At 39.1% G+C, this 72,089-nt stretch overlaps 1 protein-coding gene across 3 annotated transcripts; it reads right to left on the reverse strand.

Annotated features, from left to right (window-relative positions):
- Window positions 1-13,322: 13,322 nt before the first annotated feature.
- On the reverse strand, window positions 13,323-52,143 carry UBE2D1 (ubiquitin conjugating enzyme E2 D1). Of its 3 annotated transcripts, none has more exons than XM_052660716.1 (7): window positions 51,935-52,143; window positions 24,486-24,549; window positions 24,360-24,391; window positions 22,210-22,287; window positions 20,686-20,791; window positions 16,025-16,118; window positions 13,323-15,281 (listed from the first exon to the last, which is right to left on the reverse strand). In XM_052660716.1, exons 1-7 carry the CDS (start codon window positions 51,956-51,958, stop codon window positions 15,236-15,238), a joined length of 444 nt encoding a protein of 147 aa, XP_052516676.1. In that variant the 5' UTR covers window positions 51,959-52,143; the 3' UTR covers window positions 13,323-15,235. The 3 variants fall into 3 exon arrangements, with proteins under 3 accessions (XP_052516676.1, XP_052516678.1, XP_052516677.1); XM_052660717.1 differs by lacking the exon at window positions 13,323-15,281 and adding an exon at window positions 15,457-15,673; XM_052660718.1 differs by lacking the exon at window positions 22,210-22,287.
- Between the last annotated feature and the right edge of the window lie 19,946 nt (window positions 52,144-72,089).

Raw genomic sequence — 72,089 nt, forward strand, 5'->3', positions numbered from 1 at the left:
GGACAGGGTGGCCTGGCGTGCTGTGATTCATGGGGTTGCAAAGAGTCAGACAAAACTGAGTGACTGAACTGAACTGAACTGAATAGATAGCTCAATATTGCAGGTGTGAGTAGATGGTTTTTACTTTACTCACTTTTTACCTTATATAGATCTGTATTGTTTTTCGTTTTTTCCAGAATACAGCAATAATATTTATCATTAAATATTTTTAAAACTTTGTTTCTAGTAGAAGCCACTGCTATGCTAAATACTGCAATGAGTTCTAAAAATACAAAGGTGACTAAAGCATGATCTATCTGTTTAAATCTCCTGGGAGAGTAGGGAATGGCTACATAGAGTAGTGACATTTGAATTATTTTTTTCAAGCAAGGAAGGGTAGAAGTGCTTTCCAGAAAAGGGAAACAGTATGTGCAAGTCACAGATGCACAAGGATATGGTGTCCTCAGAAAGATAAAATATATGTGAAAAGGAGTGGTCTGAAACAACCAAAGAGATTGGGTGGCATTAGTTTGTGAAAGGCTATGTGTGATATGTTAAGGAATTTGTTAGCAAAAGATGGACAAATAGCTTTTTAGGCAGCTTAAATTCATTTTTAGAAATATCTCTTCCAATGGCAACCCACACCAGTACTCTTGTCTGGAAAAGCCCATGGACGGAAGAGCCTGGTAAGCTGCAGTCCATGGGGTTTGCTAAGAGTGGGATACAACTGAGCGACTTCACTTTCATTTTCACTTTTCACTTTCATGCATTGGAGAAGGAAATGGCAACCTACTCCAGTGTTCTTGCCTGGAGAATCCGAGGGACAGGGGAGCCTCGTGGGCTGCCATCTATGGGGTCGCAAAGAGTCGGACACGACTGAAGTGACTTAGCAGCAGTAGCGTAGCAGGCACATGGAAAGTGATGAAAATGAGACTGTAAAGAAGGGGATGAATTAGGAGGCTATTGCCATAACCTAGGAAAGGGGTTAAGATCCTGAGATAAGATTCTGCCATGGCTCACACTTCAAAGGCATTTCTAAGTACAATCAGCAGGCTTTCATTAATATGTGGATGCCAAGAATTATTCTGAGGATGCTAATATGACAGACTAATCTAATTCCAGTTCTGTACTCTGCTAAGTAAGTATCCTAAACAAACACTTTTATTACATCATTTTGCTGATTAAAAACTTACAATGATTTCTTGTGCATGTGTGCTAAGTACGTCAGTCATGTCTGACTCTTTGTGCCCCCACAGACTGTACACCACCAGACTCCATTGTCTATGGGAGCTTCCAGGCAAGAATACTGGTGTGGGTTGCCATACCCTCCTCCAGGGGATCTTCCCAACCCAGGGATTGAGCCCAGGTCTCTTGTGTCTGTCTCCTGCATTGACAGGTCTGAGTTCTTTACCTGGGAAGCCCCATTGATCTCTTCAGTTCAGTTCAGTTCAGTCACTCAGTCGTGTCTGACTCTTTGCAACCTCATGAATCGCAGCACGCCAGGCCTCGCTGTCCATCACCATCTCCCGGAGGTCACTCAAACTCACATCCATCGAGTCAGTGATGCCATTCAGCCATCTCATCCTCTGCCGTCCCCTTCTCCTCCTGCCGCCAATCCCTCCCAGCATCAGAGTCTTTTCCAATGAGTCAACTCTTCGCATGAGGTGCCCAAAGTACTGCAGTTTCAGCTTTAGCATCATTCCTTCCAAGGAAATCCCAGGGCTGATCTCCTTCAGAATGGACTTGTTGGATCTCCTTGCAGTCCAAGGGACTCTCAAGAGTCTTCTCTAACACCACAGTTCAAAAGCATCAATTCTTCAGTGCCCAGCCTTCTTCGCAATCCAATTCTCACATCCATACATGGCCACTGGAGAAACCATAGCCTTGACTAAACGGACTTTTCTTGGCAAACTAATATCTCTGCTTTTCAATATGCTATCTAGGTTACAGGCCATCAAATCAAGGTTTCACTTTGAGGTAATCTGCCTTCTCCACCTAAGCTTTTCTCTCATTAATTGCACACAGATTTACCAAGGCCATTTTTACTTGTTTTTACTGTATTATCTCTGTTTGGTTTCTCTTATTTGAATGAATGTCTTCCCCACTAAAGTCAGTTCAGTCACTCAGTCGTGTCTGACTCTTTGCATCCACGTGAATCACAGCATGCCAGGCCTCCCTGCTGCTGCTGTTGCTAAGTCGCTTCAGTCATGTCCGACTCTGTGTGACCCCATAAACAGCAGCCCACCGGGCTCCCGCATCCCTGGGATTCTCCAGGCAAGAATACTGGAATGGGTTGCCATTTCCTTCTCCAATGCATGAAAGTGAAAAGTGAAAGTGAAGTCGCTCAGTCATGTCCGACTCTTAGCGACCCCATGGACTGCAGCCCAACCAGGCTCCTCCGTCCATTGGATTTTCCAGGCAAGAGTACTGGCCTCCCTGTCCATCACCAACTCCCGGAGTTCACTCAAACTCATGTCCATTGAGTCGGTGATGCCATCTAGCCATCTCATCCTTTGTCATCCCCTTCTCCTTCTGCCTCCAATCCCTCCAAGCATCAGGGTCTTTTCCAATGAGTCAACTCTTCGCATGAGGTGGCCAAAGTATTGGAGTTTCAGCTTCAGCATCAGTCCTTCCAACAAACACCCAGGACTGATCTCCTTTAGAATGGACTGGTTGGATCTCCTTGCAGTCCAAGGGACTCTCAAGAATCTTCTCCAACACCACAGTTCAAAAGCATCAATTCTTTGGTGCTCAGCTTTCTTCACAGTCCAACTCTCATATCCATACATGACCACTGGAGAAATCATTGCCTTGACTAGATGGACCTTTGTTGGCAAAGTAATGTCTCTGCTTTTCAATATACTATCTAAGTTGGTCATAACTTTCCTTCCAAGTAGTCAGTGTCTTTTAATTTCATGGTGGCAGTCACCATCTGCAGTGATTTTGGAGCCCCCAAAATAAAGTCTGACACTGTTTCCACTGGTTCCCCATCTATTTGTCATGAAGTGATGGGACCAGAAGCCATGATCTTAATTTTCTGAATATTGAGCTTTAAACCAACTTTTTCACTCTCCACTTTCACTTTCATCAAGAGGCTTTTTAGTTCCTCTTCACTTTCTACCATAAAGTGAAAGTGAAGTCACTCAGTCATGTCCGACTCTTTGCAACCCTATGGACTGTAGCCTACCAGGCTCCTCCGTCCATGGAATTTTCCAGGCAAGAGTACTTGTGTGGGTTGCCATTTCCTTCTCCAGGGAATCTTCCCGACCCAGGGATTAAATCCAGGTCTCCCGCATTGCAGGCAGACACTTTACCATCTGAGCCACCTGGGAAGCCCTAAGGGTGATGTCATCTGCATATCTGAGGTTATTGATATTTCTCCCAGCAATCTTGATTCAAGCTTGTGCTTCTTCCAGCCCACTAAAATATGCCATTTAAAACCCTAAGCATCATCTGAGACCCAATTCATTCATTTGTTTACTCAATAAATGTTTGAGCTCTTGTGTGCCAGATACTGTGCTAGGTCCCAAGGAATCAAAAATGAGAAACACTAAGGATCTCATGGTTAATGACACTGATAATACAGCATGGTGAGGGTACTGATAAAGACACACACTGGGGATAGAATGATGTCAGCACTATAGCTGTATAAGTTGACCCTTGTTTGTGCCCCACCCCTAAGAAAAATTTGGCATCTCTCCACAGACAAAAGTGCCTTTGTGGGAGCTATAAGTGTCTATGATGAGGGATCTGGGAGGAATCTTGCCCAAATGTGCACTGGGTAATAGACATATAAACCATGATCTTGGTCCTGGCTTTGGACCCTGTAGTGGCCCATGAACTGGCTCCAGCCTCTCATGTCCTCAGCTCAGGAACTCCTGTAAAACACTGTCTTAGACAATCACTTACGGATGAAAGAGCCATTGTGGAACTCCAGGTTTCTAGCAGAGAACTTCCAGGACAATATTGAAGCAAAAGAATTATAAGTTTGGACATATCGGAAAGGGTTAAAAAAAAAAAAACCACACATGATTTTACCACATCAACCCTCCCCCAACACAACACAGCTTAGGGCCAAGAGCTATCTTCTGAGCCTGTGATACCTCCAACAAGGGAAAGTGAGAGTGTCTGAGTGACCACCTGGCCTCCCCAGCTGTGTGGAACATAGAAAGGAGCTCATTTCAGCCCATCCATGGACTGAATCACAAACTTCAGGACTGGGGAGTGGGAAGAGTCTGGGAGGACACCAGATAGAATTCTTGGAGAGTGTTGAAAGAACACGGTTCATACTGTGCTGTGGACTCCATCAAGAAACCATAAGCTGCTGGGGATGCATCACTCATGATCCCCATAACTGGTGCACAAGCACCCCCAGTTCTTGGCACAACCCAATATACACACATGCCCCCACCCTGTGTCCAGCTCCCTGTGTGCATTTCTGAAAACAGTGGTGATGAAACTGAGTGGGGCCCCCGGGCACAGAGACCTCATTTTGATTCCTACTTCTTTAGGTAAGATTCCAGCCTTCATGACCTTCCCTGAATTCTGAAGGGCAGTTTCAAACACACCCATGTTAGTGCATGTAGATACCCCTCATTCTACTTAATGGTTACATAGCAGTAAAGAATCCTCCTGCCAATGCAGGTGATGCAGGAGACACAGGTTCGATAACTGGGTCAGGGAGATACCCTGGAGTAAGAAATAACAACCCACTCCAGGATTCTTGCCTGGAAAATTCCATACACAGAGGAGCATAGTGGGTTACAATCCATGGGGTCACAAAGACTCAGACACAACTGAGCATACACAGAAAACTAGCCAGAATCTGCAGGCCAGAAAGAAAACCATAGCTTTAGCACCACCTTTGGGAAAACAAAAGGGAAACTATCAGCACTTGGCAAAGTAGTTAAAGGTTTGAAGATGGCATTTTAGGCACCATGAACAGATTGACCAAAGTGTGAGATTGAGAAGCACCACTCTACTGGAAGTGGAAGAGGTTGGTGGCTAATGGGAAATGCAGGAAATTTGGTGGGAGGCAGGGAGTGGAAAATGAGTCTGCAGATGCAAGCCACATCAGATCATGACAGTCCAGTTTTAAGGGCTTAGTACTTTAATTCTGCTGGTTGAAATTGGAAATGAATGTGCTAAAAATGAGCTTCAAAGCAAAAGTGTAATTCACAGGCTAACCCATTAGTATCTCCATTCTCTCTTTCCCAGACTCCTCTCCAAAACCTCTGAGGCTGTGGGGAACTATTATTAAACTTCTTTTTATTTGGCTGCACCATGCAGCATGGAGGATCGTAGCTACTCCACTAGGGACTGAACCCTCAACCCGCAGTGAAAGCACAGAGTCTTACCATCAAACTGCCAGGGAAGTTTCTCAACATTTTTCAAAATGATAACTCACAAGATTAAATTTCAGTTATTAATAGATGGAATACTTTTGACTTTCTGAGGATGGTTAATCTGAGGATGGGGGAAAGATAGGAGGTTGTATCAGTAGTGCCTTTAAAGAGTGCAGAAATAGGGTGGTGGTCTCCAGATAGGTGGTCCTACTGAAAACCTGAATGAAATGAAATATATCAAAAGTAATATCTGAATTTGTGTAGTCATTCTTCTCCTGGAGTACAGGCTAGAGCTGAGAATTTGGCCTTAGCACAGGCAGCAGGCCACTGCTGGGGCAGAGAAGCTAACAGAGCTTTCTGTGGTGGCACAGTGCTAGAATAACAAAGCTAGAAAATTAAAGGACCTCAGAATGCAACTTGTTTTCTCAGAATCTTGAGCTATGTTGGTCCAGAGGCTAAAGAAATAAACTTTTGAAACCATGTTATAAATTTTTGCAGTCTCATAGCATTGAGAAGACAAATACTTGCCAGAGGACAGGGGCCTCAACGAATGTTCAGTTCAGTCGCTCAATTGTGTCCGACTCTTCGCGACCCCATGAATTACAGCACACCAGGCCTCCCTGTCCATCACAAACTCTCAGAGTTCACTCAAACTCAAATCCATAGAGTCGGTGATGCCATCCAGCCATCTTATCCTCTGTCGTCCCCTTCTCCTTCTGCCCCCAATCCATTCCAGCATCAGAGTCTTTCCAATAAGTCAACTCTTCGCATGACGTGACCAAAGTACTGGAGTTTCAGCTTTAGCATCAGTCCTTCAATGAACACCCAGGACTGATCTCCTTTAGGATGGACTGGTTGGATCTCCTTGCAGTCCAAGGGACTCTCAAGAGTCTTCTCCAACACCACAGTTCAAAAGCATCAATTCTTCGGTGCTCAGCTTAATTCACAGTCCAACTCTTACATCCATACATGACCACTGGAAAAACCATAGCCTTGACTAGACAGCCCTTTGTTGGCAAAGTAATGTCTCTGCTTTTCAATATGCTATCTAGGTTGGTCATAACTTTCCTTCCAAGGAGTAGGCATTTTTTAATTTCATGGCTACAGTCACCATCTGCAGTGATTTTAGAGCCCCCCAAAAATAAAGTCTTACACTGTTTCCACTGTTTCCTCATCTATTTCCCATGAAGTGATGGGACCGGATGCCATAATCTTAGTTTTCTGAATATTGAGCTTTAAGCCAACTTTTTCACTCTCCTCTTTCACTTTCCTCAAGAGGCTTTTTAGTCCCTCTTCACTTTCTGCCATAAGGGTGTTGTCATCTGCATATCTGAGGTTACTGATATTTCTCCCGGCAATCTTGATTCCAGCTTGTGTTTCTTCCAGTGCAGCGTTTCTCATGATGTACTCTGCATATAAGTTAAATAAGCAGGGTGACAATATACAGCCTTGACATATTCCTTTTCCTATTTGGAACCAGCCTGTTGTTCCATGTCCAGTTCTAACTGTTGCTTCCTGACCTGCATATAGTTTCTCAAGAGGCAGGTCAGGTGATCTAGTATTCCCATCTCTTTCAGAATTTTTCACAGTTTATTGTGATCCACACAGTCAAAGCCTTTGGCATAGTCAATAAAGCAGAAAAAGATGTTTTCCTGGAACTCTCTTGTTTTTCAATGATCCATCAGATGTTCATAATTTGATCTCTGGTTCCTCTGCCTTTTCTAAAACCAGCTTGAACATCTGAAAGTTCATGGTTCATGTATTGCTGAAGTCTGGCTTGGAGAATTTTGAGCATTACTTTACTAGCGTGTGAGATGAGTGCAATTGTGTGGTAGTTTGAGCACTCTTTGGCATTGCCTTTCTTTGGAATTGGAATGAAAACTGACCTTTTCCAGTCCTGTGGCCACTGCTGAGTTTTCCAAATTTGCTGGCACATTGAGTGCAGCACTTTCACAGCATCATCTTTCAGGATTTGAAACAGCTCAACTGGAATTCCATCACCTCCACTAGCTTTGTTCGTAGTGATGCTTTCTAAGGCCCACTTGACTTCACATTCCAGCATGTCTGGCTCTAGGTGAGTGATCACCCCATCATTATTATCTTGGTTGTGAAGCTCTTTTTTGTCCAGTTCTTCTGTGTATTCTTGCCACCTCTTCTTAATATCTTCTGCTTCTGTTAGATCCATACCATTTCTGTCCTTTATCAAGCCCATCTTTGCATGAAATGTTCCCTTGATATCTTTAATTTTCTTGAAGAGATCTCTAGTCTTTCCCATTCTGTTGTTTATTTCTTTGCATTGATCGCTGAAGAAGGCTTTCTTATCTCTTCTTGCTATTCTTTGGAACTCTCCATTCAGATGATTATATATTTCCTTGTCTCCTTTGCTTTTCGTTTCTCTTCTTTTCACAGCTATTTAAGGCCTCCCCAGACAGCCATTTTGCTTTTTTGCATTTCTTTTCCATGGGGATGGTCTTGATCCCTGTCTCCTGTACAATGTCACAAACTTCTGTCCATAGTTCATCAGACACTCTATCAGATCTAGTCCCTTAAATCTATTTCTCACTTCCACTGTATAATCATAAAGGATTTGATTTAGGACATACCTGAATGGCCTAGTGGTTTTCCCTACTTTCTTCAATTTAAGTCTGAATTTGGCAATAAGGAGCTCATGATCTGAGCCACAGTCAGCTCCTGGTCTTGTTTTTGCTGACTGTATAGAGCTTCTCCATCTGATTTTGGTGTTGACCATCTGGTGATGTCCATGTGTAGAGTCTTCTCTTGTGTTGTTGGAAGAGTGTGTTTGCTATTACTGGTGTGTTCTCTTGACAAAACTCTATTACTCTTTGCCCTGCTTCATTCCGTATTCCAAGGCCAAATTTGCCTGTTACTCCAGGTGTTTCTTGACTTCCTACTTTTGCATTCCAGTTCCCAAAGAATGTACTAGGAGTTAAAAGACTGATGTGGAGATCTAACACTAATGATCTACAGCCTCCCTTTTAACCTGGGGCACTTAATCTGGATGTGGCATAAGGCTGAGAATTCAGGCTTGATCTCTGAGAGCGGCTGTTCATAACAGAAAAGCTAGTAGTACCTTTGATGATTGTACTGAGCAGAAGTGACAAAATGGTGGACTTGAAAGACTTCAAACGTATGGTTAGTCCTCCATCAAGATATTTGCCATATTGTGTAACTCTAAGAAGCAAGAGCCTAAACCTGTGAATCAAAAATACCATTGAAAAGCAGAATGAAATTTCTTGTAATTTCTCTGGTCTGAGGAAACCAAGAGAATCCTAGAGGGTTGTGCACTGTGCACAAGGGTAAACCAGACATAGACTGAATCTCATAAAACTGCAACCAGCTTCAACTAAGCACAGACCCTGATTGCCTTAGAGTGATCATCTGCACATTATTTGTCTGGCAGAGGAGAGGGTGAGCCCTCTCTTGTGGGAGAGAACAGCGTCTAGAGATTCTACAGTTTCTATACACATTATATGGCTTTCAATAACAGCATGAAAGCACATTCACACAGGTGATTCATTTCTTTGAAGTTAACAAAGACTTAAAATAATGGTAATCAAGGACTTCAAAAATAGAAAGAAACATGGACAAAATAAGCAATTTTGGAACAAAATAGAAAACTGAAATATGTTAAAAAATTAAATGATAGTTCTAGAACTGAGAAAGACAATCTGCAGTTAACTACAATATCTGAAATTGAGGGATAGTTTTAAGAGCAGATTGATATGCAGGAGACAGGATTAGTGAACTGGAAAAGAAAAGATGAATACAAAATTTCCAAACAGAAACTCAAAGGAAAAAAAGAGAAAATATAGGGAAAAGGTTAGGAAACAGATCTAGTACATTTTATACTGGAGTCCTAAAGGGGAAAAATAGAATGAGACAGAGGCAATATTTGATGAAATAAGGGCCAAGATTTTCCAAAACTTATGAAAATGTATCAACCTATAGATAAAGAAGCTCTGTGAACCTCAAGCAGAATAAGATGAAGAAAATTATATGTTGTAACATCACAATAAAACACTTCAGTAAAAATATATATATATAACCTTAAAAGCAGAGAAACTAGATACTTTTTAAAGCAGCAACAATAAACCTAATAGCAGATTTCTCAACAGAATTGTGGGATCCAAAGACAATGGAATGATATCTTTAAAGTGCTGAAAGAAAATAGCAAGCTAAATCCTACTTCCAAAGAAAATATACTATATAAATGATAGCAAAACAAAAAAAGAAAAAGAGTATTTGTCACCAGAAGACTTGCACTGAAAGCAATACTAAATGAAGTTCTTTAGTCAGAAGGCAAATGATCTCAGATAGAAACATGAAAATTCAAGATGCGATGAAGACCACTGGAAAAGTATATATGGAGATCAGTATACTGGCAATAACACACACAATAAGACTATCTTGTGGAATTTAACATATATGTAGAATCAACCTTCACAATGATAATGCGAAATGTGGGAAAGGGGTTAACAGGGCCCAAATAATTCTTACATTATGGGAAAATGGCATAAGTAATAATTTACATTAAACTGAGATATGACAAAGATGGATCTTTTAATTTAGGGTAATTACAAAAAAATAAAAGGATGTCTAATAAGTTATTAGGGAAAACTGAGACTATTATAAAACCTAAAACAAAAGAGGACAAGAAAAGAAGAAAAAATAAAACATGATTTTAAACATATCAGGAACATGGGAATTCTCTGGCCATCCAGTGGCTGGGTGCTTTCACTGCTGTGGCCAGGGTTCAGTCCCTGGTGGGGAAGCTAAGATCCCACAAACTGAACAGCATGGCCAAAATATTAATTATTAATTTTAAAAAATCAGTAACATAGTAGATAGAAACCAAACTATATCAGTAATTCCATTAAATGCAAAGGACTAAATACTTCAATTAAAATACTAAAATTGTCATGTTGGATTAAAAATCAGAGAAAACCAAACTATAATTAGTACAGGAGACACACGTTTTTTAAAAAGACACAGAAAGGCCCAAAATTAAACACAGAGATACACTACAATACTAACCAAAAAGAAAGCTGTATTAATATTAGACTTTAAGCTAAAAGCATTATTAGAGATAAAGACATTTCTTAATGAGAAAGAGATCATTCTGCCAGTAAAATATCATGATTTCACCTGTGAGTGTAGTGTGTGTGTGTGTGTGTTTCCAACAACATGACTTCAAAATCTTTACAGCAAATATAAACTAAAATATAGACAATTTCACAGTCATAAAGGGGAAACTTGGGACTTCCCTGGTTAAGATTCTGCCTTCAAACTCAGGAGATGTGGGTTCGATCCCTGCTAGATGAACTAAGATCCCACCTTGCACGGGACAACTAAGCCTTCACTCCACAACTAGAGAGAAGAAACCAAAACCTGATGCAGACAAATAATTTTTTCAAAAGAGGGGGGAAACTTGCACACATCATCCATAATGGCTGTGAGAACAAATATCATAAGCACAATTAACAAACTTGAACTTTCAAGAAGAAAGAACAGTCTTGTCAATAAATTGTGCACCAAGTTGGCCCTCAGCTGGCATCTAGGAACATTGCTTTTGAAACTCTTCCTATACAATGTGAGGTTATCTGCTGTGCTGGCATCATTTCAGTGAACACCTGCTTACCTTCTGGGAGCCTACAATTTTGGTGGGCCACGTATGCCTACATGGTTTAGCCCCCAGTAAAGCCCCTGAACACTGTGCCCGTGTTCCTGCATCCACTGCTGGAGGAAGACTCCATTCTGTGTGGCCCCTTCAGAGGGAGCTTCATGGTTTCTTCTAGACTCTGATCTGTCTTTTCCCCTTACAGATGCAGCTGCATACCTCTTCTGTGTTGCTGAAACAAATCAAGAAATCTTAGCTGTGAGTATGAGCATATGCTTCATCTTGTGAATTCTTCTACTGGCACATTGAACGTGTGGATGGTCATAGGACCAAGACGAGTGTATTGGAAGTGCTTACACAAATGGCATCACAACTGTTCCCCAAAATGTATATTGAGTTTACAATAAAATACTGTACACACAACTCAGTGTTCTTTTGCACTAAAAAGATTTCAACAAAAGCAAGCAAAAGATATGAGGAAAGCATAGCTCAGAACTTGGACACATGCCAGCATAATAAAAACAACTTCCTCCTGGGGTAAGAAAGGCATGCCCCTCCCTCTGCAACCACAAAACCTAAGAGTGCTGAAAGTAAGTTTTTAAAGAAATGTATCCTATTATATGAAAATGCCTTCAACTGCTAGAACTTTTAGGTGACTATTCCCTCTTCCTATTAATACAAAATCACATTCTTACATATACAATGAGAGCAGAAATTTAAATGTAACATGATACAAATAAGTGATAGAACACTATTTTAGGTTATCACCAAGACACTATTGCATTACAAAATATTTCTAGAACCAAAAATGTCAGCTGTCCACAAACTTTCTGCTAATTTCTACTGCAAAGTTATTACTATTAATGAAAAAACTCCTTGTCAAACTGTATCAATATGCAGTTTAGGAGTTTGCAGATCTCAGTACAAAAAAAAAAATTTAGAAATGACTAGTTATGGGCTTCCTTGGTGGCTCCGATGGTAAGGAACCTGCCTGCAATGCAGGAGAGCTGGGTTCGATCCCTAGGTCAGGAAGATCCCCTAGAGAAGGGAATGGCAACGCACTCCAGTATTCTTACCTAGAGAACCCATGGACAGAGGAGCCTGGTGGGCTACAGTCCATAAGGTCGCAGAGTCACACATGACTGAGAGACTAAGCAGCAGCAGCAGCTATCTATACATAGCAGTTTCTACTAGTGAAATCAGATGAATCTCTACCTGCTATCTTGTCTGTAAAACACAACCATCAGAGCAGTCAGAGAAGTACTATAAAAAATGAGAACTGTCACAAATAATCGGCATCACATTTTAGGGCCATTAAACTGCAATTAAACTTCTGTTTTAAGAAAAATTTTTGGAAGTCATAGTTAACAGTTGATAGAGTGATGGAAATAAACTTTTAAAATCTGGATTTGTCATTTATTTTATTATATTAATAGTCACTTCAATAGCTTCACCAAGAATCTCTCTTAATCCAAGGGGAAAATAAATGTCCCTAATCTTTCCACATTAAAAATACAGAACTGTGACAGAGCAGGATTCTGTAAAACATCAATGAGTAAATCATGTACAAAGCAGGTCACTGTGATAAAACAATAAAGGAAATGAAAAACTACATATGGTCATGTTTTTATCCTTTTTTAAAAAGTTACTGTTTTGAATACTAACTCAGCACAAGTTACCCTTGTGCTGTTTGTGTTTCTCACCTAACCCATTTTGATTCTTTTGAAATTGACAAAGTAACTTTAAAAATTCCCCTAAGAGAATTCATGGAGTAGCAAAAATGAATAATCATATATGGTTTACATAGGCATGTGTAAAGCTTGTTCAGGAATCATATGCTTTTGAGATAGTTGGGGAATAAGGGTTAGGTTATCCTGCATAGCCTGATAAATATACAATAAATCTATGATTTATTGTATATGGCAGTTGTCAGTGTCCAGAATCCAATTTCAATATGGTTTTTAAGTGTCTCAAAGCACTGAGGACCTTAAAAGGTGGGATTCAAAAGACTACCTACTTTCCTCATTCCCAAGAGGTCCTTAAATTAATGGCTAATCTACGAAAGAAGGTCCTTGTCTTCATTTAGTTAGGTACTGACGTACTCTTTCTTAGAATTAAACACATCAATAAACCCAAAATAGTGATCTGACTGATCATTATGCTGCTTCTGACTTTTAATTAATGATGAGAATTTGTGCTCACTCTTCAAGAGAGTGGCTGTACATTTCATATGTAAGCAAAGGCAAACAAGAGTTAGGCAAGCTTCTAAACTTTAATACAGAAAAACAAACACTTCCAAAAATAAATGTCACACACATAAAAGGTTTTTAAAAAGTGAAAGATATTCATGGAACAAAACCCTTTATTATCAAAATATACTAAATACTTAAATCTAATGATGTTGAGTGTTCAAATTCTGGGCCAACGTAGCTTATTAATAACATAGTAAAGTAGTGTTTTTCATGATAAGGCTGTTTTAAGACATCACTTAATATAGTTATTTTTTAAACCTATATTTTCTTAAACATCCATTTCACAATTCATTTATTTATTTTACATTCATTTGTAAAAACACATTGCATAACACTGGGTTATTTTGTGCTTTAATAATAATGAACCATGGTAAAATACTTCAGTGATTTGAAATCTTTGCTAATGACTATATCCATTACAGAATTTTTGGACACTTATACAGCTACTGCAATAATCAGAAGACCTACAACTCTTCTTAAAAATGATACTCATGTTTGGTAAACATGCTAATAATTAGAGATGTATTTTTTTCTAAGTTAGATCATCAGGATTTTCTAGTTTTCTTTTTTTTAATCTGCAAAGAAAATCTGCTCATTTAAGTCACTTTAAACTGACAAATTATAAAAAAGAGGAAAAGTGTCATTTTATAATTTTCTTTATAACTTCTGTGGTTAAAACATGGATGTCCTCTTTTAAACTATGATAGCAGTAAAATTCTATTTTTGAAATTCTAGATTTTAAAATGTTAAGAAATACAATGCTAGTTACATCTAGAGGGGTATTTTAATGAATTAACCTAATTATTCTTCAGGTTTATAAAGATTTTTCTTCAATGTGGGTGACACTGCCACATTCATCCACATTCATCTTACTAACTCTAGAAAATAATTCATTTTATATGGGATCCAAGATAAATCCCAACATATTCTAAATTCTCTTCTGTAACAAAGGACTAATGTATATCATCCTTTAGATTGACAATTTAGTAGACAGATATAAATCTAAAGCAAAATTTATATAATTAACAGTGCTTAAGTTGGACACAACTAAGAGACTAAGCACGCACTCAATGCCAAGTACAACACACTTCATCCTTACAATTTGGAATTAATTTTCATGCAAAATTTTATATAGAGCATTGATCCTTACTGGTAGATAAGGCAGATTTTCATCTTTCAAAGTAACCAGGACAAATAGTAGAAAAAGCATTTTATTTAAATGGAAAAAGCTACATTAAGATCTGTAAAAGGTGTCAATATAATATTGCCTATACAGAAAAAATTCAGATGTGAATAGCAACAAATAAAAGTTATACATCTTTCTACTTAGCAGTGCAATTAATTCACATTGTAATAAAATTAAGTCAAGTATAACAAAATCAAAACGTTTCTCCATAATCAGTATACTGAGAATTACAGTGTAAAGATCATTTCAGGTTTAAGAAACCTGCAATCAATCTACAGAATACCCCAAGACAAGGGGGACAGTTAATTCATTTCATTATCAGCTGTTGGGTTTTTTCAATACTGTTCACAGGGAAGAAGTAACAAGTTGACATACATGTAAATAGAATATATTTAGTCTATACAATAAAAAAATACAAATTATAAAGTGAGCTAACAAAGAATGAAATCTGAATACAGATTTATAAAACTGACAACATCTTAGATAACACATACAGTATTTTTCATGTAAAAACATCTAGTTTCAGCAAAAAATAATTTGGTTGCTTTTCAGATGCACTGTAGATCTTGTAAGCTGAAGATGCAGATGTCCAACTATCTTAAAAACCATAATAAATGTCTTTCTCCATGCATACAAAATGATAAATGCTCTCATCACAGTCTCAAGAATATTTTTGGAAGTTTGTTTTGTCTTGCTTCAGAAATACATTTAAAATGGGTAAAAATAAGGATTTCATGGTACAATGAAACAGTAAACAGTGCTCAATTTACTGCTAATTGTTGAAAAAAACCTAGATTTTACAGTACTCTGGTATATATGAAATTTTTTTTTGATTTTACATTGCATATTTCTGAGTCCATTCTCTTGCGTGTCTGTTGTATCTGTAGATATACAAAAGGGATACAGTAAAAACATACAAATTAAATGTTTCAGAAGATCTGTCTATGCAAAACTGTCTAACTTTTTACATTTAATCACAATAATCATACACATACCAATTATTGGGTCAATGTGACTTTGGTTCATACATAAATAAAACAGAAAACATAGGGATTTCTTAAACTAATAGATCTCTTTACAACCTATATGAAAATGTACCTAAGTTATAAATAACAAAATAAAGAAGTCATAAATAACAAAATAAAGAAGTCAATTTCTAATACAAATCCATAAAAGCCAACCCTGAATGGTCATTATATGTAAAAAACAAATGAATCAATGGTACCAGCAAGGTGTAGGTCAGTTTAGGGGTAGTTAGGGATAACTTCTCTTCCTGGGAGAAAGTAAAGAATATGACATTCAGTACTTTCCAATTACCAACTTCTTAAATTTTAGATTTACTACTTAGAATTATATATAGCTTGACAGTTACTATCAAAAAACATGCATATTATGCAAAGGCAAAATAAATACTATTAAATAGTAAAGGATGAAACAATAAGTGGGAAGGGGTGAGATTTTTTGTAAAAAAAAGTAACAGTTTAAAAAGAAAGATTTACTCCTTTGGAAAGATAAACTTAAAAAAATAATGAGCGTAACTAAATGTACTTAAATACACTGATAATACTTATGTTTTGGCAGACTACATAGAAATGCATAGAAACCAATATAAGCAAACACTTACTTTTCTTTGTCTGATTTATAGATTTGTGCAATATCTGGTACTAAGGGATCATCTGGATTAGGGTCACAAAGCAGAGAACATATGGACAATAAAACTAGATTTAAAAGAGAACACCATATTAGGTAGTGAGTTTTCTACTTTATACAAAAGTACATATGTAAAAATAATTTTAATGAATAGACAATAAACTTATAAAGAAAAAAAGCAAAAGGAACACATTAAATTACATTTGAGATTAAAACACACAGACTCCAAATACACAGTTGGAAAATATTAGGATAGCATCCTAACCTCAGATGTTTCTTAGAGATACTTTTTTACTTTAACAAGAAAACTGTCCACTTTTTATTCTATTTTAATGCAAACAAATCTCTGTTCTAATCAATTCAAGGTAAAGCAATCAAATTATAGTTAATAGTCCAAACTATTTTGGGAGACTGAGCTCATGCACTTTTTATTTGGGCTTAGAGCTGAAGAGGGAAGATTTGTAAATTACTTTCAATGAAATTTTTTATTACATGTACAGTATTTGTATCAAATGCATTTGAAAATAATATGCACAGCTATCATTATATAACTTGTATATTTTACAACATAAATTAAAATTGAAAAACTATAGTAGTTGTTTCTTGCCATGTTGAATCCAAATATCAGTGCAAATATCTATACTTTAAAAAGCAAAACAAACAAACAAGAAAACTAAGTATCTGACAAAAAAGGGAACAAGGACTCTGGTTCCTCATTGTCTGCTTCCATGCCACCACTTCCAAGGGGATACATGGAGTCTTTGGAACAATCTTCCATCTTCACCTTCCTCTACTATGTTCATTTTTCCTACCGTTACACATCCAAAGGTGAATTTATAAGGCAGATGTGATCCTTAAATGACCTGGAAAGGGGGCAATAAGGGCTAAGAAAAACTAACATTTCATTCCTCTATTATCTTTCATCTACCCAAAGAAATTTTAAGTCGGTATATTAAACAAACAGTGTAAATTATCTGGGCTCATGTCTCCAGAAAGTTTCTAAACTTAACTCATGATAAAAAGTGAAATAAAACATTTAAAATATTAAACAGTGAAAAATGAACACATATAAGGAAAATACAAGCTACTTTATAAACTAAGCAAGAGGGAGGTTCCTCATCTCCCCGCTCCTGCTACCAAGAGACCTGTACCCTGATTTCACTATTATGCACACAAAACAAATGTTTTGAGGGAACAGGTAACAATAGTTAACGTTCATTTGAGGCCACAGTACTGGAAAAGGTCAGTTTTCATTCCGATCCCAAAGAAAGGCAATGCCAAAGAATGCTCAAACTACCACACAATTGCACTCATCTCACACACTAGTAAGGTAAAGCTCAAAATTCTCCAAGCCAGGCTTCAGCAATACATGAACCATGAACTTTCAGATATTCAAGCTGGATTTTGAAAAGGCAGAGGAACCAGAGATCAAATTGAGAACATCTGATGAATCATCGAAAAAGCAAGAGAGTTCCAGAAAAACATTTATTTCTGCTTTCTTGACTATGCCAAAGCCTTTGACTGTGTGGATCACAATAAACTGTGGAAAATTCTGAAGGAGATGGGAATACCAGACCACCTGACCTGCCTCTTGAGAAACCTATATGCAGGTCAGGAAGCAACAGTTAGACCTGGACATGGAACAACAGACTGGTTCCAAACAGGAAAAGGAGTACGTCAAGGCTGTATATTGTTACCCTTCTTATTTAACTTATATGCAGAGTACATCATGAGAAATGCTGGGCTGGATGAAATACAAGCTGGAATCAAGATTCCTGGGAGAAATATCAATAACCTCAGATATGCAGACGACACCACCCTTATGGCAGAAAGTGAAGAAGAACTCAAGAGCCTCTTGAGGAAAGTGAAAGAGGAGAGTGAAAAAGTTGGCTTAAAACTCAACATTCAGAAAATGAAGATCATGGCATCTGGTCCCATCACTTCATGGCAAATAGATGGGGAAACAGTGGAAACAGTGGCTGACTTTATTTTGGGGGGCTCTAAAATCACTGCAGATGGTGACTGCAGCCATGAAATTAAAAGACGCTTACTCCTTGGAAGGAAAGTTATGACCAATCTAGACAGTATATTAAAAAGCAGAGATATTACTTTACCAACAAAGGTCTGTCTAGTCAAGGCTATGGTTTTGCTAAGTCACTTCAGTCGTGTCCGACTCTGTGCAACCCCATAGACGGCAGCCCACCAGGCTCCCCCGTCCCTGGGATTTTCCAGGCAAGAACACAGGAGTGGGTTGCCATTTCCTTCTCCAATGCATGAAAGTGAAAAGTGAAAGTGAAGTCGCTCAGTCGTGTCCGACTCTTAGTGATCCCATGGACTGCAGCCCACCAGGCTCCTCCATCCATGGGATTTTCCAGTATGGATGTGGCAGTTGGACTATAAAGAAAGCTGAGCGCAGAATTGATGCTTTTGAATTGTGATGTTGGAGAAGACTCTTGAGAGCCCCTTGGACTGCAAGGAGATCCAACCAGTCCATCCTAAAGGAGATCAGTCCTGAGTGTTCACTGGAAGGACTGATGCTGAAGCTGAAACTCCAATACTTTGGCCACCTGATGCAAAGAGCTGACTCACTGGAAAAGACACTGATGCTGGGAAAGATTGAAGGCAAAAGGAGAAGGGGACGACAGAGGTAGAGATGGTTGAATGGCATCGCCGACTCAAAGGGCATGAGTTTGGGTAAACTCCGGGAGTTGGTGATGGACAGGGAGGCCTGGAGCACTGTAGTCCATGGGGTTGCAAAGAGTCGGACATGACTGAGCGACTGAACTGAACTGAATTGAGTGCTTTACTATGTGCTAGTTGTATAGTGATCATATGTGGCAATACTATTATAATTTCTTATTTGACATATGAGGAAACTAAGGTTATGTGAAACTGTTCTTAAAGGACCACTTCTAAGCTAACTAATGAGAATTGACTGTACAGCACAAGGGATTCTACTCAATGCTCTGTGGTGACCTAAATGAGAAGGCAATTCATAAAAGAGGGGATACATATATATGTAAAGCTGAGTCACTTTGCTGTACAGCAGAAACTAACACAATATTGTAAAGCAAATATACTCCAACAATTTTTTTTTAAGTTTCTAGAAGTTGACAAAATGAATTGTTTTTTATAAAAAGCTACCAATATCAGAAGTATTGAACACCTGGCAGTCTGCACTTTCTCTTGTAATTATTTAGCTGCATACTTCAGTCAGTTCAGTCATTCAGTTGTGTCCAACCCTTTGCCGCTCCATGGACTGCAGCATACCAGGCTTCCCTGTCCTTTACCAACTCCTGGAGCTTGCTCAAACTCACGTCCATTGAGTTGGTGATGCCATCCAACCATCTCATCCTCTGTGGTCCCCTTCTCCTCCTGCATAAGCTAACTGAATTTCATTTTGTGATACTACTGCAGCAAAGTTTATTAATTTGAATAACCTTATGACAGTTATCTTTCCTATATCTAGTATGTAACAGTTATGTGAAAGATTTTTTAAAAAACACTAGCATCTACACAAACATTTTATAGGGAAAAATTGCTATTCATAAATAACTAACTGATCTGAAGCACTGTTACTTATCTAATACTTGAAATAATCATGGCTGTGGATACTGCTTCCTATAAAGCTTATCAATTTTTACACAAGTTATATAATCAGGTAGCATTTACTTTAAAAAAAATTTTAATGATCATCAATTCTTCCTCTAAATTCTTCAAGAGAAACAGTATCCTTAAATGGTATAAACAGGGGAAACTACCAAGTTACTTTGAGGGGCAGATGTTTCTATATCAAAATAGTAACTCAGGCTCTCTTCTGTTAGAAACAAGACAAAATTAAGAGAGTGGCAAAGCAAACAGCATTAGTGAATTAAACAAACAGTTTCAGATGCCCTACATACACATCTCATAATTTAGCAAAGAATAATGCTATATAACTGTGAAAGTTGAGAATCTGCATGGAGTATATATCAGTCCTTACAATGATGCTATTAATTGCCTGAAGTTTAGACTAACATGCTATATGTATTGCATTATTCTAAAGTGTAAATATGTCTTTCTTTCTTTTTTTTTTTTTTTGGCTATACCATGAGGCTTGTTCCCAGATCAGAGATTGAACCTGGGGCCCTTGGCAGTGAAAGTCTACAGTCCTACCCATTGGACTACAAGCAAATTCCTGTCTTTTTAAATCATTTACTTTATCTGCCTAGTTTGCCATTACTTCTTAGATGAAGTAAAAGAGAGGTAAAGCTTTATTATGTCAATAAATAATTTCATTTAATGAACGGGACAACTGGTCCTAAAATCTTATTTTCACTTCTATGTGTGTATCTCTTTCTGTGTCCCTGTCTGTTTTTAAAGATAAAGCCCAAACTAAAGGAATGAACTGTCAACAGGTTTATCCCCAAATTTCTAGTTCTACCATTTTAAATTTCTCTCATTTCATCATTTAGATCAGCCCATCAACCCCCCAAGCATGAGTAATATAAAAGCTATGGAAGGAAAGCAAAAGCAAAGCAGAAGAAAACACAATTGATTGGTGTTTTGTTTCAAACTTTAGTCTCTAAGACCTTTTCACTGTATTTTTTCTGTCTCACTGTTATTAACTGTTTTAAATCTGATAAATGAAATTACCTTTTGACACAGTCAGAGCTGGTGACCACTGTGACCTCAGGATATCAAGACAAATACTTCCATTACTGTTTATGTTTGGATGGTAAATTTTTGTTGTGAAAGCAATCTAAACATAAAACAAAACAAAATTGTTGATAATCCATGAACTATGAAAGCAAACAGAACCAATTTGCTCTAGGGTAAAATGTCCTCAATTTCATATGACCTTAGAGGAGAAATGTATTCAACACAAACTGGATGAACATCTACTTTATCCGAATGTAGTTTTAGCTACTGATAATGTGAAAGCAAGTAAATTCAGTTTCCTGCTCTTCCTAATGCCAAGCAATTGAGAAGTATTTTAGAAACTGTAATAAATAAGTCTGTAATAGCTGGTATGACTAGTTGAGTAGTACCTGAGATATTAACCATGGCTTTCATTACCCCTCAAACCGATCCTTCCCTTAATTTAATGATCAATTGACACCTGGGTCTAGAAATAGAATGCTGACCCTATTCTGGAGGAAAGTTAAGGGGCCCCAGCTTATTACCTGTCCTAAGAAATCTACCAAGAATTCTAATCTTTCACAAATATTGTTATATCATTTCATATATAAAGTTAATCAGATGTTTTTAAAAATCTAAAGTAATTATCTCTTGAGTGACAGAATTTGTTAATGATTCGCTCCCTAACTGACACCCCATCATTTGTTGGTTTCCTTTTTAGAGCTAAGCTAAATTTAATAAGAATGTGTTTTAATCTTTCCTATTTTTGTGCTTAGTTGCTCAGTTGTGTCCAGCTGTTTGTGACCCGATGAACTGCAACTCTCCAGGCTCCTCTGTCTCTGGGGATTCTCTAGGCAAAAATACTTGAGTGGGTTGCCATGCCCTCCTCTAGGGGATCTTCCCAACCCACGGATCAAACCCAGGTCTCCAACATTGCAGGTGGATTTTTTACCACAGAGCCACCAGGGAAGCCCAAGAATACTGGAGTGGGTAGTCTACCCCTTTTCCAGGGGAACTTCCCAGCCCAGGAATCAAACCGCGGTCTCTTGTATTGCAGGCAGATTCTTTACTAGCTTAGCTAGCTACCAGGGAAGCCCTTAATCTTTCCTATGCTAAATATAATAAAAGGACTGTATCTTATTTATTATATTTTGTATTCCCCAGTGCAACAGAATATGGTAGGTGCTCAATAAATATTGGTTGAATACTTAAAAATTGAGAAAGAAGGATCAGCCTTGGAAAGAAAATCCCCTGAATGGAAAAGTCTAATTCTTGACCATAACAACTTCCAAACTACACATATGTAACGAGGAAGGTAAGACAGGTTCGGGAAGCTAATTTCTAACCTAACAGATACTGCTTTTTGTTTACAGACATAGTAAAATATTTGATGAGGAAACATATTTTAGATTCTGTGGCTTTATATAAAAGTTTGGACACACCAACCCACCCACAGTCTTTTGACATCATGAAAATATCTCTGGATAGAGAGTAAATTCCCTGACATAGCGGTGACATCAATGATAAAAATAAAAATACCTTTGGTGGTTTAAAAGGATAGTCTGTCGGAAAATGTACAGTGAGAAAGAAGACTCCACCTTGATATGCGCTATCAGGCTGAAATTACAAAATAATTACATCAGTGTCTGACTGCTGTATTCATTAGTAATCCAAGATGATTCCCTCCAAATATAATGGTTTGAAAAAGAAAATGCCATCCTTTTGTCTTAAGTTCAAATCATTTACCTTGAAAACAGGTTTCTCTTTGTAGGCATGAAGGAGGATTTTCCGGCAATCATGCCAAAATCATAGTTTAAAACAAAACAAAAATAGGACACACACAGTAGAGTGGTGTGACTTGCCCAAATAAACCTGTTTGTGAGTATAGGTTGTTAAAGATAAGTATACACACAAGACTCTGTGAGAAAAGAATGATGATTTGCAGCAGTAATCAGTATAAAAGAAAAGGGCTGAGGCTAGTATATTTCTCTTAATTATAAAAACTAAGTTTCCGTGCTCCTTCCTTAAAGGGGCAAGAATCAAATCTTCACTTAGTAACAGTTTACAAAATAATGTGGAAAGTGGGAAAAAGCCACAAATGAAACCAGAGAAATTCAGTTCTATAGAATTATCAAATTAGGAATCAACTTTACAAGAGGAATTTAAATTTGGCCATATGCCTTTATAGCAATTAGGAAATACTTGTTACAAGCAAGAAAAAAGAAAGGATGATTTTAAAAAGGGGGAACGGGAAAAAAAGTAGCAAAAATACTTTTAAATTTTATTTTAATTCATTTATTTTAATTAAATGTATAATGTTATACTCTGTCAATATGTTGGTAAGAACAGAAGGCTATCAATACTTCCTACTTAAGTTTCTACATAGATATTAGAGGACCATATTGAATAATTATTCTTACTATATATTGTTTAATTCTAGTTTAGCAAAAATTATAAGGAATGTAGAAAATATAAGTTAATTACAATCAACAGATATGATCTTCTTAGATACTCAATTAAACTATACAGTGGCATATTTACATTACTAAAATAAATGAGGGTATGAGTAACATAAATTGCTACATGTGATTCACCTGAGAAATATTTGTGGAGGGCTATAATTCATAAAGGTGAGAGGTGATATTTTGAAAGTTCTTGGTAAGCAATGAAAAAAGATTCCTATTCAAGTAGTTAAACAAATATGTTGCACTTCACCCTTTAAAAAACAAATTTAATGTAACAATTTAGTGATTTAAAACATTTGCCCAGGACTCCTGCTCTGAAGTCAGTAACTGGTGTATCTTTTAAAAGTTAAGCATGAGGCAATTATGATTAAAAACTCTATGGCTTCCTGGCTAAAGCTCTTTCAAAGGAGGGAGGACAGAATGATGCTCATGGAAACATGTTACTGCTGCTGCTGCTAAGTCGCTTCAGTCATGTCCGACTCTGTGCGACCCCATGGATGGCAGCCCACCAGGCTCCCCCGTCCCTGGGATTCTCAAGGCCAGACCTGTTCCTAACACACTCTTATCCAGATGCAGACCTGAGGTGTCAGTGCCCATTCTCACGCAATCAGATTTTTGCCCACAAAAAGAAAAGTCACAATTGCTTCTCAGGTGTAGAAAGAAATAATCTTAACAAAGGCAATAAGTATAATAAGAAGTCAGTTACAGAACAGCAGGTGATTTTGAATTCAGGACAATGCAACAAAAGAGGCAAGCTCATGAGATGGCAACAGAGCCACTGCAAAATTGTATCTGATCTTTCACACAGCGATGAAACACTGCAGTGAAACTTACTGCTCGTTACTTGTAGGAATTCCATTATTGGGTTAATTAGACTTATATCTAACCTACTAAAACGTTGAGAGTAATTATGCTTAGTTCCAAACAACTTTCTGTATTTAAAGAAAGATAAAGCAAACACGAAGCCTGGTTGCAAATTGTGTGTGTTCCATTACTACGCATAATGATCAGGGATTTGGCAAAGCACTGTAAATGTGTTCCGAGCAAGTATTTGCCACCAGGGCTCTAGAAAATCATCATAAATCCTTTACTCATATTTTGCTTTCTGAGTGAGTCAGAGTACAAGAAAATTCAACCCTAGCCACAAACATCTAATCAAAGATGAAATGATAAGAATGAAGGATGGCTGAAGGGATTAATTTCATATATATGAATCATACTTACAGGCCCCATAATAGTTGCTTGCCAGTGGAACACTGAAACAAACAAAGGGAGTTTTGGAGTCATTAATAAGAGTTCAAACCTGTACTATTAATGGTAGCAAAATCCTAGCAAGAGAGTAAAGCTTACAGTCATCTCCCACAGGTCCAGCCGAACAGTGGGCAGGTGGGTCACGCTGTAGATCACTTAACTCCTGAAGCAAAGCAAAAATACTTCAGATTAATTCTTTCCCAGTGAAACAAGTACAATAATCCATGAAGACACAAACAATTCATTTAAATATCATTTTAGGCAGTTCTATTCAAAATATGGACACATAAAATGTACTATGTCATTGATGGACAGAAGAATATGGAATAAGATATTAAATTCCTTCATGAGACAGCTCCAAATTTTAAAAAATTAAATGAATTAAAATATTGTTTTTCTTTAGGATCCCTAATACAAAATATTTTTGAGTATCTTTTGTATGCAGGGTAACTGAGGATTTTTTTTTCCCTCATAGATCCCTTCTAGATTAAAAAAAAAAAAAACCACAGATCCTACTTCAACCAGTTTATAATCTAATTTGGGAGAGTGAAGGCTCACGGACAGATGGATATTTAAGGAACAACATGAAGGTTAAATGGAAAGAAAGGAGAGTAGCTGGGCCATATCTTAAAGCCTAGCACACTGATTCATATGCTCTTTTCTGCTTTCAAGGAAGCAAAAGATCATGGAAAAGGCACAGTTGTAGTTGGTCAGTCCTAGGTTGGCATTCAAGTCCTACCATAACTAATGCTATGACTGTGGGGAAGTAATTTACCTTCAGTTGGGAAGGAAATCACCACCACCAACTATGAAAGGCGTAATTTCAATATAAAAGACTGTAAGTTAGGACTGAAGAACCTAATTTAGTTAGGCAATCCGTTAGGGAATGTCTTTGAGGAAGTGACATTTCAGCTTAAATCTAAAAGGATGAGTAGAAGTTAGTTTTGGGAGAACTGATACTGTCAGGTATGGCAGCATAAGATGAGGTTGAAAGAACAGGCAGAGGCCAGGCAGAAAACTGAGAACAATATACACCATATTCAGGATTTGGGGCTTTATACCAAGTACATTGGGAGGGGTTTTAAGAAGTAGCATAATCTGATTTAAAAGATGGCTCTGACTATGTAATGAATGGATCAGAGATGGGAAAGAGGGGAAGCTACAAAATTAATTGCTACAGGCAATAATAGAGGCTTGGACTAGAAAAGAGGGAGATAAAAGAGGATGGATTTGGGATATTGTGAAAAGACTGCTTGTGACAGGATTGATGATGAATTGCGCGTATAGAGGAAGGACAAAAGTCACAAATATACATGATGAAAACAAGCAGCAGTTAATATTTACTCAATGTTTTATCATCTTAATAATCCTGTCAGGTAGGTGTTATTATGCTTCCCATTTTATAAACAAAGAATAAAAGTGGCATGGTTCATTATGTGCTCACAGAACTAGTATAGTGTAGAACTGGGATTCAGACCCTGGCAGTAGGCCTTCTACAGGTGTAGATACCATTTACTGAGAAGTGGGAATATACTAGATGATGTTGACCTGGAAAGTAGATACACCAAACCTGTGATCCCTGTGATATCAAAGAAAAATGTATTCAGCATACAAGGCTAGACCTTAAAAGAGAATGATACTATAAATTAGAAAATCATTGTATATACTCTGTATTTGAAAACTGTGGGGATGATATAAACAATTTCATGGGAACGCATGTAAACAAATATTGCATTCATCAAATCTAAGATGCTGTCAATGGCAAATCACATCCTTATGTATCAATAATTGAGCACAAATGTTGCTGATTAATTTTAAGACACCATCAATTACAAGGCACATCCAGATTTTAGAAATGTTAAAATGAAAAAGATGGGCATCTTAGCATCATTGCAATGAGTTTAGTGCTCTAACAGAGACAAACAAGAAAGAGGATGTGGTAGGGAAAAGCTTTCCTAAGAATCTGAAACATGAGCTAAGTAACCAAGCTAAGTGCAAACTGAGGTCTCCTTCCAAGTTTTCTAGTCCCTTCCAGAGTAACTTGGTACTTTCCTTTTTGTTGTTGCTTCCCCACAGCTTGTGCTGTGCTTCTCTTCCTAACAAGAATTAACTAACAGAGTTAGCAGCTTCTTTGGTCCCAGTATAGTTCAACGATAAAGTAGAAGATTTCAGTGATAGTGTTAAAAAAGCAAGGCTTTGAAGTTTAAGTCCAAGTACCATCAGTTATTTGCCACATGATCTTGGGCAAAATCTTTTTCCCTCTACAAGTGGCTTGAGGAATCAGTTCCCCAACCAGGGATCAAACTTGGGGCCCCAAAAGTAGAAGCACAGAGTCCTTACCACTGAACTGCCAGGGAATTCCCCATAGCCTCATTTTAGAATGACTGTTTTATTTAACCATTTTCTAATTTGGGCTTTTAGGAAATTGCTTTTAAAAAGATTCATCACGTTAAGTTTTCTAAACATTAGTGTAAATGAATAAACGGAACTTCTTGGCCCTTATTTTAACTAGAAAACTAGTTTAAAAATGACAATGTCTTATGAAACTGAAACAGAATCGCACATATAGCTGGAGGAGGGGTGGCATGGGAGGTTAGGGTTAGCAGATGTAAGCTTTTAAATATAGAATGGATAAACAACAAGGCCCTACTGTATACCATAGAGAACTATATTCAATATTGCTATGATAAACCATAATGGAAAAGAAAATATACATAAGAATGTGTGTGAGTGTATATGTATATATACATGTATAACTGAATCACTTTGCTATATAGCAGTAATTAACAACATTGTAAATCAACCATACTTTAATTTAAAAATAATTTTAAAAAGAAAAAAAGTCTCTAATTGAGATTTAAAAAACTGTTAATGATTTGCATGTATATATTTTACAGAGTGATGCATATGTGAGTAAATCATACATAAATACATACAAAATTAATTTTACTAACAAAAAACCCCAAATCATATTTTACTTGGAATAGCCTTGAAGAGCATTCAAATTTCAAATGTCAGACTGTTCTTTCAAATCCCTTCAAAATAGTATAAAAAAATGGTCATTATCATATTCTTAAATTTTTGTGCCCTGATTCTACCTCCTGTTGGAAGTTAGAGCTAAGGATGAGAAAGATAAACTCTAACAAGAGAACTCCTGCAAAGGCCAGGTTCTTAAGTTGTCTATTTAAAGGTGACATTTTAGGAAAGCTCACTTATTATAGAAAAGAGGCAGCTGATGGTACACCAAACATTCTTAACAGTCACATCAGTCATTCAGTTCATTCAGTCGCTCAGTCGTGTCCGACTCTTTGCAACCCCATGAATCACAGCACGCCAGGCCTCCCTGTCCATCACCATTTCCCGGAGTTCACTCAGACTCAGGTCCATCGAGTCAGGGATGCCATCCAGCCATCTCATCCTCTGTTGTCCCCTTCTCCTCCTGTCCCCAATCCCTCCCAGCATCAGAGTCTTTTCCAATGAGTCAACTCTTCGCATGAGGTGGCCAAAGTACTGCAGTTTCAGCTTTAGCATCATTCCCTTCAAAGAAATCCCAGGGCTGATCTCTTTCAGAATGGACTGGTTGGATCTCCTTGCAGTCCAAGGGACTCTCAAGAGTCTTCTCTAACACCACAGTTCAAAAGCATCAATTCTTCGGCACTCAGCTTTCTTCACAGTCCAACTCTCACATCCATACATGACCACAGGAAAAACCATAGCCTTGACTAGACGGACCTTTTTTGGCAAACTAATATCTCTGCTTTTCAACGTGCTATCTAGGTTGGTCACAACTTTCCTTCCAAGAAGCAAGCATCTTTTAATTTCATGGCTGCAGTCACCATCTGCAGTGATTTTGGAGCCCAAAAACGTAAAGGCTGACACTGTTTTCACTGTTTCCCCATCTATTTGTCATGAAGTGATGGGACCAGATGCCATGATCTTCGTTTTCTGAATGTGAACTTTAAGCCAACTTTTTCACTCTCTACATTCACATCAATCATTAGTTACTACTAAAAATGACACAAGTGCTTTGGTGAGAAGACTTACACATCCTAGAATTTTTAGGAGGGTCTTGAGAGTCCCTTAGACTGCAAGGAGATCCAACCAGTCCATCCTAAAGGAGATTAGTCCTGGGTGTTCATTGGAAGGACTCATATTGAAGCTGAAACTCCAATACTTTGGCCACCTGATGTGAAGAGCTGACTCATTTGAAAAGACACTGATGCTGGGAAAGATTGAGGAGAGGAGGAAGAGAAGGGGATGACAGAGTATGAGATGGTTGGATGGCATCACTGACTCAATGGACATAAGTTTGGGTAGGCTCCAGGAGTTGTTGATGGACAGGGAGGTCTGGCGTGCTGCAGTTCATGGGGTTGCAAAGAGTCAGACACAACTGAGTGACTGAACTGAACTGAAATTTCTAATGTTCTATCCCTTTATCAAAATATATATCTGGTGGCTAACAAACACATGAAAAGACGCTCAACATCACTCATTATCAGAGAAATGCAAATCAAAACCACAATGAGGTACCACTTCATGCCAGTCAGAATGGCTGCTCTCTATAGCCATTCTGACTGTAGATACAAGCAATAAATGCTGGAGAGGATGTGGAGAAAAGGGAACCCTGTTACACTGCTGGTGGGAATGCAAACTAGTACAGCCACTATGGAGAACAATGTGGAGATTCCTTAAAAAACTGGAAATAGAACTGCCTTATGACCCAGCAATCCCACTACTGGGCATACACACAGAGGAAACCAGAATTGAAAGAGACACGTGTACCCCAGTGTTCATCGCAGCACTGTTTATAATAGCCAGGACATGGAAGCACCCTAGATGTCCATCAGCAGATGAATGGATACGAAAGCTGTGGTACATATATACAATGGAGTATTACTCAGTCATTAAAAAGAATACATTTGAATCAGTTCTAATGAGCTGGATGAAACTGGAGCCTATTATACGGAGTGAAGTAAGCCAGAAAGAAAAACACCAATACAGTATACTAACGCATATATATGGAATTTTAAAAGATGGTAACGATAATCCTGTATGCGAGACAGCAAAAGAAACACAGATGTATCGAACAGTCTTTTGGACTCTGTGGGAGAGGGAGAGGGTGGGATAATTTGGGAGAATGGCATTTAAACATGTATAATATCATATATGAAATGAATCGCCAGTCCAGGTTCAATGCAGGATACAGGATGCTTGGGGCTGGTGCACTGGGATGACCCAGAGGGATGGTACTGGGAGGGAGGTGGGAGTGGGGTTCAGGATGGGGAACACATGTACACCTGTGGCAGATTCATGTTGATGTATGGCAAAACCAATATAATATTGCAAAGTAACTAACCTCCAATTAAAATAAATAAATTTATATTTTAAAAATATGTATCTGGAAATATGCCTTATTACATTGTTTGGAAATATGTGACTGAAACTATGGTATATATGCACAGACAGAGTGACCAACAAAAAACACAATATATACCCTCCCCTGCCTGGAAAAAGACAGACCTCAAATTTGAAAAAGGAAAAATTCTGAGATATCCTAAGGAGGTGAAAATATAAAACAAAATACTATAACCAGACATATCAAAACTGTACCTTTTTGCTCTAAGTCTATTCAGAGGCCAGTGTACTTTTAAACACAAAAAATCAAAGACTACTTATACTTATCCCTTTTGATTTAATTTACTCAGTTTTCCAGAAACTGCCCTGTTATCTGATTTATGCTTTCTCTACCATAACTGGAATTCTTATGTATCTACTTCAAGCATCACAGCCACATATGGAGTATTAAAAATAATTTAATGATTCTTATTTTAAAAAGAAATGCCAGGGTCAGTAATCTCTTCCTTTGCTCTTCTCTCCATTCTTTAAGAATTAATGCTGAACTACTGTCTTGTGAATTATACAAGTTGCTCAAGTCCATAAGATCCTCATAAGATCCAATGTATTCCATGCTGATCAAAAGCAAAAGATCTCAAAGACAAAGCATTTAGAATCATTCATTGTAATTATTGTGTGTGTGTATACAAAAGCAAAACAAAGCAAAATAGTGCTTTGTAGGGAAAAATAAGATAAAGCAATGCATAAACTGTAAGATACCCATAAGGTTATTACCCAAATCAAACCACTATCACCCTATTAGAATACCTCCATTATGACTTTGGCAGGAAAGCATGTTACTTGCTGTTGGAGGGAGTATAAGTTGAGATAGTACTTTCTGGAGGGAAATTTAGCAATAATTATCAAAGTGCAAAATGCATAGTTTGATCCAGGAGCTTCACCTCAGAGTAATAATCATCCAAACAGACAAAGATACACATATAAAGATGTTGAGTCAGGCATTTTGCATAATTATGAAAAACAGAGATAACCCTAAGGCCCATCACAAAAGGAATGGTTCCTTGGAATGATACAGCCATGTTATCAGATACTACAGCTGTTAAAAAGAATGAGAGAGGGATTTCCCTGGTGGTCCAGTGGTGAAGAATATGCCTTGCCATGCAGGGAACATGAGTTTAATACCTGGTTGGAGAACTAAGATCCCATGTGTGGAGCAACTAAGCCCACATGCCTCAAGGAAAGATCTCAAATGACTTGAATGTCACAACTAAGACCTGATGCACCCAAATAAATAAATGTTTAAAAAAAAAAAAAAAAAGAATGAGAGGACTTCCCTGGTGGTCCAGTGGTTAAGGCTCTGTGCTTTCAAAATCCTGGCCAGGGAGCTAAGATCCCACATACTATAAGGCTAAAAAAAAAGAAAAAAAAAAAAAAAAAGAATGACATATGTATGACGTATGCTGACATCAAACAATGTTGTGTGAAAATAATACAGTTTTTGAGTGAAAAATATATGTGGCAGAAGTATGTCCAAGAGATCCCATAATACTATATATGCACAGAAAATAAACTAAAAGAATACACACCAAGCTCTTAATAGTAGTTATCTCTAGGGGTGGGTTGTCACCTTTTTTTTTTTTTTTACATTGTTCTAAATTTTTACAATAATTTTTCTACTTTTTGTTAATTTTAAAGATAACTGCTTTACAATGTTGTATTGGTTTCTGCCATACAATATGAATCAGTCATAATTTTATATATATATATAAATTTACATATATATCCCCTCCCTTTTGACCCTCCCCTCCCACTCTCCCTAATTTTTCAACTTTTTAGAGGAAAAAAAAATGCTGTTTTACTCAGTTTCTTATGCATTTTAAGAGAGATTAAACGACACTTTTCTCCCCCATTACATATAAGCATCTTCTTTTTTTAAAGGTCATTTTAACTTATTTATTTTTGGTTGCCCTGGGTCTTCAGTGCTGTGCACCAGCTTTCTCTAATTGCGGTGAGGCAGGGCTACTCTTTGTTGAGATGCATGGGCTTCTCATTGCACTGGTTTTTCTTGTCATGGAGCACAGGCTCTAGGCACACAGCGTTCAGTAGTTGCAACATGTGGGCTCAGTAGTTGTGGTGCATAGGTTTAGATGTCCTCTTCCTGGATCAGGGACCAAACCTGTGTCCCCTGCATTGTCAAGCAGATTCTTATTCACTGCACCACAAGGAAAGTTCTTCTGTTTTTTGTTTTTTTTTTTTAATTAAAAAATTTTACAAGACAAGGAAAGGCTGAGGAACTGTCACAGATTGAAGTACACACACACACAAAGGGGGTACAACAACTAAATCTGGGATCCCAGATTGGATCCTTGGACAGGAAAGGATCCCAGACTGGACCCTTTGGCAGGAAAACAACAGTGAAAAACTGAATGGTAAAATCTAAATTAGGTCAGTAGCTTAGTTTACAATATTGTATCAATGTTCCTTTCCTTACTTTGATAACTGTAAAGAGTCGGACACGACTGAGTGACTGAACTGAACTAAACTGTACTATAATTAAAGTGAAAGTCGCTTAATCGTGTCCAACTCTTTGCGACCCCATGGACTATACAGTCCATGGAATTCTCCAGGCCAGAATACTGGAGTGGGTAGCCTTTCCCTTCTCCAGGGGATCTTCCCAACCCAGGGATCAAACTGGGGCCTCCTGCATTGCAAGCAGATTCTTTACCAAATGAGCTATAACTATGGTTATGTAAATTGTAAATAATAGGGGAAATTAAGTGAAGGATTTATGAGAACTTTCTGTACTAATTTGGCAAATTTTCTATAAGACTAAATTATTTCAGACTAAAAAACAATGAAAAATATTTTTTACATATTCTAAAACTTAATTCACAATTTTCCTTCCCAAGCTTCCTTCTGTTTGTGTCCCCTTTATTTATTAATGGAATTATTAGTCTCCTAGTCACCAGGCTCATTCTGACTCCCCTTTTTCTTGTTCACCTCATCAGACAAACAAAATAATATATTCTACCCCAATACCTATTTGTTGTTGTTGTGTAGTCACTAAGTTGTGGCTATTTTGTGACCCCATGGACTATAGCCTGCAAGCCTTCTCTGTCCGTGGGATTTCCCAGGCAAGAATTCTGAAGTAGGTTGCCATTTCCTTCTCCAGGGGATCTTTCTGACCCAAGGATTGAACCCTGCTTGGCAGACAGATTCTTTACCACTGAGTCACCTAGGAAGCCCCCAGTAACTATTACCTCAGAAACCTATTACAGTTCAACTATAACCGCTTCCTAATACTCTACGAATTACTTGCGTAACAGTCTTCTAAAAGCACAGTTTGATTTATTTCATTTTTCTGTTTAGAAAATGTCAGTGGCTCCTTATTACTTATTAAAGACCAAATTCAACCAATGAAGGTCTTCATTTTCTAGTCCTAACCTTACTCTTTCAATAGGGCTCCCATTCACAAACATGTCCAATAATTCTCCAAAGAATGCCCTTGGGTTTTCTAAAACACGTTTGGGAGATCTGTGAAGTCAAAAGTAATTTCATAATAAGACTAAAATATTTGTATTTTTCACTCTCAATTATCTCATGGGTATACAGTAGAATTTTCCAGGTTAAAGATAAGTAATACTGTGACAGACTGAATGCATGAGATGTGAGAATTCAACTATCATTTATAAGCCTGACTATAATGAGATCTGAACATGTATAAAACAGTGGCACTTTATTTTTGTTGTTGCTGTTTTGGAATATATAGTTGTTTTAATAAAAATGTTATTTATGTTAATACATAATCCTCAGTTCAGTTCAGTCACTCAGTCATGTCCGACTCTTCATGACCCCATGAACCGCAGCACGCCAGGCCTCCCTGTCCATCACCAACTCCCAAAGTTTACCCAAACTCATGTCCACTGAGTCGGCGATGCCATCCAACCATCTCATCTTCTGTCGTCCCCTTCTCCTCCTGCCCTCAATCTTTCCCAGCATCAGAATCTTTTCAAATGAGTCAGCTCTTCGCATCAGGTGGCCAAAGTACTGAAGTTTCAGCTTCAACATCAGTCTTTCCAGTGAACATTCAGGACTGATTTCCTTAGGATGGACTGGTTGGATCTCCTTGCCATCCAAGAGACTCTCAAGAGTCCTCCAACACCACAGTTCAAAAGCATCAATTCTTCGGCACTAAGCTTTCTTTATGGTCTAATTCTCACATCCATACATGACCACTGGAAAAACCATAGCCTTGACTAGACAGACCTTTGTTGGCAAAGTAATGTCTCTGCTTTTTAAGATGCTGTCTAGGTTGGTCATAACTTTCCTTTCCAAGGAGTAAGCATCTTTTAATTTCATGGCTGCAATCACCATCTGCAGTGATTTTTGAGCCAAAAAAAAAAAGTCTGACACTGTTTCCCCATCTATTTGCCATGAAGTGATGGGACCAGATGCCATGATCTTCGTTTTCTGAATGTTGAGCTTTAAGCCAACTTTTTCACTGTCCTGTTTGACTTTCCTCAAGAGGCTCTTTAGTTCTTCTTCACTTTCTGCCATAAGGGTGCTGTCATCTGCATATCTGAGGTTAATGAGATTTCTCCCGGCAATCTTGCTTCCAGCTTTTGCTTCCTCCAGCCCAGTGTTTCTCATGATGTACTCTGCATATAAGTTAAATAAGCAGGGTGACAATATACAGCCTTGGCATACTCCTTTTCCTATTTGGAACCAGTCTGTTGTTCCATGTCCAGTTCTAACTGGATAACTTTATTGTTATTTTAAAATTGTTAAATATTTTTATATTTCTGTTTTAATTTCTCACATGGTAAATAGTAATAGATACAGCCTATACAAACAAAAGCTCATTGAGGCACTCAATGCTTTTAATATAAGGGGGTCCTGAGACCAAAAATTTGAGAATCATGTAGTCAGGTCTGGCTTGAGTACCTGGATGTTTGCTGAACATGGCGAAGTTTTCTGGCCTTCAAAAGTTTTCCCTCTCCTAAAACTACCTTCCGTCTATCTCCCTATGCCCAAATTTGACCCCTTCTTCTTAACAGTAACAGTCCTGTCTTCTCAATGGGCACTTTAAAAACGAGAGATTTAGAATCAGATCTGGCCTTACTACTGACCCTTACTAGCTATGTGACCTTGGGCAACTCCCTTAATCCCTTGCTCAAAGGCCTCATATGAGGACATCACTGGAAGAACTACGCTGCTGCTGCTGCTAAGTCACTTCAGTCGTATCTGACTCTGTGCGACTCCATAGACGGCAGCACACCAGGCTCCACCGTCCCTGGGAGTCTCCAGGCAAGAACACTGGAGTGGGTTGCCATTTCCTTCTCCAATGCATGAAAGTGAAAAGTGAAAGTAAAGTCGCTCAGTCGTGTCCGACTCTTTGCAACCCCATGGACTACAGCCTCCCAGGCTCCTCCGTCCATGGGAGTCTCCAGGCAAGAGTACTGGAGTGGGTTGCCATATTGAGAATTAAATGAAAACATGTAAGTGAAGTAGCTTAATGCCTAGCATGTATAATAGAACCTCAAGAAATACTAATTTTCTCCTTCCCTCTTCTCTTCTACCAGAATCTTATTTTAAAACTAGGAATTTTTTTGCATTTATTCATGATCTCCTCCACTATACATAGCACAATGCCTTTCATATAATGTGCTTGATATTGTTTGAGTTAATACAGTTGAAGAAACAGTGTGATCAGCAGAGCATAGATCTCTCAAATTTCTATTTTTTTTCAAAATGCAAATAATTAGATTTGACAACAGAACCAGAATCAATACTCCCTTATGTAGATTGCATATAATAATAATAAAAAAAAATCTTAAAAACAGGTGTTAGAGAACAGTGCAGGTCACTTAAAAAGGCAGGGGCAGCCTTTTAAATAATATATAACAACATCTAGAAGTGCATCTCTAAACAATATTCATCATTAAGGTATCAAAAACATATGCTGCCATGACAACTATTTTCAATTTATAGAATGTATAAGATTCTAGCAAAGTGTCTAAAGGCACACAAAATTTTTGTTAGACATTTTTTGTTGTGGTTCTTCTCATTTGGAAGACCTCAAAAGTTTAAATATTCCATCCTTATTATTTATTTAAGATGCTGCTGACCTACTTTCCGAACCTAGCTTTGGGCTGCCTTTCCAAGATGAGTTAGGGTTTTGTGCTGAGCTGAACTAATCTCAAAATTAAGCTGTCTACCAGTCACCAGCGATCCTTGGTGGTGGAGATACCCACAGACAGAGCTGCAGTCTGTGGCACTGACAGAGGTTTTTTTTTTTTTTTTTCTTACTTGTACCAAGTTCAATTTAACCAGCTGAACTAAGCCTAGCAGGAATGAAGCACTTCCATATCCTTCCTAATAGGGGTCATGATTCTGATTTTACATTCTTGTCCCAACTCCACTCCCAATGTTTTCAAGATTTCTTTTAATGGTATAAGATTATGATGTTAATTTAAAAAAATCCTCCCAAGTCACTGGTCAGGCACATTTACTGATGATTAAAACCAGGGCATGAAATTTGAGGAGAACTTATTTGTGGAGAAAAGTAACTTCATTAGATATAGCTTAAAAGATATATGAAAGAGGTCCTTTGGAACCTTACATGTCTCCAGGAAAATACATATAAGACTAGCTACAGGCCTCAAGGGTCACCTCCTCAATGTGTGAATTAAAGTTTAGCTCACTCAAGGGAGTCCTGGAAAGTTTCTTCTAGGACAGAAAGTGTGATCTAGAAAGGAACTGGTATAAAATATCTTGGCTGACACAAACTTCTTTCTAGATAAAAAATAAACGCAAATGTGAAACATTAAAAAAGTTATAAGAGCTAGGAAATTCTGAACAGCCACACGAATCACCTCAGAGTTTTGTTTTCTTTCCTCATTCCACTTCTTTAAAATTGTGGCACATCACAATATTTGAACACAAATAATGCTCATTTGTTAAAAATGTGGATTGCTGGCACACAGGAAAAGGTAATGGTTTTTCTTTTTTAATTTGCCAGTTACTAAACACAGCACTCAGGGTTGCTGCATTTTGTCCCATAGGTCATGTGCACCAACTCCAAGTGGCACCATTCACATAGATTTCAGTGTGAATGATGTTCCTCAGGGCTCTACAAAACTTCACTACAGAAAGCTGCATGTTTAAAAAATGGAAAGCATATCTTTTAACCCAACTTAGGATATGATCTATTTTGAATAAACAAATAACACTTTTGATGTAGAAGCAAAAGGGATGGTGTTTGACATCTGAGTGGTACTACTAGCACTTACTTTAACTTCAACAATGTACTGAAAATGGAAAGAAAATAGCAAGCTTGGAATTCAAAAAGTTAAAGTGAAGACAGTCACATTCTAATGGAGGGAAAAGTTTTTTTTTGATAAGCGCTGCCAGGTCAACTGGGGGAAAAAAATGTAGGAGAAAAACAAAACAAAACAAAACAAAACTTGATCTCCTCCACTTTAAACTTGTCAAAAAAAGTCAACCAATTCTACATAGATCATAGATTTAAATATGGAAGGTAAAGTAGTAGTGCTTTAAAAAGAAAACATAAAATGTATTCATGACCTTGGGGGAGACAGAGATTTCTTAAATAAGACACATAGAGCATTAACTATAAGAGAAAAAGAGAAAAACGTGAACTTGATTAAAATAAAGAACATCTATCTGTTCAAAGACACATTAAAAGTGTGAAAAGGTAAACCATGAAATAAAAGATATTTGTAATACATATATCTGAAAAAAGGCTTGAATCTAGAACATGTTAAAATATATATATATATATTCCTACAGATCAATTTTTCAAAGTCAGACAAATAAGCACGTTACAAAAGAGAGTACCAACTGGCCGACATGCACCAGCTTCATTTGTCATTGAGGAAGTGCAAATTAAAACCAAAATTCTATGTCACTATAACCCTCAAAGGATGGTGAAACTATAAGAAAAGTACAAGTGATAGTAAAGATGTGAAGCAACTGGAACTCTCACATGCCACTAGTAAAAAAGTCTGACAGTGACCATTAAAGGTGAACACAGGAATACACCAATGATCCAGAATTCTACTGCTAGTTACACAGAGAGAAATCATATAATGTAAAAGATGGTATAAAAGATCAAATAATGAGACTATATATATAGCTGTAAGTCTATATATGAAAAGAACTCGTTATAGTTAACACATTGTGTATACATATATTTTGTGTGTATCTTTCAATTTCATTTCTGGTGGCTTTTTAAATTGAAAACTGATACATAGTTTCAACTTTTGTCTTCTTTGAGACAAAGTAAGCTTAAAACAAACTAATGTTATATTTAAACAGAGACTATGCAATAAATATCAAAGGGGTGAATGCATACCCCAAAATAGTCCATGTCAATGAAGCAGTTTTCTATTCCAATCTGACACTCAAATTAAAAAAATAATAATAATAATTAGGGTATTTAAATTTCAAAAAAAAAATACAAGATACAGTAATGAAAAGCAGATTACAAGACACTGTTCCTGTACTATGACTAGCACTATAAAAGCACTATGAATCCACAAAAACATGTACTTAATCAATTTATATAGCTTTACATGGCTAAGCACCTCTACTTTAGTTCAGATTTGTACATCCAACCAGACACAAAGAAAAGTACTGAGAGGCCTGAAACTGAATTTTAAATTGGCACAGATGGCATGTTTATAACATCCCTACAATATGCTGAGTGTTCTCCATAAAACCAACCTAGACACAGTCCCAGCCTCGAGGGGACTTAAAATCTAAAAGTAGATGAGGCAGCCTAATTCAAAGAGAGTAAACAAATAAAAGGAAACAAAGAAGGGAATGTAAGAGAAGAGAAGCCTCATTAATCTCTCAGCTCCCAGGAGGCTAAGAGCCCAATCTGAACAGTGGAGAAGGAAAGCTGACGAGTCAGAGTTTCCTTATTTACCATCATCCTTAATATGACAGGATGCAGTAAATATTCTCCAACAAATTGTGCTGACCAGACTGAAAATGCTTTGTTGTTCTCTAGTCTCAACATTCAGAAGGTCTCAATCTCCATAACAGATAAAATATATATCCCAATGGGTATGCATAAAAGACATTAGCAGCCCATGCACAGGAACTGATTTACAGTCCAAAATCTAAATTACTGAATCCAAAGCATATGAAACTGTTATTTAAAAAATCCTGGCTCAACAGGCAATTAATTAAGGTGACAACCATCTTTATCTCAAAACTCCTAAAACAAGACAGCAATTCTTACTGGATTGCATTTTTTATGTTGTCTCTAAAAGGATATATGAGCTATATTTGGTTTGTCTGTAAATAAACAATTCATGGGCTTACAGTTCAGACTCTGATCTCCTTATCCAGCTGACTAGAGCTATTTCAATAAGGAGATGTCAAACAACTCTCAGAAATGTCTCTGAATACAGAACCTCTCTAAGCCCTTGAATTTAAAAGAAAAGAAAAAAAAAAGTATTTTAGACCATGAAGATTCCTTCTGGAAGACTTCAAAATGCTGATGACATCCAACTAATTAAGTTAGAGGAACCAAATTCACTTCAATAAAAAGGTCCTGGCTGCTTCACTGTCTCTTTGGATAAGGTATCTCTGGCAAAGACTGTCTATTAAAAATGATATCACAGCCAAATCCCACACAAAAAGATGATGAAGAAAGAAATGACACTATTGACTTTGCTGCATCAAAGTAATATTTACTGAGTCTGAACTATAAAGAGCACAATTTAGAATAAATGTTGGAGGTCACTTAGGGACATTATCTAGCCAATGTCTCAGATCTGTAACCACTTTCCCCCAGTGCTCTCTACAGTACCACAATATGATGGCTTTCAATTTCCCAAAATGTTATTTTGCCTCTAGTTTAAAACATGACTTCCATTTAAAGAAAAGACTTAATGATCTCCTGTTATACATAATATTTCCCTGGTAGCTCAGCTGGTAAAGAATCCGCCTGCAATGAGGAGACCTCAGTTCAATTCCTGGGTCAGGAAGATCCACTGGAGTAGGGATAGGCTACCCACTCCAGTATTCTTGGGCTTCCCTGGTGGCTCAGCTGGTAAAGAATCCGCCTGCAATGTGGGAGACCTGGGTTGGGAAGATCCCCTGAAGGGAACAGCTACCCACTCCAGTATTCTGGCCTGAAAAATTTCACAGACAGTGGAGCCTTGCAGGCTCCAGTCCACGGGGCCACAAAAGTGGGACATGACTGAGCAAATTTCACTTCATACATAATATTTCCTCAGGAAAATCTCCTGGAGAAGGGAATGGCAACCCACTCCAGCATTCTCAACTGGGAAATCCAATGGACAGAGGAACCTGGCAGGCTACAGTCCATGGGGTCCCAAGAATCAGACACAACTTAGTGACTAAACCACCACCATACATAATATTTCCACCATAGGACTTACATATATAAAAATATATCTTGACATATTCAAGGTATCCCAGTAAAAACTGTGAGTCCACCTTATGAAGATTATGGTAAAAATGCACTTATTCCAGTAACTTGAACTCTAAACCTTGGGATCACCATGATTCCTTCCTTCCTGCATGCCCCATCCCCCTCTACACTAACCAGTACCAGGTTGTTCAGATTCCCCTTTAGTCCAAATCCTCCCAATGAAAGGGTCCCAGGAGGAGACCCATCATGTAGAAAAACTGAGCTCCAAAGGGCAGAAGAGTCTGAGAAAAGTCAGAGAGACATTTCAGAAAAACAAGCCAAGGAGAGACACTATTAAAGCCAAGGGAGACACTATTAAAGAATCTGGGATCAGACTAGGCAGTAGACCAAAGAGTCTGTAGAGACTCTAAGGCCCAGAGCCTGAGATGTGACTAGAAGGGCCAAGCACAGGGAGGTGTGGTGGGTCAGACCAACTCAAAAAGGCCGGGTAGTACAATCAGCCTACAACTTTTCGCATATATCCCTCTTTCCAAATGTCCTCTGCCATCAGGCTAGCTCAGACCCTCCTGGACCTCACATGAACAAGTGCAACAATGTCTTAACTAACCTATTTCTCTATTAACACTCTGTGGTCAAAGTATCTTAAAGTACCTTGTCAAACCTTTTCAATGTTTTTCATTAGTCTTAATAGAAGATTTATAAATCCTTAAAATGACTTTGAGGATCTGTCCCCTCTCTAGCCCCACATGTGCAACCACTTTCCCCCAACCATTCTCTGTATCAGTCATAATGACTTTCACTTCCCCAAAATGTTGTCTTGTCTCTAGTTTCAAACATGATTTCCTTTTAGACAGAAGACTCTTAATCACGCCCCCCACCACACACACATGCAATCACTTTGTCACATCTTAAATACCATTTCCTTAAGGGGGCTTTCCCTGAACCCTCCAAAGAGTCCCTGCTGTATTTGCATGGCACTCTATACATCCCTTTTTGTGACAAATCTATAAACGGTAAAGAATCTTGTGTTCTATGAGGGCAAGAATGTATATCTAGCAATAGGATTAAGAATGTTACTTCCTTACTTAAAAACCTTCAATGGTATCCCCCAACTTCTGCATTAAGAACACATTTGTCAGCATGGTGGCTCAGACAGTAAAGAATCCACCTGCAATGCAGGAGACCTGGGTTCAATGCCTGTGTCGGGAAGATCCCCTGGAGAAGGGAATGGCATCCATTCCAGTATTCTGGCCTGGAGAATCCCCTGGGCAGAGGAGCCTAGTGGGCTACAGCCCATGGGATTGCAGAGTCAGACACAACTGAGCAACTAACACTTGTCAATACAGCTATTCAAGGCCCTCCACAGTATGAAGTGTTAAGTTCGTACTATTTTCTGACCCCACAAAACAGGATTATCTGTTCCTCTCCAAATAAGTCATGTACTTTCTAGTGCTTGCATTTCTGTAACTTCCTCTATGAACCTGGTTTCCATGTCTTTGCCACCCAACACCATCATCCCATTCTTTTTTTTTTTTTTTTTTTTAATATTTACTTATTTATCTGGCTCTTCTCAGTCTTAGTTGTGGCATGTGGGATCTAGTTCCCTGACCAGGGAATGAACCTGGGTCCCATGTATTGGGAACATGGATTCTTAGCCACTGGACCACCAGGGAAATCCCATTCTACTCTTTTTTGGTCTGCAGTTTCTGAATTTTCTATAATAAACATGGATTTCTTTTATAATAGAAAAAAAAATGCTACCCAATCTTCCAAACCTATATCTAATTCCATCTTCTCCATAGACTTTTTCCTGATTTCCCCCAAATAAATTTGGCCTCTCCCACCTTTGACTCCCTTCATGCTCAAGTATGGTGTATTTTCCTTAGTATCCGAGTTGTTGTGTTACATCTCATATCTTTATTAGTTTAAAAGTTCTCAGATAATGCTGCTTATACCTTGCTTTCCCATACATCTTCTTATCATATTTTGCATATGCCTTATATACATAAGTGAAAGTGAAGTCGCTCAGTCGTGTCCGACTCTTTGCGACCCGTGGACTGTAGCCCACCAAGCTCCTCCGTCCATTCTCCAGGCAAGAATACTGGAGTGGGTTGCCATTTCCTTCTCCAATACATAAGGTGCTCCATAAATGCATTAATTTGAATCTAAAAAATCTACTATATGTAAAGCAGTTGTCTAAGGCAGTTGTCTAAATATATGGATAATCTTTTTTTTTTTTTTTTTTTGGTTGTACTGGGTCTTTGTTGCTGTTCACAGGCTTTCTTCAGTTGCGGTGAGCAGGGACTACTCTCTACTTGCAGTGCATGATGGGCTCCTCATTGCAGTGGCTTCTCTTCCTGTGGATCACACGCTCTAGGTACAGGGGCTTCAGTGGTTGCAGCTTGTGGGCTCAGTAGTTGTGGCACACAGGCTTAGCTGCTCTGTGGCATGTGAAATCTTTCCAGACCAGGGATTGAATCCATGTCCCTTGCATTAGTAGGAGGATTCTTATCCACTGTACCACCAGGGAAGTCCTAAAATTATCTTTAAAGTACAAAAGATACCTGTGAAACAGATGGGTGCTAAATGGAATGAGAAAATCACATTATGTTACCAGTATAAAAAGAGAAATAAGTCTTATTTGCATCTCAAATAAATGCTCTTTAATCAAAAGGTAATATATCTTTAGAGACTCATTAATTTTATATTATACACAAAGCTAAACATTCAGAAAACTAAGATCATGGCGTCTGGTCTCATCACTTCATGGGAAATAGATGGGGAAACAGTGGAAACAGTGTCAGACTTTATTTTGGGGGGCTCCAAAATCACTGCAGATGGTGACTGCAGCCATGAAATTAAAAGACACTTACTCCTTGGAAGGAAAGTTATGACCAACCTAGATAGCATATTCAAAAGCAGAGACATTAGTTTTCCAACAAAGGTCCGTCTAGTCAAGGCTATGGTTTTTCCAGTGGTCATGTATGGATGTGAGGGTTGGACAGTGAAGAAAGCTGAGCGCCGAAGAATTGATACTTTTGAACTGTGGTGTTTGAGAGAACTCTTGAGAGTCCCTTAGACTGCAAGGAGATCCAACCAGTCCATCCTAAAGGAGATCAGTCCTGGGTGTTCATTGGTGGGACTGATGCTGAAGCTGAAACTCCAATACTTTGGCCACCTCATATGAAGAGTTGACTCACTGGAAAAGACCCTGATGCTGGGAGGGATTGGGGGCAGGAGGAGAAGGGGACGACAAAGGATGAGATGGCTGGAAGGCATTACCGACTCAATGGACCTGAGTGTGAGTGAACTCCAAGAGTTGGTGATGGACAGGGAGGCCTGGTGTGCTGTGATTCATGGGGTTTCAAAGTCGGACACGACTGAGCAACTGAACTGAACTGAACTGAAGATACCCACATTTATTTCAATTCTGACAATTTAAAACAGAATTTTAATTCAAGTTTCATGTAGCAGCAAAACAGTACCACTGCTTCATAGTTATTTTTATGACCATTTTTGCTGTTTACAGGACAAAAGGAAAACAGCACATGACATTAGTTAAATGTGCTGAAAATTATAAGTCAGAAAAGGCCACAGTAGTTACCTAGTTCAACCCATTAAATTTCTAGATAAAGAAAATAAGGACTATGAGTTTCTTGGCCAAGGTCACAAAGCCAAAGCCAGGACAAAGGCTCAGACCATCTGACTTCCACTTCAGCACTCCTCCTACTGCAAAACAATACTTATCTCAAGGCTGTAATAACTAGAGCACATTATTTTCATTTGACACTGAAGCCAACAATGCTCCAGTACTGAATTAAGGCCATTTGCACATTTTCAGTCATGCTTAAGAGAAACCTAAGTGTGACAAATGAAGGAATGAAAAGGAATTCTTATTATCTTTTCCCAGGAGGCTTCTCCCTTATAAACGGATAGAAATGAACACTTCACATGCTTTGAGAGCGTCTGTGTTCAGACACTCTGAAAAGCAAGAAAAACATGATAGGAAATTACATACATAATAGAATTTTGACACATGATGGAACATGCAACACAGAGCATTTTAAATGCTTCATTATCAAAAGTTATCATTTATTTCATAGTAACCAAGAAAGATATGCTTCAGGGAAAAAGAAAAAAAGGCAGCAGCCTATTTCTCAAAGCCTACTTAAAACACAAACCTATCTACCAATATTTACATTTTTAGTTTCATCCCTAATAACTGGCACATAGTAGGCACTTAATAAGCATTTTCATAATAAGGTAAGTAATCTCTCTTAGTATCACCCAGTACTATTCTTGAATACTGCAGCTGTATGCATTGACAGTTTGTATCAAACAGAAATGTTCCAAGACTAGAACATTTTACATGTTGTGTACATGTATGTCTGTATGTGTGCTTGTATGTATGTATATAGGTTCATTTGCTTTCTCTCTATATATATGTACACATATAGGTATATGTATAAACATATGGTAGGCTTCCCAGGTGGTTCAGTGGTAAAGAATCAGCCTGCCAATGCAGGAGACAGGAGATACAGGTTCAATCCCTGGGTCAAGAAGATCCCCTGGAGAAGGAAATAACAGCAATCCACGCCATTATTCTCACCTGCGTAATGCCATGGACAGAGGAGTCTGACGGGCTAAAGTCCAAGGGGTCACAAAGACTGAGCAACTGAGCATGCATGCATGCATAAATATATGGCATGTATTTCTGACAACAGTGATCTTACCTAAAGATCTTATGCTATGGGACAGTGATTTTGAAACTTTCATTACAGCAATTACTTATTAAAAAAAAAAGGATTATACACCACAAGCTAGTACACATAACACACATGCACAGGAACACATATAAGTAACTAAAACTAAGGTCTCATGAAACACCATTACTATATCCAAAGCACTAATATTATCTATCCTATTTTTAAAACTGCTGTTTGTGATCCACTAAACTGATTTTGTCATCCCTGTTCTGAAAGCTCATAAAAGTGCAAGAAAACACTAAAATATCAGCAAGGTGCATTCAATCCTTAGACCATAGCCTAGAAGCCAACCAGACACTGGCAAAATGAAGACTAGAAATCCCTGGTAGCTCAGACAGTAAAGAGCCCGTCTGCAATGCAGGAGACAGGGGTTCAATCCCTGGGTCATCAGGAAGATTCCCTGGAGAAGGAAATAGCAACACCCCACTCCAGTATTCTTGCCTGGAGAATCCCATGGACAGAGGAACCTAGTGGGCTATAGTCCATAGGGTCACAGAGTCAGACACAACTGAGCAACTAAACAAAAGATGCCAACCAGAGATGGGCAAAATTAAGACTAGAAATCACTAAACACTATTCATTCCAAAATCTATGTTGAATGCCAGAAGGATGTTATTACTGTGTAAGTAAAAAATAAAGACCGTATTCTTGACCATAAAACAGGTCAAAAATTTTAAAGGCATCAAATAATAACACATATTATGATCACAATGGAATTAAGTTAGAAATCAGTAACAGAAAGCTCTGTAACATTCCAATTATTTGGAAAATAAATCATGTTTTTTAAATAACTCAAGGACCAAAAAGGAAATCAAAAGGTAAATTAGAAAGTATTTTTAACTAAATGAAAATACAACACATTAAAACTTGGGGGAAGCAAAAAAACACCCTCAAGAGTTTTACGGGTTTAGAGAAGAACAACAGGCCCAGGTCACCACCTCAGCTGGGTTCCCTCTCAGTTCAGTTCAGTCGCTCAGTCGTGTCTGACTCTTTGTGACCCCATGGACTGCAGCACGCCAGGCTTCCCTGTCCATCACCAGCTCCCGAGCTTACTCAAACTCATGTCCATTGAGTCAGTGATGCCCTAGAGCAATCCAAACTGCTCACAGAAGGAGGGTGGCAACCTGGAGGGAAAACCATTGGGTTAATTTTACTGCTAACAAATGAGAAGGAATCAACCCCCACCTCACCCCAGATAGAAAGGCTTTCCTAAATCTGAAAAGAAAGTAGGAATCTAATAAGCTGTCAGTGAAGGAGAAGAACCATGCAAACAGGATAATATGAATACAGAAGAGTGGGGACAACATCCAGGAAAAGGCAAGACAGGAAGCTCCAGAGCATGGTGGTGATCCGACCCACAGTGGTAGATGAAGTGTGTCATGGTGGTTTCCTCCCCATACCGAGGACAGCTCCTGGAACACAGGAGCCTATCTATCACTACTGTCTAATGTAAGTAACTGAACCTTCAGATTCTGCCCAGAACCAAGTTAAATTTGGTGGGAAAAACCCTCAGCTTCTCAGAGGCCATACAGACCAACAAAAATAGAAACTGTCTTGCCTTCAATTGTTCTGAGGTGCCCTGAGGGTCCCTCAATACCCAAACCTACAAATCTGGACTATATTAAATATTCCAGGTTTTTTTTTTTTTTTAAGATTTATTTATTTTGGCTGTGGTGGGTCTTTGTTGTTGTGAGTGGGCTTTCTCCAGTGGCAGTGAGTAGGAGCTACTCTTCATTGTGGTGCATGGGCTTCTCATTATGGTGGTTTCTTCTGTTGCGGGCACTGGCTCTAGGTGCATGGGCTTCAGTAGTTGTGGCAAATGGGCTTAGTTGTTCCAAGGCATGTGGGATCTTCCTGGACTAGACAGATTCTTAATCACTGGGCCACCAGGGAAACCCTATTTCAGTATTGTTTAAGCCAGCATACAGGGTTAAGAGGAGACAGGATAAGTATTTAAATACTTATTTTTAATTAAACATATTCTCAATTTATCCAGTGTTTAAAAAGGGGGAGGAGGAGCCAATTCATTATAGACAACCATTAGCTCAGTTTGATGGAAAATATTACTAACTGATCATTCTGATTAGTGGGGTTCATTAAATATGTTTTCTACATGTATTTCAGGGAACTAAAATGAATAAGGAGGCTGCTTTGCTTTGCTGGAGGCAATCCCACATCCTGCTAGGTTTAGTTTTTATATGGGCCTGGCTTCCTAAAATAGGCATAAACTGCCATATTTAGATCTATGCTATTTATTTCCACAGAGAAGGAACCTCAGAACTTTTAAAGTAGGATAGGTTATCTAATCTTTTTACACCTTTGTTGTGATATAAGAAGAAAAATACATGATCCTGGAGGCAAAAGAAAGACTGAACTTAATTACAAAGATTTAAAAGCAGAAAAATTCATAGTGTCCTTTTAGAAAAAGAACATTTTCTTCCTTTCATCTCAAGGCAAAGCATTTATCTACCAACAAGCACAAATACTGTGTTCCTTCTTTTTAAAACTTTTTCAGTCATATCCCTTTTAATGGAAAAAACCTGGAGTCTTAATCTTATAATCTGAAAATCTTTCTAACATATCTGAACTGTTGACTACTTTTAAAAGTCATTATAGGAACTAATAGCTAGATTAATTCATAAACCATTTTCTCAAAAAAACTTCACAATGAAATTTTCTTTTGACAGAACATTTATGAATTACAACCATTTTTTCCTAAATCCTTTCAGAGGGGAAAAATTTAAAGTGATAGAACAAAGATAAAGTTTTATTATTCTTTTACCATGTTAACTGATCTAGTGCACATCACTTTAAAGCAGAAATTTACAATGCATAGTCAACACACTGAATGATGTGTCTATGAAGATGATTAAATATGCCAAGGTATTAATTATAATACCACTTTACATTTGTATAGAATGTTTCAGTTTGCAAAACATGCCCATAAATTCATTTGACTCTATGTCCTTCAATTTAAGTGCAACAGATAGAAGATGTGAGTCCATCTGGATATACCGAAATAGTTAAGAGCAGGGATTCTGGAGCCAACTGCCTGGTTTGGACTCCTAGCGCTGCCACTTACAATTACAGAATGTGATTTTGAGTACATTACTCAAAATCTTTGGGCCTTAGTTTCATCATCTGTAAAACAGGGATAATAATCATTTCTACCTCGTGGGTCCACTAATGATTAAATCAACTAATATATGTCAAGCACTTAATCCAGTGTTTAGCAAAGAGTAACCGTTGTATGTCATACATGCCAATTTTACTTATCAGCAGCATAATTGTATGGATAGGGAAACAAGCTAGTAAGTCACAGAGCCAGGAATAGAAACCATAGCTTCTTCTCCCATTTGATGTTTCATCCACAAAAGGCTGGGGTTTTGTTGTTGTTGGGGTTTTGTTGTTGTTGCAATTTTGAAGTATCAGAAGGTTTTCCAGACTGACAAAAAGTAGTGTAATGTGAAATTGTACAAATCAAAAAATTCAACAGCTCAAAACACTTACAAAGTTGTATTTTAATCTATATTATATATATACATTTTAAGTTAAACTGAAATTAAATTAAAAATATAAATATTCCATTTTGTTGACAGAAGTATATACTGAGGAACAGTCATCTGTGTTGCTATATTTGCAAAGCAAAACTCAAATCTAGAAGGAAAATACTAAGATGATAACTGTGTTAGAATTTCCTTTTTTTTTTTTTTCTGGTTTTCAAGACATTTAGGACTATGATATTTGCAATTTAAAAAATGATTTCCAAAATATGTTTACAGAAGTTGGTATTCATAGAGAGAGTGAAGTCACTCAGTTGTGTCCAACTCTTTGCGACCCCATGGAATGTACCCTGCCAGGCTCCTCTGTCCATGGGTTTTCCAGGCAAGAGTACTGGAGTGGGTGGCCATTTCCTTCTCCAGGGGATCTTCCCAACCCAGGGACTGAACTCTGGTCTCTCGCATTGCAAGCAGCTGTTTTACCATCTGAACCACCAGGGAAGCCCCAGTGATAGAAGCAATACTTCAAAAAAAAGAAAAGAAAAAAGAAGAAGAAACACTTCAGAATTAATTCTAGAAAATAATAAATGTCCACCTGAAAAACTATACTCTTTTTTCAGACATGTTTGAGGGTATCTTTCCTCAGACTTTGTTCGAATTTTTTCCCTTTAGTGATTTAAGTGACTGTGACATCTTCCACTGTATCTAAAAATAGGGAAAGAGTGTGTGAATTTATAAGCTGACATGCAAAACTGGCACTGGATGTCTAAATTAGAGTATTAAATAACTCAGCATACTCTTAGCATAGAAATATATTTTAAGTGCTCATATCCGCATGCTTTGTATATTCATACAAATAAACATTGAATTCAACCATCTTTCATCTTTTCCTATGAAGTGAAAAACTGTGAAGTCATGACCTTTTTAAAACATGCCAAATCACTTCTTAAGAGATTAACTTGGACAAAGCACTCCACTCCAAACCTCAAGCTCCTTCTCTGAACAACAGTGAGTAGACTAGAATGTCAGTCAGTGGTTCACGACCTTTTTTCCACAGCAGCCCATCTGAGGGACTCACCAGCATCTCTCCATTTACAGCAATGGTTCATTCAGTTCAGTGGCTCAATCGTGTCCAACTCTTTGCAACCCCATGGACTACAGCAGTGGGGATGGTCTGAAATGTCCCATGGTTGATTCTGATGTACTACCCTAGAAGCTGTTCCCCTGCCTTTCACTCCTGAAAGTACTTTAAGGTTCTGCACAGTTCCAAAGCCTGCCACTGTAGGTCCAGGAAAATCGCAACCCAATGACCTTATCTGACAGTGTTACTTTAATACATTTTAAAAGAGAGGCCAAAAGTTAATAACATGGATTCTTTTGTTGAAGCATGGAAGATTCAAAAAGAATTTATATACTGATGATATCAAAGAGGGCTCTGTAACTTAACTGTTCATATGGCAAACAGCATATCTCCCCTGGAATTCACTTCTCATCAAGAAGGTAGTAAAGAAAGAGAAAATGTGGAGAATCAAACAAAATACTTCCTGAAGTTGAGAGTGGTCTGAACAAGTGATTAATGGAAAAGAGATCTGTACAAATCACTTTTTTTTGGTAACAGAGAAGGGGAGCCAAAGATTGACACACAGAGATGGGATGCTATGTCATATCCAATTTTTTTTTTAACCAGACAACACTGTTATAAACTAATAATAACTAATAATGACTAAAAATATGATTTGGGTATATGCCATATTATAAATATAAGCCAAATACATTGGCTCAGCAAGAAGACTGATAAACTGCCCAGGACACTTAACAGTGTCCATTTTCTTTGAATGTTCACTTACTGTCGACAAATTTTACACTATTTGAAGCTACTATACATGTAGTCTTGCAAAAAACTCTCACAACTAGGGAAGAAGGAAATGGAATTTTAAGACTGCCTTGGAAAATGTGTGTACCTCAAATGTGAGCCAACATTACATCATGATTTAAAAGTACACAAGGCATGGCAAAGATGCTGAGTGGGGTTTCAAAATTAGAATCATGTATATGAAAAAAAGTGTGTAAGTGCATTATCTTCAAATCAGAAAACATATTAATCAACACATGCTGATTTTAGCTATGTGCTTTACAGTGAGAGTAACCTTAACAGGCACAAAAATAACAGTATTTCTCAGATCTCAGATCATTTGACCCCTCCCCATCACCACCACCACCAAATTGGCTGGGTCAGAAAGTTGCTGTCCTCTGTACCAGAAGATGACATCAATGGTAACTGAGAATACAATGTATACTTCCCTATCACTGCCCTATTGATTCGTGCCAGAAAAAGTTGATAAAAAATTTTTTCGGTAGTATTTCTTCTGAAATCCTTTACAAAACATGCTGTCCATCTCTGGCTTAACTTGCTGAACGCATTTCTCATTAAAAAAACAAATTCTCAATGTTCTCCACATGAACCATAACAGTAAAGCCTAAAACTTGTGAAAGGGAACAGACCAAATAACCCAACAAGAAACAAAAGTGAACAGAAAGAAAACGCCCCAATCTCAGGTCTGTAACATGTTCACATTAGAGACGGTAGCAAAAAACATTCATGAGAAAACAATTCCTTACACTGAGTTGGGACGGAAACATATTTGTTTAATGTATATACACATTTCTTCCTCATTCTAAACCCATGTGTCAAAGCATGTAACTATTTAATTTGTGACAGTTTCTGTTGTGTCTCAAACTTTACATATAAGTTTATCATGGCGAGAAAAAAAAAAGAAACTTGCTTGGCTTGACTCACCATGAATCACAGCCAGGAGGTCATCTTGTTGTGTATCAGCAACTATGTTTTCACTACAGCTATGTGACCGCAAGTGGCAGCAGCAGAGGCACCAAAATAGAAGGGGCAGGAGGCTTCTCCTGGTTTCTCGGCCCCAAATGGGCTTTTCCAGCCCATTCGGGCATCTGAGCAACAGCCAACCGCAGAGGAGAGAAAGAACAAACCCAACAGCTCCGCGGAGGAAGGTTGCAGGCCCACCACACCTTCCATGCCCTCCCGGGAGCACGGGAAGGCAAAATCATAAAAGAGGACAGGTTTCAGGAACAGCATGAAGAAAGCAGCATGACAAGGGCCAAAGCTAGCCGGGTGTAAGGCAAAATCCAGTGACCCAGCGGCACATAGGTCTGGAGGTCTGGAGACAGAAGAAGCTCTCCTGCCAGGGATCCCCAGGCGCAGCTCCAGCGTGAAAGCACATCGGGCCCCCTGCCTCCAAGCACCTCCAGCACCCAGGACCTGTCGCTGCTCCCACCTCACCTGTCGGGTGCCCGCTGGCCCGCCGGCGTCTCTGGCCCCCCGGCGTCTCTGGCCCCCGGTCCCCGCCCTAGCCCATCTTCCCTGCACGCTCCCTCCCGGCGCGTCTCTCGGGACCACCACTGGGGTCAGCGTGGGCAGCGAGCCGAAGCCCGCCCCGCTGCCCCAGGCCCGGCCCCGGCACTCACTTTCTGAATCCGCTTCAGCGCCATCGGTCAGGGAGGGCGGCTGGGGCACTGGCAGGCGGGGGACGGCTGCAGGGCTCGGGGGTGTGGGGTAGTGCGGGCTCGGATCGCCGGCTGTTCGGCTGGCTCAGCCGGGTGGGTTCCCGGGTCGCTGCTGTCTGGCTAGCTCTGGGCGCGGGTGCCTGCTCTGAGTGAGCCCGAGCGCTAGTGCGCGAGTGTGCGGGCGGGGACGCCGGCGAGACTCTTTTGTTTCCGCTTTTGCTTCTGGGAAGGAATCTGCGGCCGCCCGGCCCCGCCCCCTCCCGCCAAGCGTACTGGGAAATGTAGTTCCTGCATCCTACTCGGCCGCTGCCCGGTTCGGAGACCTTCACCCACTGACAGGTCTGGGTTAGTCTCTGCAGATGGATTTCGATCAAGTAACTGAAACTGGAGTTCCCAACCTCTAAAATGAGAATAACAATTAGCTCGAAAAACATGTACCGGATTCTAATGTGTGCTACATCTTGCAATTTTTTTTTTTTTTTTTGGTCTTCCCTTTTTCTGTTACCAAATCCTCTTATCAAGAGTTAGAGTGCCCTAGAGTTCCAATCTCAGACCTCTCGCCATTAATATCTTCCTAGACGACAGACCTAGTGTCCTCCCGTAAACTGGAAGGCCACCCAACATAGCCGGAGAAGCGTGGGCTTTGTGGACTGACCCCTCTCTTGGGATGGAATCCAAGCTCTGATCCCTATCCACTGTATGACCTTGGAGCACTTAAATTCTCTAAGCCTCAGTTTCTGCGTGTCCAAAGAAAAATAATCTCCATATGTTATTGTAAGAATTAACTGATATTAATATAATGTGCCAAACACACTACCTAATATGTTGAAAATGCTCTATAAAAATTATTTCCTTGTTTTTATGTATATGATGATGATTTTAAGATCTCTCTTTCCAGCCAAACTCTCACCCCAGTTTCAGCATTTCATGTCCAAAAACTTCCTGGACATGTCCAGCCTTCTTCCCTGTGGCCAGGAATCAGATTGTGTTACAAGGTGAAGGTTGGAAGAAAGCTTTCCTGGAAACCCTAAACAATAGCCACCATACCACTCTAAATGCTTACAAAGAGCAAGGAACAAAAATCCACTCAGGTAACTTAAAAGAAAATGTTCAGGGAAATAAGATAGTGAAAGAATGATAGAAATATTAATAGAATCTGAAATTTAATTTAGAAATTAAATTTCTCATTCTACCTTCTCACCACCCTCTACATCCAAAATAAACATAAAAACTAAAACCAGTCTGGAGTCTGAGTACTCTCTTATTTTCCTTTTCCTGAGATCTTGGTTCTCTCTGCATGCTGGCCCACCCTCATTTTTCCAGCTCCCCCTTAACTTCTCTTGTACAGGGTATGAGCTCCCACCATCCTTACTCCACTTTCTGACACTCTTCAAGCAACTGTTTCTGCTGCTAAATGGCCAAGCCTTTTGGTACTCCCTATTTATCTCCCTAAAGGGAAGAATCCCATTGACACAATTCATCTTTTTACTTCAGGCTATACATTTTCAGTTAGTGAGCAAAGAATAGATTGACTACTCTTGGATTAGTTTGCCAACCATGGTCCAATCAACTGTGGGAAATTTGAAGTACTTTGGGGCAAATAGTTTTCTGAAACACACCAGCAAGGTCGCATGATCCTGCAGAGAGGTGTACTGGGGCTAGCTTGATGCGCCATCTTTGGGCTCCTGAAAGTGGGACCCTACAAAACAATGCTCTTCCTTTTCATAGCGCAAGTGTGAGAGTGTCCTTGTAAATAGGGGAGAAACAGTCTGGGTTTGGGCACCAGCTGCGTTGGAGAGTTACATTCCCAAGCTGATAGTATCTGGATATAATGCAGCAAGTGAGGCCATCCCCAGCCGCTCGCACTAAGGGGAAGCACTAATTCCAAGTAACTTCTCATTACCAGGAAGCCCAGGAAAAAAACATCCAGTGTTGTTAAATGGACAGTCCTGATAAGTCAGTCTATCACCACTCTATAGATAAAAACAAACAGTCAGAGATGACAATCAGGGCAGTTTCATTCAAAAGACACTGAGAGTCTAAGACACTGGCATTAATTTCTCCCTTCTCAAGGCTAGTGTGTGTGTGTGTGTGTGTGTGTGTGTGTGTGTTCAGTTGCTAAGTCATATCTGACTCATTGCAACCCCATGAACTTCAGCATGCCATGCTTCCCTGTCCTTCACTGTCTCCCAGAATTTGCTCAAATTCATTACCATTGAGTTGGTGATGCTATCTAACCATCTCATCCTTTGCTGCCCCCTTCTCCTTTTCCTTCAATCTTTCCCAGCATCAGGGTCTTTTCCAGAGTTGGTTTCTAGGTTACTATACATACTACTAAAAGACATACGACTCATATCACTCCACTGCTTAAAAATTTCTATTGGAAGTTCAATGCCTCAGTGTACTGAAAAATACTTACCCCGATTTGTCCCTAGAGGCCTCATTTTCATCTCTTAGCTCACACATGGTCATGTATCTATGCACAATATAGTCTCTTTGCATAGAATGACCTCCCACCATGCACCTGACAAACATCCTTCATGACCCAACTCAAATGATACAGACTTTATAAGAGGGATTGTGCTCACTTTCAGAAACTCATATTTCAGGATATGAAACAGTTATTCTTAGCACTTGGAATATGGAATGGTTGCCAAATGCTGTTTATTGGGAAAAAGCATGATCCTGGGGAAGAAACTGAAATAAGGAATTAAACCATTTGGAGAAGTTTCCGGAGAGGTTTGCTCATTGAGTAAAAGAGCTTCTTGGGACCAGGAGGAGAGTGCTGACTCTTTGATAGAATCAAAGCAACAATCTGGGCAGTTTAATGAAGACCCTAGAGAAACTAACACATTGTTCTCACCAGAAATTTTCAGAGTAGAGTGAAAAGGAAGGGTTTGATGAAAAGATTCAGGCGTTCCTGATGACTGTGGCATGATGGAACAGGGCATGAGTCAGGAGTCCAGAGTCCATAGTTCCTGAACTTAACCGTGGATAACTTGGGCAAGCAGAGTGACTGCCCTGCTAGGAATACCACCACCAGCTCTGCCTCTTTGGAACAGAAGTTACTTGTTTCCTAGGTACTTCTGGGAGCAGTCACTGATTGCCAATTTTGCTTCTCTTCCACCTGTTCTCCATGAAAACACATTTGTCTTTGCAAATAAAAAGAGCTCCTTTTGGTTTCTTCTTTGTGCCTCTTTGTGGCTGTGCTTTCAAAAGTCTTTGTAGGGCTTCTCTGGTGGACTAATGGTTGAGAATCCATCTGCCAATGCAGGGGACATGGATTCAGTCCCTGGTGTGGGAAGATCCCACATGCTGTGGAGCAATGAAGCCTGTGCACCAAAACTACTGAGCCCACACACCACAATTACTGAATCCGGAGCACCTAGAGCCTGTGCTCTGCAACAGGAGAAGCCACCAGGATGAGAAGCTGAAGCACTGCAATGAAGAGTAGCCTCAGCTGTCTGCAGAGAAAAGCCCATGCAGCAGTGAAGATCCAGTGCAGCCAACAATAAGTGAATAAATAAAAGTCTTCGTGAAAGACCTCCCCACTCAAGTGCTCCCCTTTCTTTTGACCTCTGCATGCTCTTTTTGGCTGATGAGACCTCTCATTTGTCCTAGAACAGTCAACACACAGTATGGTCTTCAGACACAGCAGGACCTTTTTCCCTTGTGAGTCTATTGTCCCATAACTGAAAACCAGAGTTATCAGGAGGCAAAACTCAGTCAGGAGAGTTGGGATGGCTCAGAACAGGTGTTTGGCACACATATAATTCAAGCATTCTTTCTTGAATACCTTTAAAAGTTTTTCCAGAATATCTGTCTGCTTGTTGACTCACAGATTCTATCCTTACACCCCCCTCACTAACTCTCTCTAGCTATAGGCCAGAAGATTCAAGGCGACCATTCCCCAGCTGGGGCTTGGGCTTGAAGCACAAACTTCCTTGTGCCCAAGTAAATCTCCATAGGGTCAGAACCCAGTGTTGACTGATCTGCTTGAAACTAGGCCAGAACCTAGAAGGGTATTAAGAAGGGCACAGTGCAGACAGCCTCAAAAGTTGTGAGGTCAACCGTAAACTTTTCAGGAGTGACAGGTAGGTACTTCCTTTATGGGTATTTTCTGTTACATGTACCCTTCTAGGGCCTATGTGTCCTTTAAAACTGTTTTTGTCCATTTTTTAACATATTTTTTAAATGGTTCATTTAAACCAACTGAGTGCTGAACAGCAAGCACAAGAACGTTTAAGTATTTTTTTGTTTTCTGTTTGATGAGGTCTGAGAAGGAAAGTGTTCTGTGGTTCCAGTCATAATCTATTTTAATAAAGTTTGAATCAGCCCTGTGTATTAGGCAGGACTCTCAGGAGAAACAGAACCAATAGGGTATATGGTACATAGATATATAAGAGGAGATTTTTCATAGGGATTTTCTTACATGATTATGGGGGCTGATATATGCCATGATATGCTGTCTGCAAGTTACAGAACCACGAAATCCAGTGGTGTCCAAGTCTGAAGGTCTAAAAATCAAAGTAGCCTATAATGTAATTTTCAAACTTAGGCCAAATGCCTGAGACTGAGGAAGAAAAGAGAGGGGTATTGGTGTAAACTCTGGAGTCTAAACGTCCCACATCAGGGCCTCTTGTGTCCTCCTATGTCCAAGGGCAGGAGAAAATGGATGTCTGAATTCAAGAAGAGAGAGAGACAATTTGCCCTTTCTCAGTTTTTTTCTTCTATTCACCCCTCAAAGGATTAGATGACACCTGCTCACATTGGTGAGGGTGGATCTTCTATATTTTATTTTATTGGAATATAATTGCTTTACAATGCTCTGTTAGTTTCTTCTGTACAGCAAAATGAATCAGCTTTACATATATATATATATATATATATATATATATATATCTCCCCTCTTTTATGGATTTGCTTTCCACTTAGGTCACCACAGAGCACTGGGTAGAGTTCTCTGTGCTGTACAGTCAGTTCTCATTAAGTGAAAAGTGAAAGTGGAACTTGCTCAGTTGTGTCCGACTGACTCTTTGTGACCCCGTGGACTATACAGTCCATGGACTTCTCCAGGCCAGAATGTTGGAGTGGATAGCCGTATCCTTCTCTAGGGGATCTTCCGAACCCAGGGATTGAACCCAGGTCTCCCACATTGCCCATGGATTCTTTACCAGCAGAGCCACAAGAGAAGCCCAAGAATTCTGGAGTGGGTAGCCTATCCTTTCTCCAGGGGATGTTCCCTACCCAGGAATCGAACCATGATCTCCTGCTTTGCAGGTGGCTTCTTTACCAACTGAGCTATCAGGAAAGCGCCCCCCCCCCCCACCCCAGTTCTCATACTTATCTATTTTATACATAGTAGTGTATATATACAGGGCTTCCCAGGTGGTACAGTGGTGAAGAACCCTCCTGCTAATGCAGGAGATGCAAGAGATATGGGTTTGATCCCCTGGGTCAGGAAGCTCCTCCAGAGAAAGAAATAGCAACCCACTCCAGTATTCTGTCTGGAAAATCCCATGGACAGAGGAGCCTGGTGGGCTATAGTCTATGGGGTCGTAAAGTTAGAGCTGGCCATGGAATAACAGACTGGTTCCAAACAGGAAAAGGAGTACGTCAAGGCTGTATATTGTCACCCTGCTTATTTAACCTTTACACAGAGTACATCATAAGAAATGCTGGGCTGGAAGAAGCACAAGCTGGAATCAAGATTGCCAGGAGAAATATCAATAACCTCAGATATGCAGATGACACCACCCTTATGGCAGAAAGTGAAGAGGAACTAAAAAGCCTCTTGATGAAAGTGAAAGAGGAGAGCGAAAAAGTTGGCTTAAAGCCCAACATTCAGAAAACGAAGATCATGGCATCTGATCTCATCACTTCATGGCAAATAGATGGGGAAACAGTGGAAACAGTGTCAGACTTTATTTTTTCGGGCTCCAAAATCACTGCAGATGGTGACTGCAGCCATGAAATTAAAAGACGCTTACTCCTTGGAAGGAAAGTTATAACCAACCTAGATAGCATATTGAAAAGCAGAGACATAACTTTGCCAACAAAGGTCCGTCTAGTCAAGGCTATGGTTTTTCCAGTGGTCATGTATGGATGTGAGAGTTGGACTGTGAAGAAGGCTAAGCACTGAAGAATGGATGCTTTTGAACTGTGGTGTTGGAGAAGACTCTTGAGAGTGCCTTGGACTGCAAGGAGATCCAACCAGTCCATTCTGAAGGAGATCAGCCCTGGGATTTCTTTGAAAGGAATGATGCTAAAGCTGAAACTCCAGTACTTTGGCCACTTCATGCGAAGTGTTGACTCATTGGAAAAGGCTCTGATGCTGGGAGGGATTGGGAGCAGGAGGAGAAGGGGACGACAGAGGACGAGATGTCTGGATGGCATCACTGACTCAACGGACGTGAGTCTGAGTGAACTCCGGGAGTTGGTGAAGGACAGGGAGGCCTGGCGTGCTGCGATTCATGGGGTTGCAAAGAGTCGGACACGACTGAGCGACTGAACTGAACTGAACTGAAAGAGTCAGACATGACTGAGTAACTGAGCATACACACACACACAGTGTATATATGTGAGGGTGGCTCTTATTTACTCAGTCTAGTAGTCACTGTCTCACACTCACCCAGCTGTCTTGACATCCATTAGTTCAATCAAGTGGACACATAAAGTTAAGCACATCTGGGTAGCTAGAACTCTTCTTAAACAGAGCAGCTGAGTCACCTCATTCTTTAGCACAGTGTCCAGCAAACAGGCTACAGACTGTTTTCTCTGAGGCAGAGCAGTGTTTCACTGAAGTCCCAGAAGCTAGGACTAGGATTGTGGAAGGCAGGACAAAACAGGGGACAGGGCAGATGAGTATGAGGCTCTAGGCCTGGCTTCTCTCAACCTCAAAAGGAACTGGAGCAGTTCAGTATGTAGCTGTTTTTCTAAACTATCTTAGTGGACGTGGGTAAGTTTCCTCATATAAACATGGGTTTAATAGCACCTACCTCATATAATAAAATGAGGTAATGCATGTGATGCGCAAGCACAGTGAGGGGATCATGGCACTTTTCAGAAAAATGTTAACTGCTATTGTGTTTGGATTCTACTTTAGACTTGGTTAGAAGGTTAGCTTCTATGTACTTGAAAAACGGGTTTGGGACTCATTGATGTGGCCCTCATTAAAAAACTGTTTTGATAAATTATATAACTAGTACATGAATTCATTTGTGTAAATTTTTTTAAAGAAGTAACAATGACCATACAGCAGTCTCCCCTCATGTTTTCTTCTCTAAAATGAGGGGGGAAAAAAAATCTCTGTAAGAAAACGTCATGAATTAACTCAGTTCAAATTTTTAATGTAAAACAGATTAAGGCAGTGATAGTCCTAGAGTGGAAAGCTATATGTAGAGAAAATTTTATTCCCTGATTAGACATGGTCTACTCTTTTGAAGAATTCTTCCTTCTCAGATCTCTCTCTCTTTTTTGCAATTCCATTTACCAATTCTCTCCCTATACCAGGACATCTCTTGCCTCTCCACAAGTATTTTCATTAACTTAGTTTTTTCATTCTTTAATACAACTTGTTATATTAGGCTATGATATAAATATTATGGATGCAGCCTTTCATCTTCACCCCCACATTTCATTGCTCTGAGAATTTTCGTTCTATTTTACAACAGTTGTTCCTTTTCCATTTTATATTGCCATGTGGTGGTAAAGATTATTCTTTAGAGGCAATATATGACTGCCCCACTGTAAATACTGCAAGTAATCCAGGACAATTAATGACAATTTACTGAGAAAGGGATGCTAGTAACTTTTCTCCCCAGTTTAAACAATATTAAGCATGTTAATGCTATAAAAGCTATTTAACATGGACTTCCCTGGTGGTCCAGTGGTTCAGAATCCATCTGCCATTGCAGGAGACACCAGTTTGATCCCCGGTCCAGGAAGATTTCACATGCCACGGGGCAACTAAGCCCATGTGCCACAACTACTGAGCCCAAGTGCTGCAACTACTGAAGCCCGTGTGCCTAGAGCTGCAACTATTGTAAAATTTAAAAGTAAAAAGAAGTCAGCTGCTTGGCAAACAGTGAAGAGAAAGCATATTTGTCCAGGAGAAAAAAACCGAGACTTTTACTTGTGAGAGAACTCCACCCATTGCTGGAGTTCTGCAACAAGAGAAGCCGCTGCAATGAGAAGCCCATGTGCCGCAACTAGAGGGTTGCCCCCGCTCACAACTAGAGAAAGCTGGCACGTGGCAATGAAGACCCAGCACAACCAAAATTAACTAAATGAATAAATAATGAATTTTTAAATAGTTGTTAAACAAGTATACATGATATAGCCCTTTAACAAACAAAGTCATTTCCAGGTGCCCTGAATCATGGCAGGATGTGCTTTTCTGCAAAGTCTAACAGGATCTAATTATGCACAGTTAATGCAAACCCAACAGCAAAATCAATTTAAAACTGCAAGGACTCCAAAAATCAGTCTGGCCTGGAAGACCTTTCTATATATAAATATATATATTCTGCCTTCTGAAAGGCAGAAAAGGGATTACTTCTGACTTCCGAGAGGAGTTTGGTGGTTGGGCTTACCTTGGCCAAAGCGGGATAAAGTGTGCATTCCTAATTTCTTTCTGTATTTCTTTCTCCTTTTCAGAAACTTTCCTCCAGAATATCCTTCTCCTATCTTCCCTCCTCTTTTCCTTCTCTTTCCCCTTCTCTCCCTTGCACTTAAGACTGCACAAGAGACTTTGCTTAACCCTCAGGGTGATAAATGTTCCTTAGCATTTAAAAATCCATGGCTTTAACCTAAAAAGAGAAGGAATAAATCTTGAGGACATTATGCTAAATGAAATAAGCCAATCACTAGAAGACAAATACTATGCGATTCCACTTATATGAGGTATCAAATTCACAGAGCAAGTAGAATAGTGGTTTCCAGGGTATAGGGAACAAAAAATAATAAAAGAAAAGAAAATATAAAGTAAAATAGATTGTCAGAAATCCTAAATGACATCCCAATTGTAAATATTTAAATCCAAAAAAAGTCCACATTTAAATTAAGGAAATCACTTTTAAGCCCTTTTTACATATATAGAAACTAAGACTTAAAGAGAAAAAGTTATTTTGTGAGGTCACATAACCTGTGACAGACCAAATATTCCATGTTGTTAGCCATGGCACTTTAGTCCCTTCCACTCCACTGGAATACACTTTTTCTAAATGTATAATATATGCTGTCTCAACAAATAATACCCCTCTCTTGAGAACAGTTGATCTCTCAGTGTGGGATGTGGCATTCACTCTGCCAACCCTTCTATTAGAGAGACAGCAGATGGGTGACTCAACTCGGAGCCAGTCCCTTTTGCACACTGTCTCTGGCTTTTATTTGTGAGAGAACTCCATCCATTGTTGTCCTAAAGAAAAGGTACATACTCTATCATTAGATGATCAGGAAATGCAAGAGATGAGAAGAGACTGAAAATGAGGGAACAATCTACCTTGTAAAACTTAAAAAGAAGTCATCTGCCTAACAAACAGTGAAGAGAAAACATATTTGTCCAGGAGAAAATGTGCAAGACTTTGAGCAGAGGCCCTCTGTTTGCTAGGAGACAACTGTGCTGTTTTGATGCTTTCCTGTTGGGAAATCAGTTTAATTCAGTTCAGTCGCTCAGTCGTGTCAGACTCTTTGTGACCCCACGGACTGCAGCACGCAGGCCTCCCTGTCCATCACCATCTCCTGAAGTTTACTCAAACTTATGTCCATTGAGTCGGTGATGCCATTCAACCATCTCATCCTCTGTCATCCCCTTCTCCTCCTGCCTTCAATCTTTCCCAGCATCAAGGTCTTTTCAAATGAGTCAGTTCTTCACCTCAGGTGGCCAAAGTATTGGAGTTTCAGCTTCAACATCAATCCTTCCAATGAGTAAATATTCAGGACTGATTTCCTTTATGATGGACTGGTTGGATCTCCTTGCAGTCTAAGGGATTCTCAATAGTCTTCTCCAATACCACAGTTCAAAAGCATCAGTTCTTCAGTGCTCAGCTTTCTTTATGGTCCAACTATCACATCCATACATGACTACTGGAAAACCATAGGGAAATGGGAGAGGGCAATCATATAGAAATGGGAAAATGTCTGGCTTTTGACAAAAACATCCCATAAAGGTGCACTTATGTAAGTGACTGCTATTTAGTTAATTTCTTAAGTCTCCCCAGCCCACCACTCTAGTAGGGGATGGGAAATAACTGAGACACCTCTGAACATTAACATCCCACCCCCCCCCCCCCCCCAAATAAAATAAATGTTTGGCATCTGGATTGAAGTTTCTTTTGCCTTTGCAGGAAAAAGGAGGTGGAATTAGTGAGGATGTAGGTGTTGTAGTTACATAGCTACTGTAGCCTTCATACCTTAAAAAAGAAAATCACCTTATTTTGCTGGTGTTAAAATATCTCAGAAAACTGACAGGTTTAAGAACATTAAGCCTCTTGGAATAGTTTTCAGATATTTCTAACACAGAATGCTGGGGAAGGGAAAGGGAAAGAGAGAGAGTGTGGGAGAGAGAGACACAGGAACCACAAGAGAGAAAATTCATTATCAGAGCCAGGGAAACTGCAAAGTCATCTCTGAATGTCATTTAATACTAGATTCCACAATCCCCTGGGTTACTGTGTAGTTTAGCATTTGGGCAGCCATAATACAGCTGCCCTGAGCTTAGAGTATAAAGGAGTAAAATTTAATGACAATTACATTACATAGAATTATGAACACATGAATTGACCCAGTGGCATGCCAAGTGAGCTGTACACCCTGGGTACAGACTATATGAGGCTCATTGTAGAGAATTTAAGAATAATATAAAACTGCCAGTGATAAAATTCTCCTACCCACAAAAATCCTTCATTGATGTAAATTCTAGACTATTGCTGCATCTCCTTTTGAGTTTTTAAAAGTACCTTTACTGTGATATAATCCACATACTGTAAAATTCACCTGTTTATACAATTAAATAATTTTTAGTATATTCACAGAGTTGTTCAGCCATCACCACAATCTGAGTATGGAACATTTTCATCACCTGTTGGGTTTTAGTAATACATATGTAAGCTTCTAATTAGCACATCTTTATTACTAATCCTTAATAGCTGTGCATACTACATAGAAGTTAATCTAGAGAATTCCAAATATACTGTTGACTTCTGACCCAGTAGAATTTAAATATATCCATTCATTTGGAAAATAAGATCATAATGATCAAGAATTGCTAGGTCTCTGGGCAGTTTTTGCCTCCAACCCTTGTAATATATATATTCTTAACATTTTAACTGCAGATTCAAAATAAGCAACAATAGATGTAAGCTTTTTGTTGTTGTTGTTGTCTTTTTTTCTGGTATGAAAATTTTAGATAAAGTTAATCAGATATGAAAATGCTTGCAAACAGTGAGAACCAGACTTGAATATCTGACAAAATACCACACCTTGAAATTGCTCCCTGAAGAGCTATGCATAGAAATTGAGGATTAAGCTATACAATAACCAAATGTAAGGAAATGGTATATTTACATTAAAAAAAGAAGAAGAAAAGCTCAAAGAATGCCAAAAGGAACAATGAAAAATCCTGGTCTTACATTGCTAAAAGAAATCAAAAGTCAATGTTTGAATCCCAAGCCCTGGACACCCATTTTAAAGCAATGAATAAAAATAAATGTCAATATTTACTATTATTTGTTCATTTTTTTAGATTTTGTAATGTGATACAAAAAGTTGAAAGCGTTTACTAAATTGCCGAGAAAGTACTCTCTGATAAAGAAAACATTTTAAAGAAAATGTTTGATTGTGGGGACATTTGAAAGCCTCTAGAATCATTCGTGAAGACAAAGACATGAGGCATATTGCAATTTCTGGAATTTCTTGTTAAATCTTATTTTTATAACTCTGCCAAATTTATCCTCATGTTTAAGCCTTTCCCTAACTCTTTTATGTCTGTTTTTTTGTGTGAAAGAAACTTGTCCAAGTTAAAATTATTAAAACATGTTGTTTGCTCTAAAGATAGATCGACAAATCTATTGAATGTGAAGATATAAATAAGGTCTGCTTTGATGAAGTCACTGACAAATTTCTCTAAGTCAACACCCCCAAAACAGAAAATGTAATGTTAATTATTTCCGTCACAGACAAATCTGTACTTATTTTTTCTTTTCTTTCAAGAAATACATGAATGTAATTTTAAAACAATGCTGATTTTTCCTTTATTTTACTGAAATATTTTTAGTTTTTACCAGCATGCTTATATAGATAGATAGATAGATAGATAGATATTTTTTGTTTTATTTATATATATATATATATATATATATATAATATATATGAAGCGAAATAAAACAAAAATTTCTCCATCTCTATTTCTTTTCTGGCCACTATTATTATTTATTCCCTTTTATAATCTTACTGAGGCTTCCTGAGTAACACTAGTGGTAAAGAATCCACCTGCCAAAGCAAGAGATGTAAGAAACTCAGGCGAGTTCAATCCCTGGGTTGGTCAGATCCCCTGGAATAGAACATTGCAACCCACTTCAGTATTCTTGCCTGAAAAATTCCATGGGCAGAGGAGCCTGGCAGGTTACTGTCCATGGGGCCACAAAGAGTCTGACATGACTGAGGGACTGAGCACACACACACAACACAATATTGCTAAAGCTAATTTTTTCTTGTAGAATAGAACGTGTTTAAAGCAACAACAATAAAATAATCTGCCCTGTCCGGTAAGCAAGCTATTTGATCACTACGTTGATCATCTTTGAAAATTACTTTTACGTTTGGTTTCTTTTTTTTTTTCAAACCTATGTTATCATAAATAAAGATAAACTTAGCTGGGAAATTCCTGGCAGTCCAGTGGTTTGGACCCTGTATTTTCACTGCCCTGTGGGGTGGGGTCAAGGGGGATGGGAGTGGTGGGGAGATAACATTAATGACTTCCTGAGAGCACATCTGGTACTCACATGTGTGAGATGCTAAGACAGTTTCTCCTGTGCTTGAATCAATCATCCCAACTCAGTGGGTAGGTCTAACTGTTTTCAACTTACAGATGAGGTTTAGAGAGGTTTAGCAAAGTAAACCAGAGAAGGCAATGGCACCCCACTCCAGTACTCTTGCGTGGAAAATCCCATGGACAGAGGAGCTTGGAAGGCTGTAGTCCATGGGGTCACTGAGGGTCAGACACGACTGAGCAACTTCACTTTCACTTTTCACTTTCATGCATTGGAGAAGGAAATGGCAACCCACTCCTGCGTTCTTGCCTGGAGAATCCCAGGGATGGGGGAGCCTGGTAGGCTGCCATCTATGGGGTCGCACAGAGTTGGACATGACTGAAGTGACTTAGCAGCAGCAGCAACAAAGTAAACAAGTTTACATAGTAACGTGCTTTCTAACTAGTGGATTTGAATCCAGGTCTACTTGGATGAGAGGACTTGTGTTGTTGGTGTTTACAGCCTAATTGGGAATTCAGAACCCATAATTGAAGATTAAAAAGATAAAATAAATAATACATATCAAGTGCCTGACCAACAACTTTACTGAGTCAAAAAATGGAGTCATTAAAAAAAAAAGAACCATCACTAGGAGCTCTCGCAGTTGAGAAGGTTTTGTGGGGAGAACATGGAGCAGGGCCTGGAGGAAGTATTTATATACAGAACTATAAAAGAAAGAGGAATCTGCCTAAATATATGCATACAAAATATACATTTTCACAGAAAAGATAGCTATGGATAAAGCACATGCATATTCTTTTGCACCTTTTTAAAAATTTAATATCAGCACATAAAGGTATGCCTTTATTTTCTTTAATATTTATTCATTTATTTTTGGCTATGTCCAGTCTTAGCTGCAGCACATGGGATCTTGACTTGGGGCACGTGGGCTTAATGGCCCCTTGACATGTAGAATCTTAGTTTCCCAACCAGGGGTTGAACCTGTGTCTCCTGCAGTGGAAGGTGAATTCTTAACCACTGGACAACCAGGAAGTCCTGAATTTTTTATTTTTAAAAATAGTGAAAAAATTCCTTCATAGAGGTTGGCTTTAATAGTTTTTAACTTACCTAGGACCAAATTATTTTCTTGTAGAAACAAAAGATTGATCCAGGCTTTCCTGGTGGCTCAGTGATAAAGAATCCACCCGCCAATGCAGGAGACATGGGTTCGATCCCTGGTCCAGGTACATTCCACATGCCACAGAGCAGCTAAGCCTGTGTGCCATAGCTATTGAGCCTGCACTCTAGAGCATGGGAGCCACAAGTACTGAAGTCCATGCACCCTAAAGCCTGTGCTGGGAAACAAGAGAAGCCACCATAGTTAGAAGCCCGAGCACCAAAACAAACAGTAGCTTCCCCTCTCCACATCTAGAGAAAAGCTCTTGCAGAAACTAAGACTCAGAACAGTCGGTGGGAGTGGGCAGAGGTTGGGGGGCAGGGGAGTGGAGTTGGGGGTGGGAAAGGTTGATCCATTAGTATTTGTACTGTCTTCTGGGTCCGATAAAGCAGCCTACCATTAAAGTGCAGTCAATTTATTTCAGTCCATATTTCTGGAGCCTGTGAAGACTGAGGAGGAGAAATGGGAACATATTGTAAATACTAAGAGAAGAAAAAAAAAGAAAATCCTTCTTCACCAAAACACCCACTTTCACACAGGAGGAAAGTACAGAGAAATCTTGAAAGAAGAGCCCTTTCATGTTTTTTTTCTAAGGCCCCTCTCACAGCCTTGAGAAGTCTAGGACAGGCAAGGTGGGGGGGTTGGGGGTCCCAGTCTTCAGACAGGCAGGAAACTCTGGCAACAGAGGTCAGGCTTGAGTAAGTACACTGAGAAAATGGATATCATCAAGGTGCTCAGCTAAGAAAAAGTCTGGGTGGTTGGCAGTGGAGAGGAGGGAGAAGCTTTAGAAGGGGAACCAGTGGGAAAGATGGATTGGGCCTCTTGAGAGGCAGAGAGGAAAGAGATTATAAAAGGAAAAGGTAAGGGGAAAGGATTTGTTGAAAATAGGTTTATTATAATCTCTTTCCTGCCTTTATCTCTTGAGTTTTTTTCTGTTTAAAGCCACTTCAGTACCAACCTAGACTCAAGACCACTGTTTTCCTTCTATTGAGACACAAGCCAAAGCATCTGGTGGCCTCATCTTCCTCTTCTTGCCTCTTTCCTTCTCTGTACCAAATGGTTGGTGCAAACCCAGGCAGATGGTTACCTCCTTTGTAAATGGGATCTTATCCCTGAACTCCTTACCCACTGCAGCAGACAGGATACATAATGTAGGGTGAATCAATTATCTAAATGCAGGCAGGATTTGCTTTGCTGAAAAAACTCTGAGCTCTTTCTACTTCCAATTCCATCACCAGGTCCTCCAGAAAAGATCCCCTCATATATCAACTTCAAGAAGAAAATACAGATAAGATGCTGCTGCTGCTGCTAAGTCGCTTCAGTCATGTCGGACTTTGTGCGACCCCATAGATGGCAGCCTACCAGGCTCCCCCGTCCCTGGGATTCTCCAGGCAAGAACACTGGAGGGGGTTGCCATTTCCTTCTCCAATGCATGAAAGTAAAAAGTGAAAGTGAAGTCATTCAGTCGTGTCCGACTCTGTGCGACCCCATGAACTGAAACCCACCAGGCTCCCCTGTCCATAGGATTTTCCAGGCAAGAGTACTGGAGTGGGGTGCCATTGCCTTCTCCGAGATAAGATGCTAGTGGGAACTAAAAGTTCAGTAACTTTATAAATTCATAGACTAGAAGTTTGGAAAGAATGTTAAAGGGTCACGTGGTCCCATCATTCAACAAATATGGGAATTTCCAGACCAGTGCTCTCTAATGACAAGAAACTCTAGTAAGTTTGGGAACAGACAGCTCCAGGGATTGTTTCATCATTAACACTTCTTTTTACAATAAGTCTAAACTTGATTTCCTTGTACTATTCACCTTGTAATATCTTTAGTTATGAAATAAATTTAACTTCTCACTCCTTTGAATGCTTATAGTACTTACTGTCTATGTAATTTCTGTAGGACTTATTATAATTTATATGAGATATTTAATATGACAGTTTATCAGGGAACCCCTATTGCTGCTCTATAATGTAGCAGGCATTTGCTTACATCCTATTATTATCTCAATGACTAAAACAGGTTCATACCCTCGAATCTGGAAGTATGTAACACCATAAGCAAATAATAATAATAATTGTTAAGTGCTATCTGTACTAGAGGTTTGAAGAAAATACTATGGAACAACAAAGGAGGGAATAATGGAACAGATGGATGGGGTACCATGAAAAAACACTTACTTCATCATTAAATAAATATTTTATCTAGGCTTTGCATTTGGCAGGTGAAGGAATGGGGAAGTGATTTTAGGAGACATTGGTTTCAGAGATTTCTTTTGGGCTCATAGAAAGGCAAATTAGAGCTTGGAGACCTGCAATTCCTTGCTCCTTGTGGTGGACAGACTTTAAAGATGGCCTTCACTGCTTGCCTCTGGTATTGATGCAATTGTGTAATCCCTTCCATTTTATTGTGGGTGGGTCCTGTATTTTGCTTCTAACCAACAGAACATTGCAAAGGTGACAGTCTGTCACTTCAGCAATTTTACTATACATGGAATAATGCCCATCTCAATAGCAATGATGAAACAAAGTCTGTATTGGGAGGCCTACATGGTAAAGAACTAAGGGTGGCCTTTGGCCAGCAACCAGCCAAAACTGAAGATGGCATCTGCTGATAGCAAGAAACTGAAGATCTCAGAACAACTGGCCACCCAGAACTGATCTCTGCTAACAATCACCTGAGTTTGAAACAGGTCCTTGCCCAGTCAGACCCTGAGATGAAACGAAAGACTGGCCAACACTTTGATCTTTGGCCCCATGGGGCCCTGAAATAGAGTCATGACCCACAAAAGCTGTGAGATAATAAATGTGCGTTGTTTTAAGCTACTAGATTTCTGATGATACTGTTATGTGCTGCATAACAGTATTGCTATACACAAGTGATACCTCAATGCATTTTCTCTTCCTGTTCCTTTTTTTCTTCTTCATTATCTTCCTTTGTTTTAAAGCATCTCCTTTCTTCACTCTTTCTTTCTTTCAAAGAGAGGAACTAAGCTGACTTTTCTGCCAGTCAGTCCAGAATGTTCTCTCTCCTGTGTATTTATTCAGTTACACTGGGTCTTCGTTACTGTGTATGGGCTTTCTCTAGTTGCAATGCGTGGGGACTACTCTTGGTTGTGGTTCACAGGCTTCTCATACAGTGGCTTCTCTTGTTGCAGAGCACAGGCTCTAGGTGCATGGATTTCAGTAGTTGCAGCATGTTGATTTAGTTGCTCAGCAGCATGCGGAGTCTTTCATTCTGGACCAGGGATCAAACTTGGGTCCCCTGCATTGGCAAGCAGATTCTTACCTATCTGGGGGAACTCCTCTCTCTTCTATAAATACAGCACGTAATAACTTTCGCATTCATCTTTATCTAGGAGTGAGTGAAAAATGGAACTGCGCCATTGGGTTTGTGGAGTCAGAAAGATTTGGGTTTGAATCCTGATCCATGCACATAATACCTATATGAACTGAGGCAAGTTAGTTATTGAACCTCTCTGTGCTTCACTTTAAGTAAAATGGGCATAAAATTATTGAACCAGGGCGGAAGATTTAAATTTTAGGAATTTCCTTGTAGTCAAGCTGCTTCTTCTATGGGCATCTCTAAATACTATGCACTCTGAGCAGCAGAAGCACTAGCAGCTAACAGTTCTCTCTAGCAACGCCAAGTAGCATTAACTGCTGCTGCTGCTGCTAAGTTGCTTCAGTCATGTCCAACTCTGTGCAACCCCATAGATGGCAGCCCACCAGGCTCCCCCGTTCCTGGGATTCTCCAGGCAAGAACACTGGAGGGGGTTGCCATTTCCTTCTCCAATGCATGAAAGTGAAAAGTGAAAGTGAAGTCATTGTCGCTCAGTCATGTCTGACTCTTAGTGACCCCATGGACTGCAGCATACCAGACTCCTTTGTCCATAGGATTTTCCAGGCAAGAGTACTGCAGTGGGGTGCCATTGCCTTCTCCAAGTATTAACTAGTGCCAAATATAAAACAGGTCCTGATTGTACAGGAGTCCTTCACTCTTATAACATCTGGGGAAAATACCATTAGATATTAAATTTTAAGTCCTGGTTAGTTCTTCTAAGAAAATGGACTTATTCATCTGGGGAGAGAAAATAATTTGCATATTTATTTTAACTTATTGAAATAATGGGAGATTTCAATTTTGCTTTTATTTTTCCTTTATAATGATTTAAACAGAGATGACCCCATTTTAGCAGGCTCTGATGGAATACACACCATTCACTTAAAGAGTATTCCTAGTGTCTATTTCGGGCAAAATGCATTTTACAAAATTCACCTATCCTAGAAATGAGAAAATATTTTATAGAGGAAAGTAGTCAAGTAAATTAGGAAAAAAAAAAACATTCCTTATATTGTTTAAAAAGAGAAGAGAAGACAGAAGAGAAGTGGCTGTATTCCTACTCCCAACAGACACAGGAGATGAAAGGACACTTTAAAAATCAGGTGTCCAGAATGTCCTGGTCTCTACCACAGGGCTTGGCAGTCTCTGTATTTATAGCTTCTGCCTAGTGGAGAGAAACTGAGGAATAAAAGGAAGAAAATAAGGCAGAAATGAGAGGACAGGAAGGAAAAGGACTGGGAGGAGCACATTTTTTTTGAGAAACTTCACCCTCCTTTTTTAACTCAATCACTCTCAAAGGCTACAGAAAATAATCCAAGGCCTTCAAGAAACAAGATGAAGCTCACATGCTGGGCATTTCTCAAACAGAAGTCTTAATCTCACCAGGGTCTTAGTCTCATCAACATTATCTTGAGAAGACAGGCTAGGTGGAAGTAAGTGTAGGGAGAAACATTAAGCGCTAGCTACTTCTATATGGGAAGTAGAAAAGGGAAAGGAACAGAGAAGTTTATCCTATAGGTGAGGCTATAACAGTGTTTGAGAAAGGATGCAAAAGCTAAAGTAGAGATAGTAGAAACTTTCTTCTGGTCGTTCACCCCTTTGGACTGTAATGTTGGAACAGGACTGTGGAGGCCCTTTCATTGTTGGGTTACAGGGAAATAGGTAGAAGAGGAGTCTGGGAGAAGATACACGAAAGCTGGGGCAGCACTTGGGGGTTATCTCTGGGCAGTAGCCATTTGCCATCTGGTTCAGAGGAACTTCAATAATTTCACATCTTGAATGCCCATCCTGGTGCTTCCTGGCCTGAGCATCAGCCCTGCCAGGGTCCCTGCCCAGGAGCCCCTCAGGTTCTTAACTATATTTTCCTGAAATCAGTGAGGCTAATAGCTCAGCCATTGGGCCAAATGCCCCTATTCCATTTTCTTTTCTAGTTTTCAGCGCCCTGGAATGAAGTACTGAAGTATCATTACTTTTCCTTCCAAACAACAATACCACCACCACACAGGTTTTAAAGGAAGTTCACTCTATGATAAATATTCATCCACAGTTTGCTTTTCCCATATAAACATTTCACAAGGATCTTCCCAAGGTTACAAACTCCAGAAGCAAAGATATACCATATATAAGAAAGAAAGGGATTTCCCTGGTGATTAGGGAATAAGATATCGTGCTTCCAATTGCAGGAAGCTCAGATTCCATTCCTGGTCAGGGATCTAGATCTCACCCGCAGCAACTAAAAGATCCCGCATCCTGCAGCTAAGACCCAGCTTAGCCAACTAAATATATTTTTTTAAAGTATCGAATTAAAAAAAAATAAAAAGTAGTGTTTCTTTGGTGTACAGACACAGCATAGAACTCATCCAACTCCATGGAATAGAATTCCTCCACCACCTACCAAAGGTTCCCCCAGTCCTCCATTTGAAACCCTCTGTCAATACATATAGGCTTCCCTGGTGGCTCAGATAGTAAAGAAACTGCCTGCAATACAGGAGATTTGGGTTCAGTTTCTGGGTCAGGAAGATCCCCTGGAGAAAGGAATGGCTCCCCACTCCAGTATTCTGGCCTGGAGAATTCCGTGGACAGAGGAACCTGGTGGGCTACAGTTCATAGGGTTGGTCGCAAAAAGTCGGAC

This window comes from Budorcas taxicolor, chromosome 23, assembly GCF_023091745.1.
Source record: "Budorcas taxicolor isolate Tak-1 chromosome 23, Takin1.1, whole genome shotgun sequence".
Classification (NCBI taxonomy): domain Eukaryota; kingdom Metazoa; phylum Chordata; class Mammalia; order Artiodactyla; family Bovidae; genus Budorcas; species Budorcas taxicolor.

Excerpts from the sequence above, each read along its gene's own strand:
- UBE2D1 (XM_052660716.1), bottom strand. The coding sequence starts at position 51,958 with ATGGCGCTGAAGCGGATTCAGAAA. Across the intron at positions 22,288-24,359 it reads AAGCAACTATTATGGGGCCT|CCTGATAGCGCATATCAAGG; the intron begins GTAAGTATGATT and ends TTGTAATTTCAG. Across the intron at positions 20,792-22,209 it reads ATCCTTTTAAACCACCAAAG|ATTGCTTTCACAACAAAAAT; the intron begins GTATTTTTATTT and ends TTTTATGTTTAG.